The 72089-nt window shown below is 46.0% G+C and overlaps 1 protein-coding gene and 1 pseudogene across 2 annotated transcripts; both read right to left on the bottom strand.

Annotated features, from left to right (window-relative positions):
• Nucleotides 1-15097: 15097 nt before the first annotated feature.
• Nucleotides 15098-43417, bottom strand: LOC142494535 (palmitoyltransferase ZDHHC1-like). 2 transcript variants are annotated; one of them, XM_075599005.1, is made up of 8 exons: nt 43328-43417; nt 32950-33107; nt 31936-32037; nt 20235-20359; nt 18115-18273; nt 17098-17204; nt 15707-15811; nt 15098-15278 (listed from the first exon to the last, which is right to left on the bottom strand). In XM_075599005.1, exons 1-8 carry the CDS (start codon nt 43406-43408, stop codon nt 15201-15203), a joined length of 915 nt encoding a protein of 304 aa, XP_075455120.1. In that variant the 5' UTR covers nt 43409-43417; the 3' UTR covers nt 15098-15200. The 2 variants fall into 2 exon arrangements, with proteins under 2 accessions (XP_075455120.1, XP_075455121.1); XM_075599006.1 differs by lacking the exon at nt 43328-43417 and adding an exon at nt 40956-41723 and having other exon boundaries at nt 32950-33037.
• Nucleotides 43418-52352: 8935 nt separating this feature from the next.
• LOC142496367 (5S ribosomal RNA) lies at nt 52353-52471 on the bottom strand (annotated as a pseudogene).
• Between the last annotated feature and the right edge of the window lie 19618 nt (nt 52472-72089).

Below are 72089 nucleotides of genomic sequence, written 5' to 3'. Positions count from 1 at the left end.
CTGGATTAGAGGCACATTACCTGAACAGGGATAAGTCCCCTGTTACAGTAAGGAAGGGTAAGACCATGGAGAGATTTGTAGACTAGGGTGAGGAATTTGAAGAGAGAATGCTGTTACAGTAGATGGGTAGCAAGTGGATTTGGGAGAGGAGTGGCATGGACACAGCGGGAGAGATTGAGAAGTGTACGGGCTGCTGTGTTTTGGATTTATTGGAGGGGTATGGAGGAGTAAAGGGGGAGACAGAGGAGAAGGAGTTACAGTAGTTGAGACAGGGCAAGATGAGGAAGTAGATGGGAATTTTGGTCAAGGAGAAAGAGATGAGAGGACAAATGTTTCTTATGTTGTATAGGTGGTAGCGACAGGTGGTAGTGATGGAGGTGATATGTTGGGCGAAGGGAAGGAAAGGGTAAAAGGTGACTCCAAGGTTGTGAGCAGAAGGGGAGGGGGAGATGGTGAGGGGGAAAAGGAGATGGTGGTGATCGGAGAGGATGGGAGGGAGGAAGAAGCAGGAAATGAGAGAACTTAAGTCTTGGGGGAGGTTAATCTCCATCCTACGCAAATCCTGAGGTATACCCTTGAGAGGTCACAAAATGCGTGGAGCTTAACCTACGGATCGGCGCACAGATGGTGGAGATTGAAATGAGGGAGGAGGATAATGCAGACTTGAGGGTGGATAGGGCAGAGTTCAATGGGAGAGAGGAAAATTACTAGTGGGGGAGGAGTGATGAAGTGGAGGAGGTGAGGATGGGTCAATGGATTTAATGTTTCTGCAAAGGATGGGACTGGACGGGGGTGAGAATGGAGGAGGACCTTGGAGGGTGATGCAAAGGATGGTGGAGAGGAGGTGATCGGCAGGTGGGACAAGAAGTGTGGAGGGGGAATCGGCTTGGCATCTTGCCGTGAGGATAAGGTCAAGGGTGCCTCTCTGAATGTTGGTCGGGGGAGATTCAGGGAGAGAGAGTCCAAAGGAGGAGATTTTTATGGGATATTATATATTTCACTGGGGTTTTATGTGAATCTTCCTCTGGATCAATATACTGTAAATACAAATATAGGATAAGTATCTGTTGTCTAAATTTAGCATAGGTTGAACTTGATGACGTATATCTTTTTTCAACCTCATCTACTATGTAACGCAATTATGTTGGTGTTGGATGTCCGCTGTGCTATCAGAGGATTCTGGTGTGCATTGGGCAGTCTCCAGCATCTGGATGTTTTCGTTTTTTGGTTATTTGTTGTCTTACCTCTGTTTTTCCCTTATCCAGCTATCTTCCTCCATATTTTCTCTGTTTGTGCCATTGCCCCGTGGGAGAGGTGCGCCCATGGGGCATGGCTCCTTAAGAATTACATTCCACTGGACTATGTGACTGTGCTTAGCCAGTAGAATAACAGTCGTGACAGTTGGAAAAGGAGCTGAGGGCATGAGGGTGTGCAGGCCCATCCTGATAGAGTGTCCATGCAGGACCCCTAAGAGAGAGGGAGGTGGAGAGAGAGAGAGAGAAAGAGGAAGCTGGAGAGAGAGAGAGGGAGCTGGAGAGAGAGAGAGAGAGGGAGCTGGAGAGAGAGAGAGAGAGAGGGAGCTGGAGAGAGAGAGAGAGAGGGAGCTGGAGAGAGGGAGCTGGAGAGAGAGAGCTGGAGAGAGAGAGGGAGCTGGAGAGAGCGGGAGAGAGCGAGAGAGCGAGAGAGCGAGAGAGCGAGAGAGAGAGAGACTCGCGCACCCCAGCGGTGTGACAGAAGTATTCTCTGACTTTTGGTGTCTGGCGCTGCCACAGCGTAACTCCTCCCTACCGCCCTCCTGTCCCACTCCATTCACATGGTCCTCTTCTCCATCCGCCACCAACTGCTGTCCAGTGCATGCAGCAGGGCCCAGCAGAGACTAGGACCTGACAGTGCAGAGGGAAGCAGGCAGACAGAGGCTACTACAGAGATTATGGAGCCAGCTGTGCAGGAATTATACCAGTTTGGAGTGGTTGAGCTAACCCACAAGGGATATAAACTGCAGTTATATTGCCATCACAGTTTGATCTTTGTGAAGCACCAGGCCTGCAACACACACACACACAGTTTATGAGCTCCAATGATTGTGCTAGCACACCAGGATCTACAGGCCAGTACTCCCATGATTGGGAGGTCAGACAGAGATAAAAGTTATTATTTGTTTGTGCAGCGTTCACACTGTTGGTATAGTTTGTTTAAGTATATATGTGTATGAAGTAATTCTGAGATTAAGAGTCACTGTACTGATTCATATGAAATATGTAACACCACAAATTATAGCTAGAATTGCCTTTCTACACTACTTGAGTTTAGTCTTTAGAAGTTTTATATTATTAACTGTATTTAATATAGCTTGCCAAACTCCCACTTGTCCCCATTATAACTCCAAAACCCCTTGCTACAGTACCGACACACTTTATTGCAGTGTGGTCGGTACCGCAAGCCGGGAAATCTCCCGGCTTGCTAGTGGCTGCCCCTCGGCGTGCCGTGCGTCATAGACGCGCGGTCACGCGTCTTCGGGAGCGTGCGCCCCCTGCACGCGCGTCCAGGGGCTCCCCGAGGGAGCCCTGGTGTCCCGCGATCGCGGGACAGCGGCAGGGGGTTCCGGGGGACCCGGCGGACCCGGCAGCGGTAGGGAGAGCGCCCCGATCGGAGGGCGCTCTTCCGCTGCTTCGGCGCGCGCCCGTCACTCTCGGGCGCGCGCCAGGCTACTGCTGCGGCAGAGAACGGGCAAATGCTCGAATAAACTCTGCCGCAGCAGTATTTCCCTATGAAGATTTTCTTTATTAGATGGGTGCAAATAAATGTCCCCCCTTTCAACATATATCAAATAGTCTACGGTCCGGATACCATAGAAAACATATTTTACAGCATCATTCCAGTCAGTTACATCAGGTTTTCAGGCATACTGTATAGAATTTAGTTATAGTGTGGAGAATCTTCAGCTTAGTTGGTCTTAGCTTGGTGGTGTTAAATGATTCTGAATTCGATAAATCCAAATACACCATACATTTTCCTTAACCAGTTTTAACATAGCAATCACTTGTTTTTCTCCGTTTCAGCCTAATATTTTTAGACAATCATCAACATTAGAACACTGTTTCTTTATTTAGCAATATTTACTTTGATTTACAAATCCTTCTTTGTTCTGTGACTAAGTAACTGTAGGATTAACTGTGTTCCTTATCTTTTAAGACTGATCTCTACTGTATTGTCTTTAATTACTAACTGTTTAACTAACAGAGTGGGTTCAAAAAAGAACCCCAAAAAGATCCTATATCCAGCACTCGCTGTGGAAGGTAGAGGATGGGTAATTACTCCATGATACAAAATATCTCTATAAATGGGGTTTTCCTTGAGGTATGTACCCTATATATATGTGTGCTGCTGCACCACCAATTTCTTCCTGATTTTATGTTGGTATATCTACTATGTACCTCTATTACCCTACTTTGTATAAGGGATTATACTTTTTGAATATGGAGGTATGTACCAACTACATTGAATATGGCGCCTGCCTCTTGAGGATTTTAGCACACTACACATTATATGTTCAATTTATATGTTTATTAAAAACTTTATTGTTTTTTCACTTCTAGTCCTATGTGGACATATATGTATTATATATGTCAGCTGATGGTTAGCCTCTGGTCTATGGACCATTTATAGAGATATTTTGTATCTCATGGAGTAATTACCAATTGTAAGGAAGCAAGGCTCTCACAACCCCTCCTTACCTGTTCCAGGGGCCGTCTCTTCTACTCCTTCTCCCTCCCAGCGGTATCCCCGCCGCAGGCATGCTCGGTGTCAGCCGACACTGACACACGCAGCTGCCATATTTGCCGGGACGCGCACGGGACGGCCTTACACTGCACGCGTCCACGGCTATAATTTATTCACTCCACTAGCAGCTTGGCCACGCCCCCGGCACTCGCTCCAGCCGTACCCACGCCCCCTGCTTCACAGCTGATGTTGGTCCAGGATTACAGCGCGCACCTATTAACTTGCGCTCCACGGCACACCTCTGCTCCACCTACCTCTGCAATTGGCTCTCCCACCTTTAATATCCCAGTTCTTCCCTGGAATCATTGCTCTGTATAGCCTTTGCTTACCTAGTGTGGATAACCCGGCTTGGCTTACAACTCCTCCTCTGGCTCTTGACCCCGGCTTGCTCCTCACTATGTGGATTCTCTCTCATCCCTCGATCTCGGCTTGGACCTCGACCTTCCGGACCTCTCTCACTCTGACCCTCGGCCACGGCATCTACCACGCTTCTTCTATTCCGGATCCGGCAAGTATCTGTTACTACAGCTATAACCTACTGGCCTGACATCCCCTTTACCACACTCCGGAAACGCTCCCTCAGCTGCGGGTGCATGTTACTATACATCCCACCTCAGTACAGGGACGGGTCTGGTCTGCGGGCAGCACTACCGTGACACCCATCCCCTACCTTCCACAGTGAGTGTTGGATATACAGTAGGATCTTTTTGGGGTTCTTTTTTGAATCCACTCTGTTAAAACGACGACTGTTTGTCCTGTAGCACCCTGTTACATGTTATTATGGATGCTAGTATTAGGCTGAGCGGTATGGTCACCACAACTGGTTATAACTATTTAACTAACCTTTGATTCCAAACTCATGATCCTATAATATTAAACTCAGCATACATTCCCTTTTCGTTTCATAAAAAATGGAAATGAATAAAACAAGATAGATTCTTAAGTCACATAAAACATTTTTACACCTGCCTGTCTTTAGATTGATCTTCTTATCTTTGCAGGGCAGCTAATAATTTTCCAATATAATTTGTAAGGTAATACTAAATTACTTAAGTATAGTTAAATGCTGAATATATATGTATATAGACAACATAACATTATTATTGAGGCTTGAAATCGTCCTATCTTCACCCCATCCCCACCTACTATATTTAGTTTGTCATCCATTTCTTGTCCCTCCCACATCGATCCTAGTTGAAAATCTCCTCCAACCTTTTTAACATTCTTTCCCCTAGCACAGAAGATGCAATCTGTCCCTACCATAATGCTTGCATCACTCAGAAAAAGGAGCCCCAGTTTTCTGAAAACCCCAAACACTCCTTTCTACACCTCTTTCTTAGCCATGCATTAACCTCCCTAATCTCCAACCGTCTCCCTGGGGTAGAACATGGCACTGTTAGTATTTCAGAAAATACTACCTTTGAGGTCCTTGCCTTAAGCTTTTGGCCTAGATCCCTGAAATAATTTTTAAGAACCCTCCATCTTTCTCTAACTTTGTCATCGGGGCCAATGTGTACCATGATTGCCATGTCAGTCCCAGCCCCTCCCTACAATCTGTCTACCAATCCACAATGTACCAAATTCGAGCAACAGGGAAAACAAACTGTTCTATTCATGTGGGCATGGCAACAGATTGCTCGATCTACCTTCCTAATAATGGAGTCCCCTACTACCACAATCTTTCTTGTTCTCTGAGTATCCTGAGTCCCTGTTGTGCTGGAAGGACTATTCCCCTGGCTGCTAGAGGAATCAGTCACCCCCAGCCTTGCCATTCCTGCCCTGACATTCCCAATATCTTCACTCAATATGGCAAATCTATTGGGATGGGTCAGCTCAGAATTGGCCTGCCTCTTCCTCTTACCCCTGCTTCCTCTTCTGTTACCCAGCTACCTACCTGCCCCTCACCCACAGCTCCGCCATCTGCACCACTAGTCCCAGCAATGGCCTGCTCAGTGAGCACTAAACTCCTTTCAAGATTGTCAATATCCCTCAATATTGTAAGTTTCCTTCAGATCAGCAATCTTAGACTCTAAAGAGACCACTTGCTCACACTTCTCAGATCGGTCTTCTTCTTGGAAAAGCTGCTCCAAATGCACATACATGTGTAAAAATGTGCATTGAGTGGCCTTCTCAATCCTACTCATTGTTGAAACTATAGAGTTAAGTACTAACAATTAACTGTGCTTCTCTATACTATAAAGGGTGACCAGATGTCCCGATTAAGCTGGGACGGTCCCGTTTTTTTAATGCTTGTCCCGGCTGCCCGGCTTTCTTTAAAATGTCCCTATTTTTGTGGCTGTCCCGGTTTTGACCATCAGAGCTGGGGGTGGGGGGCAGCAGAGAGCAGAGAATGCAGGGAGGAGAGCAGAGGCCAGGTCTGAGCTGCAGAGGGTAGGGGCGCGGTTAGTGTCAGCGGAGTCCCAGCAGTGAGAACTTCCAGTGTCTGCTGCCAGGGCCCAAGATGACTACCCCCCCACCTTCCACAGTGACAGGTAGGGACAATCACACACACTGAGTGAGACAGAAACACAGCATGGGGAGAGATATACGCACACACAGAGCATGGGGAGAGATATACGCACACACACAGCATGGGGAGAGAGAGACACACACACAGCATGGGGAGAGAGACACACACAGCACATGGGGAGAGAGACACACACACAGCACATGGGGAGAGAGAGACACACACAGCATGGGGAGAGAGACACACACACAGAATGGGGAGAGAGAGACACACACAGAAAGGGGAGAGAGAGACACACACAGCATGGGGAGAGAGAGACACACACACAGCATGGGGAGAGAGAGACACACACACAGCATGGGGAGAGACACACACACACAGCATGGGGAGAGAGACACACACACACACAGCATGGGGAGAGAGAGACACACACACAGCATGGGGAGAGAGAGACACACACACAGCATGGGGAGAGAGAGACACACACACACAGCATGGGGAGAGAGAGAGACACACACACACACACACACACACAGCATGGGGAGAGAGAGACACACACACACAGCATGGGGAGAGAGAGACACACACACACAGCATGGGGAGACACACACACACACACAGCATGTGGAGAGAGAGACACACACACACACACACAGCATGGGGAGAGAGAGACACACACACACAGCATGGGGAGAGAGACACACACACACAGCATGGGGAGAGAGAGACACACACACACAGCATGGGGAGAGAGAGACACACACACAGCATGGGGAGAGAGAGACACACACACACAGCATGGGGAGAGAGAGACACACACACACAGCATGGGGAGAGACACAAAGCATGGGGAGAGAGAGACACACACACAGCATGGGGAGAGAGAGACACACACACAGCATGGGGAGAAAGAGACACACACACACACAGCATGGGGAGAGACACACAGCATGGGGAGAGAGAGACACACACACAGCATGGGGAGAGAGAGACACACACACAGCATGGGGAGAAAGAGACACACACACAGCATGGGGAGAGAGAGACACACACACCGCATGGGGAGAGAGAGACACACACACAGCAAGGGGAGAGACACACACACACACAGCATGGGGAGAGACACACACACACAGCATGGGGAGAGAGACACACACCCACACACACAGCATGGGGAGAGAGAGACACACACACATCATGGGGAGAGAGAGACACACACAGCATGGGGGAGAGAGAGACACACAGCATGGGGAGAGACACACACAGCATGGGGAGAGAGACACACACAGCATGGGGAGAGAGAGACACACACACAGCATGGGAGAGAGACACTGTTAGAACCAGTATGTCAGGCCAGAGTCTGCACTCATGTTAAGCTTCCATTTTGTATGGTCATAACTAGTTAAGATTCTGTAGTCAGCCTTTTGCTGAAATATAAATTCATAGATGCACTCAGTTTCTCTGCTAAATTGCATTTCCTTTCTTCCTGGTCAGGATATTACTAGATACTTTTGAGATGTCAATTTCCTGGTGTTTTAGTAGAATATAATAGAATGGTTCTCCACAAGAAGCAAAATCGTGTAATAAAGTTGCTAAGACTCAAGGTCTTTTTTGATAACAGACAATGAATAAGCTATGTATTCAGACAATTGCTTGTATTGGGAAAAGACACGTCTCAAAAGTCACACCACTAATATGTCCTGCCCCTAAATCACGCCTCTAATCAAAGCTACGCCCAAGACACACCTAGTATACGCCCAAGACACACCTAGTATACGCCTATGTTACGCCTCTAACCAATATCTTTTTTTTTCTGTATAAAAGTCATTACCCTATGAGTAATAAATAGAGACAAAGGATTTGAAACCTGGCGTGCGTTACGTTTCATTTTGTTCGTCTCCCAGGCCTGAAAAGTTCATCAAAAATCGGAGATAACAGTGGCAGGGCGTGAAAAACTTCTCCGGGGAAGTCTGCTGCAAACGGTGCAGATAGTGTATCCAGTCACAAGGCTTCAGTGTACCTGGCAGAGGAAAGGTTCCTCTCGGTGCTGAAGCCAGGGGAGGAAATAACGGATTTTCCTTTCAGTTTTGGTGTCAGAAGTGGGATAAACTGAAAGGAAACACCAGGAAATTGACATCTCAAAAGTATCTAGTAATATCCTGACCAGGAAGAAAGGAAATGCAATTTAGCAGAGAAACTGAGTGCATCTATGAATTTATATTTCAGCAAAAGGCTGACTACAGAATCTTAACTAGTTATGACCATACAAAATGGAAGCTTAACATGAGTGCAGACTCTGGCCTGACATACTGGTCCTAACAATCCCTCCTTTTTGTTCTCTAAAAGAACAAATACCCTTACTAGGTACGCTTCTCTATGACTATGGCCTTATGGGGACCAATAGTATACACAGCATGGGGAGAGAGAGACACACAGCATGGGGAGAGAGAGACACAAAGCATGGGGAGAGACACACACACAGCATGGGGAGAGACACACACACCGCATGGGGAGAGAGAGACATCATAGGAAGAGACACACACAGCATGGGGAGAGACACACATAGCATGGGGAGAGACACACACAGCATGGGGAGAGACACACACACCGCATGGGGAGAGACACACACACCGCATGGGGAGAGACACACAGCATGGGGAGAGACACACAGCATGGGGAAAGAGACACACACAGCATGGGGAAAGGGAGACACACAGCATGGGGAAAGGGAGACACACACAGCATGGGGAAAGGGAGACACACACAGCATGGGGGGAGTGAGAGACATCATGGGAAGAGAGACACAGAATGGGGAGAGGGAGACACACACAGCATGGGGAGAGCCACACACACAGCATGGGGAGAGAGACACATACACGGTATGGGGAGAGGGAGACACGCACAGCATGGGGAAAGAGACACACAGCATGGGGAGAGAGACACACACAGCATGGGGAGAGACACAGCATGGGGAGAGACACACAGCATGGGGAGAGACACACAGCATGGGGAGAGAGACACACAGCATGGGGAGAGAGACACACACAGCATGGGGAGAGAGACACACACACAGCATGGGGAGAAAGAGACACACACAGCATAGGGAGAGACACATAGCATGGGGAGAGACACATAGCATGGGGAGAGACACAAAGCATGGGGAGAGACACACACACAGCATGGGGAGAGACACACACACCGCATGGGGAGAGAGAGACATCATAGGAAGAGACACACACAGCATGGGGAGAGACACACATAGCATGGGGAGAGACACACACAGCATGGGGAGAGACACACACACCGCATGGGGAGAGACACACAGCATGGGGAGAGACACACAGCATGGGGAGAGAGAGACACACAGCATGGGGAGAGACACACAGCATGGGGAAAGAGACACACACAGCATGGGGAAAGGGAGACACACAGCATGGGGAAAGGGAGACACACACAGCATGGGGAAAGGGAGACACACACAGCATGGGGAAAGGGAGACACACACAGCATGGGGGGAGTGAGAGACATCATGGGAAGAGAGACACAGAATGGGGAGAGGGAGACACACACAGCATGGGGAGAGCCACACACACAGCATGGGGAGAGAGACACATACACGGTATGGGGAGAGGGAGACACGCACAGCATGGGGAAAGAGACACACAGCATGGGGAGAGAGACACACACAGCATGGGGAGAGACACAGCATGGGAGAGACACACAGCATGGGGAGAGACACACAGCATGGGGAGAGAGACACACAGCATGGGGAGAGAGACACACACAGCATGGGGAGAGAGACACACACACAGCATGGGGAGAAAGAGACACACACAGCATAGGGAGAGACACATAGCATGGGGAGAGACACATAGCATGGGGAGAGACACATAGCATGCGGAGAGACACAGCATGGGGAGAGACACAGCATGGGGAGAGACACAGCATGGGGAGAGACACAGCATGGGGAGAGACACAGCATGGGGAGAGACACAGCATGGGGAGAGACACAGCATGGGGAAAGACACAGCATGGGGAGAGAGAGACACGCAAGGCATGGAGAGGGACACACACAGCATGTAGAGAGAGAGAGACACACACAGCTTGGGGAGACAGCATGGGGAGAGACACACAGCATGGACAGAGACACACACACAGCACGGACAGAGACACACACACAGCTTGGGGAGAGAGAGACAGCATGGGGAGAGAGACACACAGAGAATGTGAGAGAGACAGAGAATGGGGAAGAGACACACAGAGAAATGGGAAGAGACACACAGAGAATGGGGGAGAGAGACACAGAGAATGGGGGAGAGAGACACAGAGAATGGGGGAGAGAGACACAGAGAATAGGGGAGAGAGACACAGAGAATGGGGGAGAGAGAGAGGCAGAGAATGGGGAGAGACGCAGAGAATGGGGAGAGAGAGACACAGAGAATGGGAGAGAGACAGAGAATGGGAGAGAGAGAGACACACAGAGAATGGGAGAGAGAAAGAGAGACACAGAGAATGGGAGAGAGAAAGAGAGACACACAGAGAATGGGAGAGAGACACACAGAGAATGGGGGAGAGACACACAGAGAATGGGGGAGAGACACACAGAGAATGGGGGAGAGACACAGAGAATGGGGGAGAGACACACAGAGAATGGGGGAGAAACACAGAGAATGGGGAGAGACAGAGAATGGAGAGAGAGAGACAGAGAATGGGGAGAGAGAGACAGAGAATGGGGAGAGAGAGAGACACAGAGAATGGGGAGAGAGACAGAATGGGGAGAGAGACACAAAGAATGGGGAGAGAGACACGGAGAATGGGGAGAGGGAGACACACACAGAGAATGGGGGAGAGGGAGACACACACAGAGAATGGGGGAGAGAGACGCAGAGAATGGGGGAGAGAGACACAGAGAATGGGGAGAGAGAGACACAGAGAATGGGGAGAAAGACACACAGAGAATGGGGGAGAGACACAGAGAATGGGGGAGAGACACAGAGAATGGGGAGAGAGACACAGAGAATGGGAGAGAGAGACACACACAGAGAATGGGAGAGAGACACACAGAGAATGGGGGAGAGACACAGAGAATGGGGAGAGAAAAACAGAGAATGGGGAGAGAAAAACAGAGAATAGGGAGAGAGACACAGAGAATGGGGAGAGAGAGACACAGAGAATGGGGAGAGAGACACAGAGAATGGGGAGAGAGAGACACAGAGAATGGGGAGAGAGAGACACAGAGAATGGGGAGAGAGAGACACAGAGAATGGGGAGAGAGAGACACAGAGAATGGGGAGAGAGACACAGAGAATGGGGAGAGAGAGACACAGAGAATGGGGAGAGAGACACAGATAATGGGAGAGAGAGAGAGACACACACAGAGAATGGGAGAGAGACAGAGAATGGGAGAGAGACAGAGAATGGGAGAGAGACAGAGAATGGGAGAGAGAGAGAGAATGGGGGAGAGACACACAGAGAATGGGGGAGAGACACACAGAGAATGGGGGAGAGACACAGAGAATGGGGGAGAGACACACAGAGAATGGGGGAGAGACACAGAGAATGGGGGAGAGACACAGAGAATGGGGAGAGAGAGACAGAGAATGGGGAGAGACAGAGAATGGGGAGAGAGACACAGAGAATGGGGAGAGAGACACAGAGAATGGGGAGAGAGACACAGAGAATGGGGAGAGAGACACAGAGAATGGGGATAGAGACACAGAGAATGATGAGAGAGAGACACAGAGAATGGGGAGAGAGAGACACAGAGAATGGGGAGAGAGAGACAGAGAATGGGGAGAGAGACACAGAGAATGGGAGAGAGAGAGACACACACAGAATGGGAGAGAGAGAGAGACAGAGAATGGGAGAGAGACAGAGAATGGGAGAGAGAGAGACAGAGAATGTGAGAGACAGAGAATGGGAGAGAGAGAGACAGAGAATGGGGGAGAGACACACAGAGAATGGGGGAGAGACACACAGAGAATGGGGGAGAGACACAGAGAATGGGGAGAGAGAGACAGAGAATGGGGAGAGAGACACAGAGAATGGGGAGAGAGAGACACAGAGAATGGGGAGAGAGAGAGACAGAGAATGGGGAGAGAGAGACACAGAGAATGGGGAGAAACACAGAGAATGGGGAGAGACAGAGAATGGGGAGAGAGACACAGAGAATGGGAGAGAGACACAGAGAATGGGAGAGAGACAGAGAATGGGGAGAGAGAGACAGAGAATGGGGGAGAGAGACACAGAGAATGGGGGAGAGAGACACAGAGAATGGGGAGAGAGAGACACAGAGAATGGGGAGAGAGACACAGAGAATGGGGAGAGAGAGACACAGAGAATGGGGGAGAGAGACACAGAGAATGGGGGAGAGAGACACAGAGAATGGGGGAGAGAGACACAGAGAATGGGGGAGAGAGACACAGAGAATGGGGGAGAGAGACACAGAGAATGGGGGAGAGAGACACAGAGAATGGGGCAGAGAGACACAGAGAATGGGGCAGAGAGACACAGAGAATGGGGAGAGAGAGACACACAGAGAATGGGGAGAGAGAGACACACAGAGAATGGGGAGAGAGAGACACACAGAGAATGGGGAGAGAGAGACACACAGAGAATGGGGAGAGAGAGACACAGAGAATGGGGAGAGAGAGACACAGAGAATGGGGAGAGAGACACAGAGAATGGGAGAGAGAGAGAGACACACAGAATGGGAGAGAGAGAGAGAGACAGAGAATGGGAGAGAGACAGAGAATGGGAGAGAGAGAGACAGAGAATGGGGGAGAGACACACAGAGAATGGGGGAGAGACACACAGAGAATGGGGGAGAGACACAGAGAATGGGGAGAGAGAGACAGAGAATGGGGAGAGAGACACAGAGAATGGGGAGAGAGAGACACAGAGAATGGGGAGAGAGAGAGACAGAGAATGGGGAGAAACACAGAGAATGGGGAGAGACAGAGAATGGGGAGAGAGACACAGAGAATGGGAGAGAGACACAGAGAATGGGAGAGAGACAGAGAATGGGGAGAGAGAGACAGAGAATGGGGGAGAGAGACACAGAGAATGGGGGAGAGAGACACAGAGAATGGGGAGAGAGAGACACCGAGAATGGGGAGAGAGAGACACAGAGAATGGGGAGAGAGAGACACAGAGAATGGGGAGAGAGAGACACAGAGAATGGGGGAGAGACACAGAGAATGGGGGAGAGAGACACAGAGAATGGGGGAGAGAGACACAGAGAATGGGGGAGAGAGACACAGAGAATGGGGGAGAGAGACACAGAGAATGGGACAGAGAGACACAGAGAATGGGGCAGAGACACACAGAGAATGGGGAGAGAGAGACACACAGAGAATGGGGAGAGAGAGACACACAGAGAATGGGGAGAGAGAGACACACAGAGAATGGGGAGAGAGAGACACACAGAGAATGGGGAGAGAGAGACACACAGAGAATGGGGAGAGAGAGACACACAGAGAATGGGGAGAGAGAGACACACAGAGAATGGGGAGAGAGAGACACACAGAGAATGGGGAGAGAGAGACACACAGAGAATGGGGAGAGAGACACACAGAGAATGGGGAGAGAGAGACACACAGAGAATGGGGAGAGAGAGACACACAGAGAATGGGGGAGAGACACAGAGAATGGGGGAGATATACACAGAGAATGGGGGAGAGAGACACAGAGAATGGGGGAGGGAGACACAGAGAATGGGGGAGAGAGACACAGAGAATGGGGGAGAGAGACACAGAGAATGGTGGAGAGAGACACAGAGAATGGGGGAGAGACACACAGAGAATGGGGGAGAGACACACAGAGAATGGGGGAGAGACACACAGAGAATGGGGGAGAGACACACAGAGAATGGGGGAGAGACACACAGAGAATGGGGAGAGCGAGACACAGAGAATGGGGAGAGACACACAGAGAATGGGGGAGAGAGACACACAGAGAATGGGGGAGAGAGACACACAGAGAATGGGGGAGAGAGACACACAGAGAATGGGGGAGAGAGACACACAGAGGATGGAGAGAGAGACAGAATGGGAAGGGTGGAACGAGAATGGAGGGATGGGAAAGGGGATGGGAGGGGGAAAGGGGATGGGAGGGGGAAAGGGGATGGGAGGGGGAAAGGGGATGGGAGGGGAAAGAGAATGGATGGATGGGGGGGAGAGAATAGGCTGTGTGTGTGAGGGGCAGAGAGACATAAAGCACAGTCGATGATGTAATTTGTTTTATAAATATTTTTTTTTAATGTGTCCCGGTTTTTACTTTTGTAAATCTGGTCACCCTAATACTATACCTTGTTTCAACCCTTCCTTATTCCAACTCGTTCTTGTTCTAACTCCATACTTGATACAAGCAGCACTTGAAATCAAACAGTAATCTAGTCACACAGATCAGGACATGCAAGCTAAGGATTCGTTACCAGCCTCTGTTTTAAAGAGGGACTCACCAATCAGGTGTGTTAGGGTAGCAATCAGCCACACCCACTGCAGGTTAAATCAGGCAGGACAGAGGAAAAAAAGTTAGTTACAGGCTTTCACTATTTTAATGGTTCATTTATATAATTCACATGAATGCACTTACAAGATCCTGATGAACCTAATTGCAGTTAGGCAAGGTGTGTATATTTACATGGATCCATGCACCCCCATGCTATAAACCATTGAGGAAGTCACCGACAGCGTGACAAAACATGTAAGGTTATTTTTTATTGGACTTTATCCTGCAGCTATATCACAGCGTCATACTGCTATTAGCCCCTCCCCCCCAACCCTCCCCATGCCCCCCAACCCTCCCCATGCCCCCCAACCCTCCCCAAATCCCCCCCAACCCCCCACGAATACAGAGCTCAGCACTGTAGGAGATCCTGTCCCAGTAAGTGCTGTTGAGGTGGACCACGGATCCCTCTGCAACTGTCAGCTGTGCCCCTGTGGTGTGCTTGCTAAGGAGCTCCTTCCATCTCTGCTCCATCAACAGACAAGGACTCTGCTACTGGTGTGCTATGCTGCACCATCTCCACCTGTAGCAGGTTATACAAACTGAATTTTAAACTACTACATTTGTGAGTGTGTATTGTTATGGTTTTCACCTGAACCACTATTTTAATAAATTGAATTACACTATGGGGCATGTGCTTCCGTTTTTTTTTTTTTTTTTAGAATCTTCCTGGAACTGGTTATTCCATCTGCAGCAGCTAAGACATCAAAAAAAACTGTGTGGTGCTCTAAAAAAAAGGCAGATATCACTATTTATATCTTCAAAGGACAATAGTCCACAATTAAGTAGCCCTCAGGTAACTTAGTAGAATATGCACATGAATGGTGGTATACAATTCCCAATATCTGACGTAATTGCTGGAAAAAATCCCACAAGGCTCTGTAGTAAGGATTTAACACATTCTGATGTCCAGACATATATACATCAATGTGTATCAAAAATGGGTAATACCTTGAATAGTGTTGGAGGGCAATTACCCAGGACTCGCGTAAAGTTGCAGCGTCCTGGTATGATGGCCGATTTGTCCTGGGGTATTGTGTGTACTTCCGCTTGGCACTGGATACAAAGAAAGAAGAAAAGGCAGAGCACTACTTCAATGTAAGAAAAATGATTAGAGAGCATTCCCATGGATAAAAAAAACGATAATTTAATGGATGATAAAAGACATATAAGGGCATGCAGCCAACACCTATGCGTTTCACGCTGAGGAGCTTTGAGTGGTTTCTCTGGCTTTGCATCTGATTCCCATGCTGTGCTTAAAAGCTGTTAACAGTGAGCATTAGTTTGTAAGGGTTCCATGTAAAAATGGATTTCAGGCAAAAGGTGACAAGGTGTGCTCATTTGCATGGAGAGAGAGAGAGAGAGAGAGAGAGAGAGGAGAGAGACACACACTGGTGGAATTAGTGGGGCAGCCGCTCCGGGCGCAGCAGTTTATGGGGCGCAGGTCGGGTGTACAGTTGGAGGCAGGAGGAGGAGCCATGTCCTATTTTGTCCGTTTTTATGTAGCTGAATAAATGGGTTTTAACTTCTAAATCAGCTGGTGAGTTTCCAACATTTTTTCACTCGGAGCGGCAGTCACATCGATCTTTCTTTTCTGCTGAATCTACTCTGATCGATGGACGCCACCGGGGGTATAGGAAGGTGAGATCTGACTCATTCAGACTCGCAGTGCGGAAGGAGAGGCGAGGAGGTGTTCCATATTGAGTGTGTGACTCCACACCACAACCGGCCAGGAGAGACTGGGTAAGAGGACTATCATAGCATCTATAGGGGTACACATATTAGTGGGTATCACCCGCTCTGTTTAAGCACCCCGCTACATTTGCACTAATTACCCCCACCTTACAGTATGTCTCTCCATCTCCTAGCACTGGATACCTTACTTCCACAACCCGGAACAAGCTCCAGCTTTATACAGCTCAACCCCCTTATAACGCTGTGCTTGGGGTCCAAAGAATCACATTGCGTTAGAAATCATGTACAATTGTATGCATTGTACAATAAAGTATTTAAGATACCAATAATCGTGTTGTAAAGTATTCACAAATACAAAAATTGGAAGCCACTCTTGCATCGCGTTATAAGCGGATTCGCGTTTTAACGGATCGCGTTATAACTGGGTTGGGCAGTACATTTTTATTGTGAATTATTATTCTTACTACATTCCTAGAGCTGATATTCGGTTTCATTTTCATTGTCCGGTTACTTTAGTTTCAGACAATATGTGTAATATTATCATTTCTTAATAAATGAACACAAAGTTATTACCTGACATGCCAATATTCAGATTCAAGTTCCATTATAGCTGCCTTTAAGAATCCTATAGATATTAGGACACATACCTCGTTAACAGGTTCAGCTTCAACATCTATATCCTTTGTATTGCATGCTCTCTTTTTCTTCTCCCTCCGGATCATGATGCACTGATAGGTAGTTATCCGTTGATGCACTGGCAGGGGAGAGGCAGAAAGGACCATATTTACTAAGTAGTCTTCTGTCATAAGACACCTTCACTTCAATGGAATGTACGGTGTCTTCCAGCACCAGAAGGTATCTTACGGCAGAAGACTGCTTTATACTGAAAATATAGCTCAATGCAATGGTTAGAAAAAATGTGTCAATGTGTAGGCGTGAAATACAGAAGCCTTTCTTACACCTCCACCCTCCTTCATATTAATTAAATCTCTAGGTTAGGCCCTCGCTCATTCATAAGCCAGAACTCTCCTTAATAAAACTTCATGACTTCATGTCCGTAGGCCGCACACACAAATACATATATACAGATGTAGCATATGACATTGTTTCTCTAGACCAGCGGTGTGCAAACTGGGGGGCGCAATACTTTACTGGGGGATCGCGGCGTTTACAGAGGTCCCGCGCCGAGAGTGCGAGGCCTCTGTAAATTTACTTACCTGGTACCAGTCACGCGTCTCTATGACAATGCGGCATCAAATGACGCTCGTTGCCATGGAGAAGTGACATCAAATGACGCCGCGGGTCAAGTGACATAACGTCACATAACCCCGCAGCATCATTTGACGCAAGATTAGAGGGGGCGTGACGGAGGAGCAGAGCAGGTAGGGGGGGGGGGGGGGGGCGCGCAGGGAGTTTGCACACCGCTGCTCTAGACAACACAACTTATGCCATTTTAATGCAGAACCTTACAGAGTTTCCATAGGAATTAATGGCAGTGAAAATGCAGAATATAACATATTCCAACATATTTCACCAAGAGGGAACAGTGAGGTCTGCTACATCTGTATTATATATTCTCAATTATGTTTTCACAGCTGAACGATGGTCAGGGTGAAAGTAAGGAGTTAAATGAACATTACTTTGTGCATTGGTATTATACGTACTGAGAAAGAGGTGAAAGCCAAGAAGATGTCCCAACATAAGCAGGTGGATGAGACCAAGAATAGCAGTAACTGATACAATGACGACAATCATAAGTGCTTTTGTGTTCATGGAGACTTCAGGGAAAATGGCAAACCAGGTGTAAGACAGGTTATTTGTAACTGGAAAACAGAAACACAAGATTGCAATGATTTTCTATGCGTCTCACAGAATTATTTCAATTAGTGTCTCCTAGACTTCAATGGAGTCTCACTGATAAAAAATCAGTACTTCTCAATTAACCCCTTTAGTGTGTGTGTGTGTGTGTGTGTGTGTGTGTGTGTGTGTGTGTGTGTGTGTGTGTGTGTGTGTGTGTGTGTGTGTGTGTGTGTGTGTGTGTGTGTGTATATATCTGAACCACAAAAAAGAAAAATTAACCCTCACATGAAGCACTCAGACATGTTGTAGATTCTATGTCTTTTTGATGTTTTGGGATGCATGCATGGGTACATGGATGAATGGTAACTTTAGATATTTTAGGGTGCCCTCTAATAATTCATCTCGGTTTGTTTCAATTTTAAGCCATCTATATGCAGTGTAGTCTGGGTTAAACTTTGTTTTTCTTTTCCCGTCCTCATAACCGTCCGGTTCTAATCACCCAGGGTACTTTGTCCCCTGTGTGGTTTATTTTATACAGAGGGGTTTCCCTGTGCATTTTCAGGGTGTGTACTTAGTCAGTCCTGTTCACTTGTCCTTTATTTAAATTGGGGAGTACAGTAGGTAGGTTTGTTTTAGTGATTTTCATGTTTGTTCATGTATACAGTATGTGTGATATGTTTTATGTTAAGTTTTTGATTTCAATGATCTAATAAATGTATTTTCATATTTGGTACAACATGTCTGAGTGCTTCATGTGAGGGTTCTTTTTTGTGGTTCAGATTTATCTTTCATCCCTCTAACACCGCTGACAGAGGTCTCCTTTATTTTACAGGGGACACTCTATGTTGATTTAGGCATTATTTAATTATTATTGGATTGTTTTGATGCGCATTCTATTTGTGTGTATATATATATATATATATATATATATATATATATATATATATGGAAAAAAAAAGAGACAAAGCGCAAGCTCCATAGCATAATACTGTATGGGAAATATAACAATGTGTACAAAATAAAAAAAGGTCAGAGATGAAGTCATAGTCTGTGACGAAACACGTCAGGACGCTACGTTGCGTAGTGACGTCACCTCGGTCCGCTGGCACGCATACACGGAAGCAGAGTTACGGGAGCAGCTAGCACCTCCAGCTGATTCACTGACATTTTGCCAAACAGGGGAGAGCAGGGAGCTCCCTGAGCACAGCCCCGCTGGGTGAGGAATTGTTCAGGACCACGACTGCCATCTTTGACGGCTGAGCTCCCAGGTGCCACCCATAATCGGGACGCTTGTAGTGTGTATGCCCTCCCACTTCTATTGTACATCAGATTGGTGTTTATTTTCCTGCTGGCAAACGGACTGCTGTACAACTTGATAGTGACGTCACCACCATTGAGATTTGATCTCATACGTGTTGATTATATTTGTCCTTACATGTGGCCTGTGTTATATATTCTTTTATCAGGTCTACTATTTTATAGCCCTATTCTGTTACACACATATCTAGGAAGCACATTGTAGCGCTACTTTACTGTTCTTGTTTATATATTATATATATGGCAGTACTCGCCAGATGAAATTCAATATTGAATGTATTTATACCCTCTGGTCAATCATAGAGAATAAATGTGTGACGTTTCAGACCACAATGGTCCTTTGTCAAGCTCCTAACGAAATTGAGGTGTTTAAATGTCCTGTGTCACGCGACCAATAGGAAACCCTGATGTCATCCCTTGACTTCCTATTGGCCCTCGTGACTTGGACATTTAAACTCCACAGAGATACTGGCACCCCTTATGGAGGTCAATATCTCTAGAAGCAGGGGGTACCAGAGCTGAAAGGAATGGGGTTTAGCTCCGGAGAAAAGGATGTAGTACAAGGCGTTTTGCTGATTTAATCAAAGTGTCTGTAAGAATATCATTGTTAGTAAATTTGGGCTGTGGTTAAAGAGCTCCAGTTATTTTGTAGAAAGTAGGGGAGTACCTTCTAAATACATATTTGTTCCCTGCATCCACGGCTGAATAAAATAGGCAATCAATATATAACAAGACATAATTGTCAATAGGAGAATTCCCAGAAAGGCTGACACTGCACAGTTGAAAAAAAACCTGTAAAAGGATCAGGGAAAACATATATTAGTAATATACAGTATTTACATCACCCCTATATCTAGACAACCAGGCAGAATGTACTGTTAATAGTGCAGTTCCCATCCACGTCATTTTTTAAAGGGTTCTTCATACTGCCCACTTCTTTAAACTTTGTGTTTAATTCCTAAAACCTGAGCTCAGAAACCAAAATTAAAATGACTGCTAAATCCCTTCAATTTTGTAATTAACCAAAGTTTCTGACTGTCTCTCTGCGATAACATCCCGGATAGCCCTCTGCCGACTTAAACTTAACATGGCAAAAACAGAGCTCCTCATACTTCCTCCCAAACCTGGCCCTACTATCTCCTTCCACATTACTGTTGGAAGTACAATCATTCACCCAGTAGCCCAAGCACACTGCCTAGGGGTTACACTCAACTCCTCTCTCACATTCAAAATGTATCTAAAACCTGTCGCTTTTTCCTCCGCAATATTACAAAGATATGCCCTTTCCTCAGGCCCTCATTCTGCCCAGGACATACTTGAAAACGAGAGGTAACTCTCAATGTATTACTTCCTGGTAAAATATTTTATAAATAAATTCTCTCCCATCTCAATTACTGCAACCTCCTGCTGTCCGGACTTCCTGCCTCACTTATCTCCCCAACAATCTATCCTAAACGCTGATGCTAGAATCACTTTACACTTTCCTAAATCTGTCTCAGTGTCTCCCCTGCTGAAATCACTCTCCTGGCTTCCTATCAAATCTCGCACTCAATTCTCCTCCTCACTTTTAAAGCTTTACACTCTTCTGCCTCTCCTTACATCTAAGCCCTAATTTCTCGCTATGCACCATCCCGACTCTTGCGTTCTGTTCAAAGATGTCTTCTCTCTACCCCTTTGTATCTAAAGCCCTCTCCCACTTTAAACCTTTCTCGCCGACTGCCCCACACCTGTGGAATGCCCTTCCCCTCAATACCCAGCTAGCACTCTCTCTATCCACCTTTAAAACCCACCTTAAGACACACTTGCTTAAAGCATGAGTAGCACTGTGGCTAATACTATACACATGATACATAAAGCTTGGCCCCTTGCAGACGCACTTACCAGAATGTCCTCCTACTGTGTGTATGTTCTTTCTACCTACCAATTAGATTGTAAGCTCTTCGGAGCAAGGACTCCTCTTCCTAAATGTTACTTTATGTCTGAAGCACTTATGTCATGATCTGTTATTTGTATTATTTGTTATTTATATGATTGTCACGTGTACTACTACTGTGAAGCGCTATGTACATTAATGGTGCTATATAAATAAAGACATACATACATACATACATACATACATAAATAACTGGACTTCAAATAGCTCTATCAGAGAAAATCAGGACAAGACAGTGGGCCTCATTCTAGTAGCTTCGATAACCAACTCTTCGAAGATTTTGAGCAGCTATCGCAAAATGTTGCTAGGTAGCTATTCAGAAAGCTTTGATGAGTTGGTTAAATCGTGCGGGGAAGGCATTTTTTGGGGGCGATTTCTCGCTCCTGGCCAAATACACCACGCAGGAGCTGCAAAACATTAGCAAATCGCATTTTTTCTGAAATCACGCTCTTCTAGTAGCTCTTATTTATCAAAGATTCATTTTGCCAGTCAAAGGGTGGAGAGATGGGATATGCAAGTAGGACTTTGAAAAAAAAATGCATTTTTCCTGCATCCGATTGATGCCGGGGTCTCCAGAGCTGATACACATTAATATCAGAACCAGAGACCTCCGGCATCAATTCCCCAGTGATTAATACTGCTAAGGTAATGAAGGGGTTAACCCCTCCCACTACCCACCCGGTATGTATAAACACCCACTGCGGGCCAAATACCACCTTCACCCATCCCCAGGGCCGCCAACAGGGGGGGTCTGCCAGGGTTGGCGTTACGGGCCTGGTTTGTCAGAGGGCCGGCCACCTGGGCACCCTGCGCGGCTGTCAGGGCCGCCAAGAGGGGGGAAAAAAGATAATGGCTGCCGTTTGTAGCCAGACTGAAGATAAGGGAGATCCAACGCACTACGTATTTGCTAAATAGGAAATGTATTGTGCCACTGGTTGTGGCCAGACCCCAGCTCTGTATCAGATGTAGGCCTTCCTGTCCCAGCCTCTGATGTCAGCGCGCCGGGCCCTTCTGACATCAGCGCGCCTCAGCTTCCGGTGTACTGGGGGGAATCGGCAAGCAAAAACATAAAAAATAAAAAAAATACAATAAAAAAAACCCTGAAAAATGAAAAATTACATACTTTCAATATTTGTTTTACCTTTAGAAGTCTCCACCCTCCGAATCCCGGCGTATCAGGAAACTCTCGACCAAAGACGCCATCCTCCGAGATCAGGTAAAAAAAAATCTTCTATCTTTTCTTCCATCTTGAATCTTCTTGCCATTGTAATCTATTGAATCCCCATGCTATATCCAAAATGGATGTTGACTCGACGTCTTCGTAAGCTAAAATGGGACGGAACAGGCCTAAGGGTCAGATGGTCCAGCTCCAATCCCATGTGATAGTCACATCCGTAAAAAAAAATTAAAAGCCTAAGGATCCGGGGATCAGGCGTCCCGCTCAATGCAACGCTCTGTCCGCGTCTACTGTCGGCGGCACTGCGCGCAGGAGTGCATCTGGCACACTACCTTGTACTGTATGTGAGGGTCCCGCCTCCAGGTTGCACTCGCGCACTGATGTCATCGCATGGCGCTGTGAGGCTCAGGGAGCCACGCCGCCTTCGGCGTGCTCCCCACTCACCTTCACCACCGCGGGCTCCTCCATGCTGCTCGCTCCCGGCTCCTTTCACGCCAGGCAACCACCGCTGCACTGGCGCACGAGCGCTTCTTTTAATAGCGCGCTCTAAGATCCACCTCCTCACTCAACTTGGCCCTCGGCACCTGCACCGTCCTACCACAGTCCTCACTTTGCACACACCTCCACGCTGCAGGTACCTCATTGGACGCTCTCTCCTACATATGCTCGGCTGCCTACTGGCAAATCGGCTGAGCATAGTCCAGTTGCGTTGCACTCACCTCTTCTCTGCCTCCACAGTCTTGTCTTTTCATGCTGCATACCTTCCCGTGTACCGACCCGGCTTTCCACTACCATCCGCTCATCTCCAAACCTGACCTCAGCAAACGGACTACGACGACTCTGCTCTCTCCTACCCTGACCTCGGCAAACAGACTAGGATGACTCTGCTCTCTCCAAACCCGACACGGCTAATAGTACCTGCAACATTCCGCACCTCTCCTCCTCTGACCCGGCAAGTATATCGACCATCTGCACCTCTCCAACCCCGACTAACTGGGTGGCGTAATATCCTTTCCCACGTCAGCACCGTGGTTCCGTCTTGTTTGTGATGAGCACAGCGTGACAGGTGCACGCACGTGACACGTGCACAGCGCACACAAGCTCTGCGTCAACTAACCTAATCAGCAGTTTAACCATCACCTGTCTCCTGCACCAATACCCAATCTTCGCTTGTGCTGAGGATGCACCTCCGCTCCGCCTCTCCTCTCATTGGTGCCTCTCCCTCATATATGCTCTGCTGTGCGATTTCCACATTGACTGAGCATAATCATAGTTGTGTTGTGTTTACTTCTTCTCTGCCTCCACAGCCTTGCCTTGTCTTGATGTTCCTCGCTCTGTGTACCGACTTGGCTTTGCTTTTGGACTCCTCTCTTCCGTACTCCTGACACCGTCTATCTATAACAATCTGCACGTCTCCAACCATGACCTCGGCACTCGGACAACGACCACTCTCACCTCTCCAACCCAGACCACGGCTAATAGTACCTGCAATGATCCGTACCTCTCCAACCTAGACCCTGGAAAGTATGTCGACTATCCGTACCTCTTCAATCCCGACCCGGCTACCTCGACCAACCTACACTCCAGACGCGCACTCGTGGCTGTGGGCAGATTTGTATCCATTCCCATCTGAGTCCCGTTTTCGGTGAGCACATCGTGACAGTGATGTCATCTCCAAGGGAGGTACGTCACATCCTTAAAACCACATGGGTGCCATCACATGGTACTAAAGCCAATGGGATTGAAGACAATTCCATTGGTTCCTGTATAATGTGACATGTTCCATTTTTCTACAAAGGATATGACATCATGCCTAAAAGTATTGGCTTAGGATGAAGAGAATTTAGGTTAGATATATATTAATTGTAAATGGTATCACGTTTTTTTCCTTGAATTGATTGATGGGACTATTTAAAAGACCGGACGGACATAAGTCCCATACAGTATACCCCCGACGAAGTGGAGTAATCCGTGAAACACGTAGGTTGGAGTTACCACATCATTACATCATTGCAAATCAGCGTGCATAGGTGTGCACTTTATTCTCTTGCAGGATGCTCTTTGAATACACCGCCTTATACCCAGAACCGACTTTTCTACCATCAGCTCTCGCGAGCTATCTCTTGATAGCAGTGCTGAGACGTCGGTAGAAGGGGAGAGAGGTGGAGCCAGCACCACTCCTTAATTATTAGGTTCATCCTGCTTTTTTTAATACAGTATTACCCTATGTTATGTTTTTCTCTTTTCATATGCTGAGTTCCATCTGGATCCCTTAAACAGCAATGGAGTAATCACAAAAGGACATTGTTCACAGTTGTATTCGTTGAAATTATGTTTAGATAATTTTTATTATTCACTTTGTTTTTATATTTGTTAGATTAATACTTTTGAATTTGCTTACTTAGCATTATTCTCGTTAGGCGCCTTACAGTACTTTTTTTTTTCAGTGCCTCTATGTATGTATCAGGGTTTGTATGTATGTCTGTATGTCTGTATGTCTTTATTTATACCACGCCATTAATGTACATAGCACTTCACAGTAGTAATACACGTGAAAATCATATAAATAACAAACAATACAAATAACAGATCACGGGAATAAGTGCTTCAGACATAAAAGTAACATTTAGGAAGAGGAGTTCTGCTCCGAAGACCTTACAATCTAATTATCAGTGTGTGTGTGTGTGTGTGTGTGTGTGTGTGTGTGTGTGTGTGTGTGTGTGTGTGTGTGTCAGTGCCTCCTTGTATGTATGTGTGTGTGTGTGTATGTGTGTATGTGTATCAGTGACTATGTATGCATCAGTGTGCCACTATGTATGTATAAGTGTGTGTCCTGTATGTATCAGTGTGTGTGTGTGTGTGGGTATCAGTGCCTCTATGTATGTATAAGTGTGTCCTGTATGTATCAGTGCCTCTATGTATGTATCTGTGTGTGGGTATCAGTGCCTCTATGTATGTATCAGTGCCTCTATGTATGCATTAATACTGTGTGTGTGTGTGTGTATCAGTGCCTCTATTGTACTGTATGTATGTATCAGTGCCTTTGTTTGCATCAGGGTGTGTATATATCAGTGCCTCTATGTATGTATCAATGTGTGTGTGTGTGTGTGTGTGTGTATGCATCAGTGCCTCTATGTATGTATCAGTGTGTATGTATGTGTGTATCAATGCCTCTGTGTATGTATCAGTGTGTGTATATGTGTGTCGGTGTGTGTATCAGTGCCTCTATGTATGCATCAGTGTGTGTCCGTTTGTGTGTATTGGTGTGTGTATATCAGTGCCTCTATGTATGTACTAGTGTCTGGATCGGTGCCTCTGTGTGTGTAGTATTAAGAAGGGGAAAGAGGGGGAAGGAGGAGTAAGAGGGGGAAAGAGAAGAGGAAGAGGGGGGAGAGGACCTGCAGACCAGATGGAAAAAAAAGGTAACCCTCGCTCCTTTCACTCGTCCCTCTCGATGTTCATCCTCTTCTAAGTATATGTATATGATACACAGAGGCAGCGTGTGTCTTCATGAGCAGCACACTGCAATTACTCACAGTGTCCGTTCCGTCTATGCTCTGAGGGTGTGCACCTCAAATAAGATAAATCCGCGAAAATAACCTGTAAAAGCAGGCAGGTGGAAAGCACAGCTCCTTGCGAAAAATGGGATCCAAAGTATTACTTGCTAGTAAACACAGAATTTATTGAAATGCGATGAACAGCATAACAGCCCAAAAATACAGAACTACTCTCTAAGAGCTGTGCGTTTCACACGCCTGCTTCACAGGTGATTTTCTCTATGTTATCAGTGTGTGTATCAGTGCCCTTTATGTATGTATTAGTGTGTTCTAATGCGTATGTGTATCAGTGTTTGCATCAGTGCATGTGTGTGGATCAGTGCATCTATGTATGTAAAACTGTGTGTATCAGTGCCTCTGTGTGTGTATCAGTGTGTGTGTGTGTGTGTGTTTCAGTGTGTGTGTATCAGAATGTGTATCAGTGACGCTCTGTGTGTATCAGTGTGTATGCATCATTGCCTCGCTGAATGTAAAAGTGTGTTTATCAGTACATCTGTGTGTGTGGGTGTCTGTATCAGTGCCCCTATATGCACGTCACATTGTGTATCAGTGTATAGGGCCTATTCAGTTCAACTTTCAAGGGAGTTTGCATGTGTAGCTATTCCAAGAGCTCCAATAACATGTCCAAATCGCTTGAAAACGGCTTCTTCCTGATCGATAGCACTCTCGCTCAGACAAATCAAGTGGTAACTCAAAATATTCCAAAATCGCATTTAAAAAAACCAAAAAAAAAACCCTGCTATTCATGCACATCGCGCCTGCAACTCACACATTCTGATCTCGCCACCTGAAAGGTGTGAGATCGGATTCACGATGTGCAAATGAATGAGAAAAATTTCTTGTTACTACATCGGATTGAAGCCGGGAGCCTCCAGAGCTGATCCGCCTTAATATCAGCTCTGGAGACCCCCTACTTCAATCCTATGTAATAAAAATACATTTACAGCCCAGCTTCATTACCTTAGTGGCTAACCGCTAAGGTAATGAAGGTGTTAAATAGCAGTGCCCGGTTTGTTGTTGGTAGAGGGGGTATGTGAGAGACTTGTAGTTGCCCCAGGGAGGGTGGTATGGCCTCCAGGGGTTACTACAGCTGAGGTAAAGAAGGGGTTAAACACCCAACTTGGTTAGGCCTCCCAGGAGGGATTAACCTCTCCTCTTCTTAACAGTTACAGCGGCTAAGGTAATGAAGGAATTAACCCCCTCACAAAAGGCCTAAACACCCATCATGGGGCAACTACTCCCTTCATCACACTCCCTCTACCACCAACACCACACAGGAATGGGAAAAAATGCTATTAGCGAAAGTAGGCTAATAGCACTATAGCCCATTCAAATAATCAATACAGTGCAATACAATAAAATACATTACAATAAAAGATACTCTAGCCATGTAACCCATTGTCACTGTGGTTATCTCCTTCATTACCTTAGCGGTTGTAACCGGTAAGGGAAGGGTTAATTTCTCCCGGGAAGCCTAACAACCCACCATGGGGCAACTACCCCCTCACCTACCCACTCTACCACCAACAAACCGGGTAATGACTGTTAACACCTTGATAACCTGAACGGTTATCCAGGGACCACATGCTTCCAAATACAAGCCCCATTATGGGGTGCCGGTATCTCCTACAAGTTTAATTCCCCCCCCCCCTTTATATGATGCGGGATAATTCAACTTGCAGGAGATACCGGCACCCCCTACGGAGGCCTGTAACTCAGGAAGCTGGGGCCCCAGACCTGAAATTAATGCAGTTTAGGTCCAGAGACCCCTTGCATCAATTATATGTTATTAAAATAAAAATAGGGCAATCGCCTGTAAGAGCTGTGCTAGGAGATGCAGTTCTCTGTGAGCAGTTCTTACAGAGGGATATAGTACGGGCAGATCTTTGAAAAATACAAACTCGATCGGTATGGCATTTTTCTACCAAACGGTATTTAGCTTCCAATAAATTGTTCTGAATACCGTGTTAACACAAATGTCATAACAATCAATAGGAACATGCCAACCCAATCGATATGGCAGTGATCTTATCGGAGCTACCTGAATAGGCCCCTATTTGTCTATCAGTATCTGTATGTGTATATTAGTGTGTGTATATGTATCATTGTGAGTGTATCAGTGCCTGTATGTGTGTATCGGTGTGTGTGGGTATCAGTGCTGGTACTGCATGTAGCAGGGCTTGTATGTGTGTATCAGTGCCTCTAAGTATCAGTGTGTTAATGTGTATGTAGCAGTTTTTGTATCAGTGTTCTAACGTGTGTCTGTATCAGGGTCTATTTGTATCTGTGTGTTAATATGCGTGTATCAGTGTGTTAATGTGTGTCGTGTATCTGTATTAGGGTCTGTGCTTATCAGTATATTAATGTGTGTCTATCCGTGTGTGTGTGTGTGTGTCAGTGTTTTAACATGTGTACTGTGTGTCTGTATTAGGGTCTGTGTTTCAGTATGTTAATGTGTGTGTATCAGTGTGCCTGTGTAACAGTGTGTGTGTGTGTGTGTATCAGTGCCTCTATGTGTGCAGCGGTGTGTGTATATGTGTATCGATGCCTGTGTGTATCAGTATGTGTATATCAGTATGTATGTAGTAGTGCCGCTATGTATCGGTACCTGTTTGTGTGTATCAATGTGTGTGTGTATCAATGTGCGTACAGTATATCAGTGCATCTATGTACGGTATTATAACAGGGGACTTATCCCTGTTAAAAAATGTGCCTCTAATCCAGCAGTGTGGTGGTCAACTGCTGGTAGACAATAAACCAACACCACCTTGCTGATTACAGGTGTCAGAAAAAGCCTGCCTCTGAGACAGGAAGAGAGATTCTTCCTGAGCTCACTGGTGAGCTGAGCTGACACAGGAAGCAGAAAGACAGAGAGTTCCCTAGTCCACAACTGGGCTGACCTGTGGAACAAACAAACAGATGTCTTGAGCTGCAAGTTGACAACAAGACAAAGGGGACAAGATTCTAAATCTGGATCCTGACATTACCTTAGCACACAAGGGTGCGGACACCAGGAGAACAGAGAAGCCTTCCCCTACAGCTACAAGAGACAGATAAGACTTTTCTTATAAGACGCTTATCTATATATATATAAATGTCTCTATGATTTGGGCTGGTGAATCGCTGGGCTAACCACGCAGTTAAAGAGGGCTGGACTGCAAGTGTAAATATACTCCAAAGTGGAGCAGATTTTGTTTGCAGATTTTCACATGTTTGCTGTGTTTAAAGGGACAGGCGCAATAAAGCCTTATTTTAATTTCACCTTAAAAAACAGTCTCCATTGCGTACCTCTGCACATGTCCTCTTACAGGTATGTATCAGTGTTCTAACGTGTTTATCTGTATGTTAATGTGTGTGTGTCAGTGTATCAGTGTGTTAATGTCTGTATCAGAGTGTGTATTCATGTATCAGTATGTGTGTATATTAGTGGGTATGTAGCAGTGCCTCTGTGTATCAGTGTGTGTGCATCAGTGCCTGTATGTGGTTATCACTGTATATGCAACAATGTATGAATCAAAGTGTGTGTGTATCAGTGCCTCTATGTATCAGTGTTCTAACGTGTATAACATTAGGGTCTGTGTGTATCAGTGTATTAAGGTGTGTATGTGTGTGTTAACATGTGTGCCGTGTATCTGTATTAGGAACTGTGTTTATCAGTATGTTAATGTGCGTGTTCCTCAATATGTGCATCAGTGCGTGTATATATATATAAATATATATACACACACATATATATATATATACATTATATATATATATATATATATATATATATATATATATATATATATATATATATATATATATATATATATATATATATAGTCAGATAAGGCAGTGGGCACTCCAATAGGTGCTGGTAAGCCACAGGTGCACGTCCCATATAGAGAATGTAGTTATACGTTACCGTTCCAAGGATTGGTAAACAAGAGACAGCACTCAAATGTTGAAAATCAAAGTGTATTAGTGATAGCAAAAATACATCTATAGATAGATATAGATATATATATATCTCAGACTCTATATGTGCATGTGTATGAATCAGTGTGTATGTAGCAGTGCCTCTAGGTATGTCAGTGTGTGTTTCAGTATCTCTATGTATGTATCTTTGTGTTAGTCTGTGTCAGAGTTGGTATCAGTGTGCATGTGTCTGTATTAGGGTCTGTGTTTATCAGTGTGTGTGTGTATCAGTTTTAACATGAGTGCCTTGTGTTTGTATTAGGGTCTGTATTTATCAGTGTGTTAATGTGTACATAAGTGTGTATGTACCAGTGTGTTAATATCAGTGTATATAATGTCAGTATGTGTATATCAGTGTGCATGCATCAGTTCCTCTAAGACAGAGGCCCCGCTGCACGTGCCCGCACTGCGTCCAGGCGGCGCGTGCACGTCACTTCACCGCATCTTTAGGGAGCCGATTTTAGGCGCCGGGGTGTGTGGCCAAAACAGGTCGGGTGGGCGGGGGCCGGGGGGCGTGATGGAAGTGACTGTTTACGTTTCACATTGCATTAGTACTTCTCTAATCTTACGATTAAACCTCAGATTTTGTTGGCGAACCAAACCATGAGACCTTTGTATCTTGCCAAGATGGGTCAGCATTCTCTTTCTGACTAACATTAATACTCAGAATACCTGCAGGCCACTCCCCTGCCGACGATCTCCCCTCCTCATTGGCTCCATGCCACACCACGAGACGCGTCACCACTCGGGATCACAATCCTATTGCATCCCCTGTTGGCTTACGCGTCACAGTGCGTAGTGAGCCTTGCAGTGAGGAGGGACAGGGGCCGGCTCGGGAGGAAGTCAAGAGCTGGTGAGTGGCGCACACGCGCCGTCGGATGCAGCGTGACCTCAACTTAAGTGTGTATCAGTGTGGGCAGGACTGCCGACAGGGGAAAGGGGGGGACACAAGTGTCCCGGGCCTGAAAGCTGCGGGTGGCCTGGCTAGCAGGTGTTGCAAGTTGGGCCTTACCTCTGCGTGCACCAGCATGAGAGTGAGGCCCGACACGGGAGTGGGACAGCCAGGGCAGCAGAGGCCTGAAACCATCCCCAAGGTAGGTAAGTATGTATTTTGTATGTATTTGGGGGGTGTTTAAAAAAATTAATATTTGAGGGGGTTGTATATATTTCGGGGCTGTTTTTTCCCCCCTATGTGTCGGTGTGTGTGGGTGTAGTAGCGGGTCGTGTTTTCAGGTGTAGTAGCGGGTTGGTGTGTGCGGGTGTAGCAGTGTGTCGGTGTATGTATAACTGTGGAGCAGAGTGTGTGTGTGTGTGTGTGGCAGCAGGTCAGAGTGCGGGTGTAGCAGCGTGTCGGTGTGTGTTGAAGTGTGTCAGTGTGTGTGCTAGTTAGTTTGTGCAGTGCTTACAGAGCATCATTTGGTGACACTAGCAGCTATAAATGGCAGAGGGCAGCGTTAACCTCTTCACTGCCACAGGAGCCAGCAACGCATTGCTCTGTATGTTATTATACTCCTCTGTAATGCATTGCTGGTCCCTGTGTCAGTGAACGACTCAATATATATGCTTACAAAATATTTGCCGTCTGATTCCTGCAATTACCTCCAATAATGAATATATCCTTTCTTCCCTGACACGATAATATCATGGAACAGAGAATATTCCTTATGATTAATACTTAAGGATTCTTAGTGAGAAACGCTTTAAGACCCTATAAGGTAAATAGACCGTTGCCATGCCTTACCAGTAATTTTTTCCTCCCACACAATTGTTCAGCCATATACAGTGATGGTCAAAATTATCCACCAATCTATCACAGTCCCAGCAATGTTTGGTTTTGGAGTCCCTATAGAAAAAGAGGCAAAGTAACTGCACAGATTATTATAGGGCTATAGCTCCACTATTTATTCTGTAGGTCGCTTGGTTTCAGCAGCAGAACTGAATGCGGTGGGTAGAAATGGACGATGGAGTATGATCGGACCGGCCGAGGCAAATCTTTTTGATTCTGGCATGAGAGAAATGCAGTAATAATGCTAATTCTCATTGTATTTTCTTCCTTAACCCTTTCAGTGTCACCAGCCATTGCCCAGCGGGTCCCTACCTCCTCCAGTTTACACCCATTGACAAAGCCTCCTGCACTACTCCATGGCCCAGATCCACAAAAGGGTGCAAAGATTTAGCATGCCTTACTCACATTCATATGAATAGAGGATACAGCATGCTAAAGCTTAGCACACTTTTGTGGATCTGGGCCCATGTGATCCATGGACAGGAGGCCCTCTCTCGTTTTCCCCGCCTCCTGTGACATAGGGGATGATCTCACGCCCCGACATCCAATCCCTTGTCTGAGGAGGCGGATCCTGCCCATGGTGCGGTGCACTCTAACATTGGATTATTCTACACATAAACCACACACGGGAATTTGTTCTCAATTTCAAACAGCTTCCAGGTAGGGTTCTGCCTAAGGGGTTTTCTCTTGGTGGAAAGTAGGGCATCTTCAGAGCACAAAAGCATTAATTTCTGTTGGGTAAACAATATGAAGGTTTAAATCAACCGCAGCACGGGAGTCAATAGGAAGCAGCGACGTCATCTGTGTGTCATGGGAGGATCGAAGTTGACGAGTTTCAGATCCGGGCACCCCCTGCTTCATTCCCATTTATTTTATTTAAATACTTGCAATGCTGCATTAATATATTAGAATCCACCTGAAATTATGTTGAATTAGCCCATAAGTGAAAATCGGGGAGGAATTACTTACTTGTATTCCAGCTGTACAATGTGACAGTGCATTGTCTCAGGGTCTCGTATTTGTCTTACAGGATGAGTGATGGTGGATCCTGGGTTATCTGCCGAAGGGTCAATGGATGTAGCGAGAACGTGAAATACAAAGTGTGCAGCAAACATTACAGCCATACACTGGAGTAAGAGTGTTAAGGGCTTTATCATCTTTTATGAAATATCTTTTGGAATGAGGTGACACCATTTATATTTACTATCACTAGTTTTAATTTCAGTTGTATCAGGTATTCAACATGATGCCATGCGTCAACATTTATTTCAAACAACGAATTGCGTGTCATGTGAATTCACATAATGACTGTAACGGTGATCCCCTTCCCCCCCTCCCCCCTCCCACCAATCTCATGTTGGCCCTATCATGAGGAAACTGACCCTGGTTACATGTAGTATAGTGTGGTGCACCTGCTGGCTTACATGACTCCCGAGTCTCCCACAGTGGCATGGGGAATATCATCAGGACTGGCTTTCGAGGTATGGCTGAGTCATACTCACTATTGGTACAGCACCTCCATCTCTTCCAGTGTTGTAGGGAGGAGTCTCTGAAAGAGAACCTCTTGGTGCAGCTTCTCCCTGAATGATTCCAGGCTCAGGCAAGAAGAGTTATTTATCAATGGCATACTTTATTTCTCCAACACACGGCAGACTGCCCATCATGCAGCCGGTCTCTCAGCCGCTCATCTCAGGTCAGGTTGCCACCACAAGGAAGTCCCTGGACACCACTCCTAGTCAGGGCCCTAGAAGCTGTCCTTGCTCTTCCCTCACTCCCTGGAGTAAGAGGAATAGTCTCCCACACCACTCCCCAGAGGGAGGGCCATAAAACAGAGCCCTGGCAGTTTGCTGGGACAGACTAGTCTCTCTCAAGGGTGGAGAGGCACTCTCTAAATTCAGGAAATGCTATGCAATAAGTAATTCTAATAGGCACCACCCCTGTGTCACTGTAATTGTACACAAAGCCTGATGACACTATCTTCACTGCCTAACTGCACAGCATAGATGTATGTGGGGAAAAATCCATGATTACTCCTGACAAACCTGCCCTTACCAGGGATTAATGCACAGGAAAAGAAAGAACTATAGCCCCAAAATTACCCAGGGCTACACAACCTTTGTACATGATCTTCATACAGAACACATAAATGTTATGAAGGTTTGTACTATTTAGCACTGAACTTTGACGCACAAAACAAATTCACATAAAATGTTACCATATAGGCCCCTATGAGTCACACGGATTTGGAGCCTAATCTAATAATAGCATATTCTTGTATAGCACTGCTAGTTTTACGTAGCGCTTTACAGAGACATTTTTCAGGCACAAGTCCCTGCCCCGTGGAGCTTACAATCTATGTTTTTGGTGCCTGAGGCACAGGGAGATAAAGTGACATGCCCAAGGTCACAAGGAGCCGACACCGGGAATGGAACCAGGCTCCTGTCAGATGGTTACACTGGCCAAGAACACAGTCTCTCTGGTGGATACATGTCCAAATCGGGACTGGAGGAAGATGGCACAACCCCAATAGTTGTCCTCCAGAAACTTGGCAACACAAACACTGTTCCTCCAACACGCCTCCATCAGCATGATGACGTCAGGATCCGAAAAACACAACCCTACACATTTTGTCACTGGAAACAAGGGGAAGCAAGCAGGATGAACTATTAGCAACACAACAGCAGTGTGTGCCAGAGGGCTGCTCAGCTGTTAGCTCTGAAAGAGAGTTGATACAGCACTCATCGGTGTCCCTGTTGTAGCTGTGCCGTTCTATGATCGCACCGAATGTTATCAGGGTCGCCTTCTTGCATTATCCTGCAGAGTCCTAATCACTGCCATACTTTGGTAATATTAATTAACCCTTAGATTGAAGACACACTAAATAGGTTCCTAGAAGGTAGCCATTAACTGGATTTCCACCTATATACAGAAGCTATATTCCTCAACCAATCAGACCAGGTTTGTACAATATATGTAAAGGAACAACACACTTGATTCAATATTTAAGCACCACTCATACTCTCTGACCCTGGACACCCAGTAGTTTCCTTTTACCAAGTTACATTACCTCATTCAGCTCACCTGACCTCACGGGCACCTTGTCGGTGTCAACCTAGGGTAACACTAATTAACCCACTTAGGGCACTATGCAGAGAGCAGCGCTATAGTAAATATCGCCATTTTTTGGAGAAATTTGCGTTGAAAACAGCAGAAAATGGCGGGTTACGAAAAACGCGCCATTTTTTTTTCTATTTGTAAATCTCGCCGCGCGGCTGGCGAGAACCTATATTTCTTCAGTCTTTTAAACCGCCGTATGTAGAAAGGCACGATCGCCATCTAGTGGCTGTTCGCGCCATTAAAATGGAGAGAAATTGTACAATTTGCTCCGCCAAAAAAAGTTGGCAGGAATCTGGAGCTCACCGGCGAGAGGGAAAAGAAGAAAAAAAAAGGCGTTTTTTTTCAAACATGTTTCACCAGCGCGCATCTCGCCGGTTGAAACTCTCCATAATCACACATGATTTTAAATGCAGTTTTCGGGCCTTTCTGCATATGGAGATAAAATCACGCCATTACAGGTACAATTTTTAGACACAAAACTAGACAGGCTGTGAGGAGGCATAGAGCTTCTACATTTCCAGGTAATCATAGTAACCCTTATATCTCGGGAAACAAGATCAGATGTATGCTCGTTTGATGCATGCTGAAGCATCATTAAGCTAAAACCAAGCACATTGTATAATCTTTGACCCTTGGCACTCAGGGATTGCTTCTATACTGTGATTATACACTGGCGACACACTTTATTCGAGCTCGGCTAGTCCCACGAATTCGGGTATACCCGGGTGTATTGAGGTTTGTGACTGTTTTCTGCCCGAGTGCATTGAGTTATTTTCCAGGCAGGGATTGAAGCATTTTATTCCCGCTGGCTGCAATACTGCAAAGTATATATATATATACTGCATTACAATTCATGAATTTATGCCATCTGGTAGACACGCGAAGCATTGCAGCCTATTAAATCCTAATCATTATCATTTAACAGATCAGCCGCCCATCAGCCAGGCATGAACCCAGGCTGGGAAGGCAAATGCAACGGGGCTTGTCAGAGGTGAGGAGCGGCGCATTCCAGGTATCTGCCAGGTACATACTGGGTATTTGCTCGAATAAAGTGTGTCGCAGCAGTACACAGATTCCGCAGCCCTCCAGGCATATTTTTTTAAATGTTCAATTCCTAGACATTGCAGTTTGCTATTTTATCTTAGTACACTATATGGTCTCACTGTGTATGTATCCGTCAGGTGGTGGCACACGATTTTTACTAATAACACTATATCATTACATGTGTATGTTATTAGCTCGTTTGAGAAATTATAGGTGATACAGACAACACCTATATCATATCACCAAGAATATGGTTACAACAGATGCTGCACTCACCTAAGTTCCTCACTAGGGTGTTTCTGTTCTAAGTAGCTGAATCATTTTAATTTACTTAATAAACGGTACGTTTTACTCACCTCCACACGACCAATTAATTAACTAGGATGTGCACCAATCAAGAAGATTTGCATTTCTTCTCAGCGACCGCCTATTGTTTAAACAACCTTAATCCTCAGGTAGCACCCCTCAGCCAATATCAGGGTCGCTGACAAATTTCCCCGGGCCCAGGACTAGAGTTAAGTCTGGGCGTCCCCTCTATTTTCCACCCTCTTCCCAATTATGTACCTCCCCTCGGTGCCACTCCTTCACTCACCCCTCTCCCCTCGCATGTATTTCGCTCTACTGCATCTCACTCTTACTCCCTCTTTTCCTCACTCACACCCCCCTCTCCTCTGACTCGTCCCCATCTTCCGTCAATTACCCCACTCACTCCCCCCCCCCACCACAATACACATACCAAAAAAAAATCCCCCTAAATACATATGTAGCCCTGGTAAGAAATAGGGCTATATGTCTATCCTCCTACTGCCAGTAGTTAACATGGGTTTCCCCCACACCAAGCCCTGCTCTGAGTGGTGGAAGTAGGCCACCTGACCCTGTGTCTAAGGCAGGAGACACAGGGGAGGGGTCTGCTGACATCATGAAGGGGAGGGCTGTCTCAAGTTAGATTTGCCTGTTCCTGTCAGTGACAAGTAGTTCTGTTCGGTCCTGGGTTCAGCCCTGAGCAGTTATAGTGTGTGAGCTAGCTAGGTTCCTGAGGAGTAGAGCCTAGTTAGCTATAGGTGGACCAGTGCCTCTCACCCTGCCTAGGGGGTGAGGGAAGAGCTAGCCCCACCCTGAGCGCCCGTGGCTTGGGGTGGTGGCAGGGACACAGAGAGTACCCAGAGACCATCCAGAGGGTGTGCAGTCTGGTGGGAGGGAGGACCCTGTACCTGATACCACTGTGTTGCTGTGATTGCTGCTACACTGTGCTGCTGTGTGCTGTGTGCAATAAAGAGAGCTGCTGCTGATTTTATAAAGACTGACTGAGACTGGAATCTCTCATCCCTGTGTGGGAAGTTCTTTGTAAGGGTTCCACCCCATATCCCTGGGGCTTCACAGAGATGGAGGCGTTGCACCACTGATAAAGGATGAAGGTATGAACCCCAGAAACCTGGTCCTGTCCTCCCCCACACCATCGCGGGAAACTCAGGCCCTCCTGTTGCCAGCAGGTATGTACCACACCAAGACACGTTGCCAGACCTTAGTAAACCCTAGGGGGTCCGATCTGCGACCGGGGGGGGGGGGTCTGAGGGCTACACATATAACCCCACACCCAACACATAATAAAAATACGTGGAAACAATGTACTAGACCAGCGGTGCGCAAACTGGGTGGCACAAGATTATGTTGGGGGGGCGCGGGCTGCTTGCAGGGAAACCTGGGGGCGGGCAGAGCTGTGCACGGGCGGCCAGAAGCTCCGTGCTGCTGCTTTTATGTGTCTGTGTCTTGCAGAGGGGGTGGGGCTTCTCTCTGCACACAGACAAGCCCTCCTTCTCTTCCTGTCTGCTTCCCGCACCAGTTTTCAGCAGCATGGGGGGTTGGGGGATCAGAGCATGTCATGCCCCCCCCCCCCCCCGGTGAAATTGTATGACTGTGTGTGTGTGTGGTGATTGTGTGTGTGGTGAGTGTGTGTGTGGGGGGGGGGATTGAGTGTGTGTGGTGATTTGAGTGAGTATGTGGTGATTGAGTGTGTATGGTGATTGAGTGTTTGTGTGTGGGTGGGGGGATTGTGTGTGTGTGGTGATTGAGTGTGTGTGTGTGGTGATTGTGTGTGTGTTTGAGTATGTGTGTATATGGTGATTGAGTGTGTGTGCTGATTGAGTGTGTGTGGTGATTATATGTGTGTGTGTGTGTGTGTGTGTGTGTGTGTGTGTGTGTGTGTGTGTGTGTGTGTGTGTGTGTGTGTGTGTGTGTGTGTGTGTGTGGTTGAGTATGTGTGTGTGTGTTGATTGAGTGTGTGTGTGGGGATTGAGTATATGTGTGTGTGGGGATTGAGTATATGTGTTTGTGGGGATTGAGTGTGTGTGGATTGAGTGTGTGTGTAGTGAGTGTGTGTGTTTGGTGTGTGGTGATTGTGTGTGTGTTTGAGTATGTGTGTATGGTGATTGAGTATGTGTGGGGATTGAGTGTGTGTGTGTGTGTGTGTGTGTGTGTGTGTGTGTGTGTGTGGTGATTGAGTATGTGTGTGTGGTGATTGATTGAGTGTGTGGTGATTGATTGAGTGTATGTGTGTGGTGATTGTGTGTGTGGTGTGTGTGGTGTGTGTGGTGATTGTGTGAGTGTGGTGCTTGAGTGTGTGTGTGTGTGTGTGGTGATTGTGTGTGTGGTGTGTGTGGTGATTGTGTGAGTGTGGTGCTTTAGTGTGTGTGTGTGTGTGTGTGTGTGTGTGTGGTGATTGATTGAGAGAGAGTGTGTTGTAATGCAGTGGCAAACTGGGGTGGCAATGAGGCGCAAGACTATTTAGGAGGCGCAGGCGGCGTGCGGCGAAAACTGGGTGCGCGGGCTGGCAGACGCTGTGCACGGGAGGACGGAAAAGCTTTGCGCGGGGGGGCGGCCAAGAAGATGTGCACGGGCGGGCGGCCAAGAAGATGTGCGCGGGCGAGCAGCCGAAGATGTGTGCGGGTAGCGGCCACGTGATGGTGTGTGCGCGCACGCGCAGGGGCTTCAGAGGTATGGGGAGGAGCACGCCCGAGCACGGTGAAGTCAAACGCCCCTCCTTCCGGTGTTTGCCCTGCAATAGCGCTGTGGTCCTGTTCTCCTCCACTGGCAACCTGGTTCGCTGCGATCCTCTGCAAGTGAAAGGGTAGGCTGCCACTGTGTCAATTATACTATGAATGTACAGAAATAATGTAAAAAAAACTGAACACACAACATTGAAAACGGAAAAAATAAAATAATACATAATACTGTAGGTAGGAGTGTGGATGACAATGGGGATAGCAAGACAAAGAGCAGGGAGGGGAAGAAAGAAAAAAAAGGGGGGGGGAAGAGGTGGATGAATGCCCCACAAAAGGATTGCCTTTGTGCACGTACGCTCTCCCAAGCTTGGGGAGACAAACAAAATTGACTTTGAAGTGCGCTCAGCAGCAGTCAATACACACAGACACAGACACACACAAATAGCCCCGATCCACGCTTGCAAAATTATGCAGGACACCCTGTGCTCATGCTTGGAGAGTTGGTGATGTCACCGCTCTCAGCGGCCTGGGACATAGTTATTTAATCAGGGTGGAGGCGCGCTGAGGCACAGGGAAAGCGGTGCTTTCCCTGGCCTTACACAGCGCGCCGTCCGTGGGCGGGTCTGGGGGCGGGCCAGTGACGTCACGGAGCTGGTTCGCCCTTATTTGGCGAACCGCTCACGTGACCGGCCCTGCGCTCCCGCGAGCACCAAATCTGAAAACTTCCTGAGACACACGCTTCCTCAATCGTGCGTGAGCCCCTGCTAAAGCCGCTCTCATTGCGTAGGGTGTGTAGGGTGACACAGGGAGAGGGAGACACAGGGAGAGGGTGAGGGTGACACTGGGAGAGGGTGACACTGGGAGAGGGAGAAAGGGTGACACACTCACAGACATACACACTCACAGTCATTCAGTCTGTCACTCACACACACACTCACCCGCAAGACAGGGGGTCGCACATAGCAGCAGTGGGGCCTCCGCACGGCAGTGGGCCCTCCACACGGCAGGATGGCCTGTGCAAGGCATGGGGGGTCGCACATAGCAGCGTGGGACTCCGCACGGCAGCAGGGCCCTCGGCACGGCAGGAGGACCTCTGCAAGGGGCCGCCCCCCCTCCAGAGGCGGACACCGCAGCAGCAAAAGCGGACGCCGCAGCACGCCCCCCCCGAAGCGGATGCCGCAGCACGCCCCCCCTGAAGCGGTCGCCGCAGCACGCCCCCCCCCCCGAAGCGGCCCACGCCGCAGCACGCTCCCCCCCCCCCGAAGCGGACCCCCTTCAGAGGCGGAGGGAATCGGGGTGCAGGGGGGGGAGGAGATCAGGGGCAGGAGGGGGAGGAGATCGGGGGAAGGAGCTAATCCAGAGCTGCCTGCCGGCCCTCTTCCCCGCGTTAACCCAATCAGGGAGGGGGATGATTTATTTAAAAAAAAAAAAAAATGGCGCGAGCAGGGGAATTCATAGAGCCGCAGCACGGCTCGCCAGCGGCCTAAAACCACTCACCACGGGCGTGTGGTTATAATTATTTGTCGAACACTGTATGTATGTATGTATGTATGTATGTATATAGCTTTTTTCTTAAAAAAAAAAGTGAGGGAACTGGCAGGAGGGTGGACATGCGCAATAATATACACATTTATTAACATTTCAAAAACCATTAGAATCTTATTTTTGTAAACAATAATTATTACATTCTAATTGTTATATAAACATGTTTTCTATAAACACACACACACTTTACTATAATGATTGAGTTATAACTAGCTAAAGCAGCCTCGAGCTCTAAGCATGGGGCCGCTATGACCGGGAGACCAGACTCACCTTCTCCTTGAAACCCTCTGGCTGTTCTCCTTCCCGTTGGAGGCAGCATGGATGATGCGGTCAGGGGCGTGAGATGAAGAGGTGCGGGGGAGGTCTTAAAGGCCCGCTGGCAGGGCGCGGACAGTTGGGGGGTAAGTACTTGTCCTTGCCAGATGGGGTTCTGTGCTGGTAAAGCCTGGTGGGTCTGGGAGTGGAGAGTGGCCTGGGGTCATTTAAACATGACTTCCGGGAGCCCACGCACGCTAATGGTCACGTGGGCCCGGCTTGAGGGTCACAGGTTCAAGGACCTTAGACCATTCACCCGTTGAGCGAGCACTCTGACAGGGATGGGCATTTATCCAATTATTTAATGTTTAAATAAAAAGCTGCTGCCTTTGTACCTCCAGACCTGGTCTCTGTCGTTATTTGTTTGTCCTTATGTGGGTATCGGGTAATTGTGGTAGGGGAAGGGAGCTCTCTCGCAGTCTCACTTGTCATGATCTAGCAGCATAAATACTTTTAACACTGGGGATACATCAATGCTAAATAAACTCAGTCTCATATGACTTTATATTATAATCACACTTCTGGTGTCACCAAATTGTCCCAGAGCCATGAATGACACCACAGGAGGTGATGGCCGGACAGCAGAGAGATGCAGGACACTGAACATGGCAGCACATTAAGGAAGCCAGGAATCATTTACTTGGGAATATTTATCTTGATTATTGTATTGCTATTTAATCTCTTTTGAGATATTAAACACAGTTATTACCTGACATAAAAATATTCACAGTAAAGACTTTCCTGCGGTGTACAGTAGCTAATTTTAACTCATGCAAAGCAATGCGTTGCAGGCCTCTCTGAAAGTGAAAGGGTTAATTAAGTACTGCATTGGAGCTGGAAATAATACTGCAAAAATTACAAAGTTGCAGTGATCAGGGTTGAGATGCTAAACCAGATTTTAGAAAATCACAATGGTGGACACAGGGCCGGCGCAAGGATTTCATGCGCCCCAGGCGAAACTTAAAATTTGCGCCCCAAAAAGAAAATAAACAGTGGCACAGCTATCGGGGCTGCAGGGGATGTGACCGGACCCCAGCACAACGCAAAATAAAAATAATAAGGCGCCAAAATACCTGACAAAAAAAAGAAAAATAATTATTATGCATGCGCCCCTAGGACCTGTACGGCCTAAGCAACCACGTCGGCTCGCCTAATGGGCGGGCTGGTAAATACTTTTATTTATATAAATATTTCTTCAAGTTACCTCCATATACCCCGCCCCCCAGGCACATTACCTCCCTATACCCCGCCCTCAGACACATTACCTCCCTATACCCCGCCTTCAGGCACATTACCTCCCTATACCCGCCCTCAGACACATTACCTCCCTATACCCCGCCCCCAGGCACATTACCTCCCTATACCCCGCCCCCAGGCACATTACCTCCCTATACCCCGCCCCCAAGGCACATTACCTCCCTATACCCCGCCCCCAGGCACATTACCTCCCTATACCCCGCCCCCCAGGCACATTACCTCCCTATACCCCGCCCCCAGGCACATTACCTCACTATACCCGCCCCAGGCACATTACCTCCCTATACCCCACCCCAGGCACATTACCTCACTATACCACGTCCCCAGGCACATTACCTCCCTATACCACGTCCCCAGGCACATTACCTCACTATACCCGCCCCCAGGCACATTACCTCCCTATACCCCACCCCAGGCACATTCCCTCCCTATACCCCGCCCCCAGGCACATTACCTCACTATACCCCGCCCTCAGACACATTACCTCCCTATACCCCGCCCCTAGGCACATTACCTCCCTATACCCCGCCCCCAGACACATTACCTCCCTATACCCCGCCACCGGGCACATTACCTCCCTATACCCCGCCCCCAGGCACATTACCTCCCTATACCCCGCCCCCAGGCACATTACCTCCCTATACCCCGCCCCCAGGCACATTACCTCACTATACCCCGCCCTCAGACACATTACCTCCCTATACCCCGCCCCTAGGCACATTACCTCCCTATACCCCGCCCCCAGACACATTACCTCCCTATACCCCGCCACCGGGCACATTACCTCACTATATCACGTCCCCAGGCACATACATTACCTCATTATACCCCGCCCCCAGGCACATTACCTCCCTATACCCCGCCCCCAGGCACATTACCTCCCTGTGCTCCGTCCCGAGGCACATTACCTCCCTATACCACCCCCTTCCCAGGCACATTACCTCCCTATACCACCCCCTCCCCATGCACATTACCTCCTTATACCGCCCCCACTCCCCCTGCCGTGTGTTGGAGGCCCCTCTAGCCGTTAAGGGGTTAAGTAACCGGTGTATGCCAAGGTGAAAGGATACAATGTAGCCGGCAGGCTGCCAGTGCAGAGGAAGGATAGGGACCAGGAGACCAAACCCAGCAATGCTATAGAGGACGTACATGACCCAGCCAAAAACTTGAAGTGGGTGCAGGGGCCACTGCAAGCCGTTCTTCCTCCTGCCTCTAGATGGAGATGTGACTTTTGTGCCGACCTCTATCTCAGGAGATACCTGATTATGTTTCTTCTTTTTACACATAGCAATCTAGTGAAATACAAACATATCGTAAAATATCAATGTAAATATATCTACAGTATATATACATACATGTCTATCCATCTATATACATATGTTGATCTACTGATATATATATATACATAAGTAGAGTTCACCAACCCAGTGATTATATTCCCCTAAGTGAAATACTTGGTGAGTTGTGTCCACTGAATCCAGGATATGGGTCCGGAGTGAAACCTGCTCTCAATATTTTCTGAGATGCAGCTCAAAGAACCAGTCTGAAAAGTCTCAGTTCCTCTCAGTATCTCTGCTCTCAGGAGACCAGCAGAGATGGAATGTGAAGAGTCAGGTCCCTGAGTCACAAAGCAACAGAATGTTCTAAAGTTCCAAAGATGCCAATTTGAAACTAAACAGAGTAAACATGTCAGGTTTATTTACAATGTACTGTAAAGAAAGTGAGAATAGAAGTTTGTTTTGACACATTGATCGTTTTTCTGCTTCTGTGGGTGAAATATAAGATAGTTTCCTACAAGTTGGGCAAATTATTAACCAGAAAAGTTTACGCCACCTCAGACCTGGCGTATTTTTTTGACACAAAAACAAGATAAAAAAATTACTAATGGAAACGTAGACTTTGTTACGTCTCATAATAATATGCGCCATGTAACTCCTCCCTAACTTCTCCTATTGACTCACCCCAATTCACAAGCTGACGCACGTGGCTCAAACCTTGGAGAAAAAACCTTGATGGATTGACGCAAAGAGGCGCACTATGGGAATTACACAATTTGTTTCAATTTGGCCCCCGTGAGACTGAGAGAGGAACAGTCGGAGACACAATGTTCATTTCCTACAAATGGCAATAAAAATGAATTTATATGTAAAATCCAATAAATACATCCTCTTCAAATAAATACATGTGGTAGAAAAAGCATTTTTCACTACCAGTTACAAAGGGGTTGATGTGCAGGGGTTAGGCTACCTGCCACTAGAATTGTCACCTATATTATATGTAATGGTGTTTCCCCCACCCTCTGGGAGATTCTGCCATTACATGGTGTATGGTGCTGGCTACCTGCTGGTTCACAGGATGCTGTGTGGTCCGCCGGTGGTATTGGGGACATCTGGACAGGTTTCTGGGGTACATTAATGGTCTTTATTTCCGTTAGTACAGCACCTCCATCTGCTGCAGGCTCCAGGGATGTGGAGACAATCCCTGCAGGAGAACTTCACTTCCCCAGTCAGATTGCACACCAGGCAGGAGTATAGTTAACTGGAACCTTTTATTCCTTACTGTATACACAGCAACACAACAGGTATCTGCTTCAGCACAGTCAATAGGCTTCCAACCTCAGAATGGTCCCTGGACATTCACCCCCAGCCAAGGGCACCAGAGGCAGTCCTTATTCTGCCCTTACTCCCTAATAGAGCCATGAGAAAGGTACTCACCCCACTTCCCAAGGGGAGTGGACAGTAGGTGCCAATGCTTAGTACACCCCTGTGTGGTACCTGTCTCTCTCAGAGGTAGAGAGACTGACTAAATTTAGAAGTGCAGCCCCTTAAGTACAGAGGGGGACGGTACAAGGTCTGAGCCCAGGATTGAGCAGACTACAGGCCTTTTCATACCTCCTCCCCTCTCACTCAAGGAAGCTGCTTCTGTGGGTAAAACCCAGGATTGGTCCTGACGCTGTCTGCATGGTTACCGTGGCAAGATAAAAAAAAACAGATATGGCTACACTCACCCTCTGGTGGAATATCCGATGTCCCCACCTGGTACCAAATTTGGAGTACCATCCATCAGCTGTTATCCTGGAACAATAACAACAGGTTATTAATAGTATCACCATCACATTGGTATACAGTTGATAAATCACACAGAGAAATGTAATACATACATTTTCCTTAAACAGCAGTGACACCGATAACTCCCAACATGGAGAAGCTGACTACCCTTTAGTTGTAATGATACGAGTCAGGCTTTTTAACCAGTGCACTCGTTTTATCAGGTACCATCACTGAGAACACTCTCTTGGGATGCCGCTCGGACAGGTACTCTACTCTGTCCATGTATATAGAGTGCCCCACTTTCCATACCCCCATAAGGTATAGAATTCTGTCTTCCATGTGGTAAACTGCAGTCCAACACTTGGTGGTTAAGTAATCTCAGATAACATCCTGCAGCCACTGCTCCCTGTTCTCCTCTATCTCCTTCATGATGGGTTCAGGGACGTAAGGGTACTTGAACCCATGAGACTGCCTGTATCTCTCTACAATTAGACGTTCAACCCGGCTGATTTTAGTAAGCCTACGACCCTAAGCCTGTCCTGGCAATACCCAGAACAGTGGTTCTTGCGCTGGCTGCTCGTAGAAATTAATTACTAGGCCCTTGGGCTGTACTATACCCAATCTGATCTCATGTTCCCTCATCCTAAGGTCCTTGGCTGTCTCCTCTGGGTTGAACTCCCCTTCTGCCCACCAATGGTCCACTAGGTCCCCATCTATCAGCAGGAACCTAATCCTGTGCATGTAAGGGACATACCCCTGGAACATGGGGTCCCACCATGGCAGTGATTTAACTACAGGCCGGATGTAACTTTGGACGATACCCCAGAAGTCTCGGTGTTACAGGAGGCCGTGGATTTACCCCCATAAGAGACCCCGCTTCCGCGGTCTCTTCCTCCTAAGAGCAGAGATCAAAGTCCCAAGGGCTTTACGGTCTTCTTGTAGCTATGGGCCCTTCTCTTAGAGTCTTGGACCTCACAAGCATTTGTGAAGAAGCAATGGTGGCAGGTGCTAGGGCATTAATGTTCTGAATGTCCTTGTCAGAGTCCACTGTCTTGGCCCTGCCCTTACTAGTCACCAATATAAATAGCAGTAATGTATGGGTCCGCAGATTTCCTGCGACCCCGGCCCATTACGTGTTCCATGTACTTGACCATATCTGTCTTAGATAAGGCTGGACTTACCTAAGCGGGTATCAGCCGTTCCTCGTCTGCCCTGGCGGCCGCCTCTGTAGTGACGTCATCTGGTCTTGCGACATCGGTGTAGAGATCGAAGTCCCGCACCGGAAGTACGTCAACATCCGGTCTCCGCCGAGGTTTGTCGCAGTCGTCCGCGTAGGAGAAGGCACCGGACGGCACCTCCTCGCTGGAAGCCTCCATTGGTTCCAGCAGTAAATAAAATGGTGGACTCTCACCACTCCGCTATCTCGCTGGGACCTTGTGACTGTCAGGATACACGCAGGTTTGTCGACCAGGCCGCTAGGAACCACCACATCTGTGACGCTCCTCCGCTGACCATCTCTTGGCGTACTGTTGTCGTGGATACCGGACTCCGCCGTCGGTCAGTACCGCAGCTCAGATTTTCCTTCACAGCGTCAATAGGTGTACAGGACGGTGGGCGCATCACCACAGATTTTCGACTGCCGCTTCTGTCTGATGAGGGCAGGGACACCTCCGCAGGGGATAGGTACCAGAGCATCTCGCTATCGTTGGTGACTATAAGCAGGCAGCGTTCTAGCTCCTGCGCCACCAACGGCAATGGCCCTTCCTCATTCCGGGCAGTCACCTTACCCGATTGGTCTTGGGTTGGATCCCCTGGAACGTCCACTAGGGCACACGGCCCACTGGAACCTCCGCCGTCGAAGTAGTAGTCTCGGCCGCACTGGTCTGCGTGTTGGCCACATCTTTGGACGCGAAGGCCGTAGCCTGCATCAGCGTCGGCTTCAAGAAGGATGCCCCGCACCCCGGACACGTGGTGGTCAGGCTGATATCTTGGGCAGATGCACTTCAACTTCCACTAATAGGAAGCCTCCTGGCAACCGGTAGTGGGAGAAGGTACAGCTGGCCATGATCAGATTTGGTTGAGTAAGCAAAGGCAAGAGTACTGGTAGTGTAGCTCCTTGCTCCTTGCAGGCTCCGAAGAACTGAGGGTGCGGCAGCTCGCATCTGGCTCCTCCCCTTGTGTAGACAGTCTTTCGGGATTGGTTGTTACAGTGCCACCTCCCTCAGGTAGAGTTTAGAGTAGGGACACACTGTAGTAGGGCGTGACTCTGGCGGCGCGCCAGACCACTCACAGCAGGTGGGTGTAGCTCCAGCTTTCGCGCCGAGCAGAACTGTGCAAACACCAAGCATGCAATTCTTTTGCAAACTGCACACACGGTCTCCAGTTTTGACGGGAACCACAATTTTGGGTAGCAAAATTCATGAGGTACATTCCCTTGCGAGGGAACCACCATTTTGAGTGCAATAAAGTACAAGACCGCGCGGTCTCCACGATTCATACGGAAACCCGCTCTTCTTGAGCCACTACAGCAGATGGTTAGTTGACTATCTGAGTGTACATATACCCCAAGGCTAGGCAAAGCTCTTCCCTAGTATGCTGCACATGATCACAGTCCATTGTGAGTACTCCTGTGGCTTCCTGTGCATCAACGGCTAGTGACAAGGTGGTAGCTCCTCCAGCAGAGGTTCACGGCACCTGCGGATCAAGCACCCCAACTCAGATACCACCTATCCTTATCTTATGCCACCCTGCTTATGGCACTGACAATGCAGTCCCTTTCCAGAAGTTTCTGGGGCCCTGCCAGCCAAAACGCCTCCTCCAGGTGTCCTACACCTATCAGCCCGCAGGGTGACTCAGAACACAGCAATAGCCATCTGCTTCAGCACAGTTTGCCCTTTAGGTTAGCATGGGCTGCAGCTCCCTGTCAGGGAAGCATAAAGTAAATGAAAGTTGTACTTAACCCTGCCAGGATGAAGGCCATCCTCATCTTCCGCCGTGTCCTCTGTGTCCCCTGAGTCTTTCATGGGAAGCAACATTAAAATAAAAAAACTACTGTAGCTACTGGCCACTAACCTCTTAATCACCTTAGAGGTAAGTAACCGCTATGGTAATTAAGGGGTTAACCCCCCCTCCCCGCTACCTACCCGGGAGGCCTAACCACCTTCCCCGGGGCAACTACCACCACCCCCTCTACCCATTGATTTTCACAGTGGTAAACTATGCCCACAATATGGGCATGGATTGCCACAATTACAATGGATGGGCAACCTAACAAAAAAGAACCACCAAATAAAACACATGACATTTAAATAAAACAAGCATTTGACAATATTGACAAAACATATATGGTAATAAGTATAACGTTTAAATACTTCAATAATAATAATAATTACTTGGTTATTTAGTTAATCCTTCTGGCCAAAGCATCGTAAGCCTGCATACCAAACGTCATGGTATAACCAAAAATGCAGGTCCTACACTACACTGTGAAAATACCTACCCTGGTTGGAGCACGCCGACGCTGTCTGGATCCCACGTACAAACAGTGAGTTATTTGTCTTTTTCAATATTGGCTTACCTCATACAAGATATACATCAGGTCAGAGGCTATTGAGGGGGCTATTGAGGGGACCAGACCACTGTACTATAACGTGGCTATGAGGGACATTATATCCACATTGGACAGTCAGTGTGATTGAAGAATTTAACAGTTATATGTGAACTTTTCAATTTTGGATTCTATTGAGTAGCGTCCCTAGGGGGCGTGGGGCTCCCATTTCTTCTCCTCTGTATGAGGGGAAAGAACCATAGTAGGTCCTGTTATTGCAGCAAAGTGAAAAAACCTCCCAAGTTAAAAAGGTGAGGAGGAGTGAGCTCTGGGGGGAGGTGCCACCTACCTCCATTACAACTGTTACCAGTCAGAAATTGATTAACACACATTCCCAGCTAGCTCAAATTCCTACACCCACCACATCATGAATATATATTTATGTCAATAAAGAGTGCTACTGAGCGTGGCAAATGTATACAACAAAAGACAAAACATATATGGTAATAAGTATAAAGTTTAAATACTTCAATAATAATAATGACAGTTATTTAGTTATTTATTTGACAATATAGCCATTTATTGTGAATGTAGTAAACCATGCCCACAATATGAGCATGGATTGCAACAATGGAAATTAATGGACAGCATAACAAAAATGACAAAAAAATACTATATATTACAATTAAATAAAAACAAACATTTGCCAAAAAATACATTGCTTGTCACTGTGCTTATCTATACCCTGAAAGTAACATTTAATTTAAATGTCATGTGTTCTATTTTGTGGTTCCTTTTTTTTAGTTTGCCCATTTATTGCCATTGTGACAATCCATGCCCATATTGTGGGCATGGTTTACCACTGTGACAATCCATGGGTAGAGGGGGTTGGGGTTAGTTTCCCTGGGGAAGGTGGTTAGGCCACCCAGGTGGGTAGCGAGGAAGGGGGTTTACCCCTTACCATAGCGGTAACTAACTGTTAAGGTGATTAAGGGGTTAATGGCTAGTAGTTAGTTTTTTTATTTTAATCTAACTGCTCTTCTCAGCTAGGTTCTGGTCCGGAATCTCCGGCTAAGTGAAAGCTAGAGGCGAAAAATTGCAGGCCCCCCTCTAACTAGGCGAGAGTGAGCTAAAATGGCCCACAGCAGTGTATAATAGATCTACTCTTCTATCAAGATCCAAAGTCGGCCCGGGTAAGATGAGAGCGAGTGAGGGGAGCTGTGTAGCCGAAGGGGATGAAACGGTCCCTATGTAATAACATGGTTGTGGAATTTTAATGTTTATTGGGGTAGAGGGCGTGGATGAAGGGGGTAGTTACCCCAGAGTGGGTGGTTAGGCCTCTTGGGAGGGTAGCGGGAAAGTTGCAGGGGGGTTAATCCCTTCATTACCTTAGCGGCTACCACCGCTATGGTAGTGAAGGGGTTAACTCTTCCCGCAAACGTCCCTGTAGGCCTAACCACCCACCCTGGGGCAACTACACCCTTCCCCCAACCCCTCTACCCCCAACAAACCAGGTATTCTGACTTAACCCCTTCATTGCCTTAGTGCAAGGGAGCGCAAACGTTTCCTGTTGCGCCCCCCTGTCTGCCTGCTCTGGAGCTCGCGCCCCCCCTCGTACTGTACATGGCAGCTGCGTCAAATTACGCTGCAAGGTCACGTGACGCTACAGGGTCACATGATGTCACATGACCCTGCGACGTCATTTGATGCCGCGTTGCCATGGAGACGCGTCACATCGTCTGAATGCCGGTAAGTTTTATTGTTGCACAGACCTCACGCGATCCCCCGCCATTTAATTTAAATGCCTGTGGGAAGAGCACGGGACCTCTGCAAACGCCCGCGCCCGCCCAGACAAATCTCCCCCCCCCCCAGTTTGTGCACCCCTTCCTTAGTGGATAGCCGCTAAGGTAATGAAGCTGTTTTTACTTAATTTTAATAACACAGGAGTGAAGCAGGGGTTTCTGGAGCTGAACCACATTAATTTCAGCCTCGGCTTCCCAAGTTACATGCCCCGGTATGGGGTGCCGGTATCCCCGCAAAGTTTAAATGTTCCGCTTACGGACGAGGGAGATTTAAACAATGCAGAGAGATACCAGCACCCCATACAGGGATCTGTAACTCGGGAAGCAGGGTGTCCCCGAGGTTGAAATTAATGCGGTTCTGCTCCAGAGACCCCTTTTTCAATACGCCTGTAAGAGCTGTGTAGCTCTCTTCGTGCAGCTCTTACAGACTGCTGGAGCGACATGTTACTCATCAAGCAAACACAAAGTAGTGCGGTTTTGTATTTTTTTTTCGCACGATAAAAAACTTGTGATTTATTTTTTGGTGAATACTGTTTTGACACAAATTTCTTATAGTGCAGTAAGAACATGCAAATACGCTCAGTATTGTACTAAACTTATCGACGTTTAGTGAATAGGCCCCTTAGGCCGCGTTTATGGTGCGTGCGCTGACGACGTGACGGATGACGCCACCCCTCGGTCGCCACCCGCAAAAGTTGTATTTAGCTTTGCAGCGACGTCGCAAGCGACCTGGCCATTGATTGGTTCAGGGGCTGTAACATGGCGACAGCCTCTGAAAAATCAAATTTGACCGGCTTCCGAATTTCGCGCTGCCACGTCGCTCTCGTCACGCTTACTATAAGCGCACACGACGGTGGCAATACATGTGTTTTGCCGCAACGTCGCGTCACCGGCACTATAAGCGCAGCCTTAAACCCACAAAAGGGTGCTAAGATTTTGCAAGCCTCAACTCCCATTCATATAAATGGGAGTAAAAGTGTGCTAAAACTTAGAATCCTTCAGTGGCTCTGGGCTTAAATGTGTATCTGTCCAGCAGATCATGGAATCCAATACCTTATTCTTACTTGCCCTTTTTTTATTTCAAACATCTGAGGAAAACGCAGAAATTGTTACATATTATTTTCTTATCATGTTTGATAGTGAGTTTATAAACACAATGAGCTGAGACCTGATGAGCTGAGACTTGATGGGGTTTGATGTCCTCTGGCTGCTCTGTCTTTTGTGATGTGATTGTTCGACAAGAGTTTGCATGGCCAGAGCCCCCTCCTCTGGTTTGTATTGGCTCTTTGACTGGGTGGTAGAAGGATAATGAAAGCACTTGATTGACAACCTACTTCCCCCCATGTAAACAGACTAATCTTTGCTATTGGCATAGTTAGATTTGTTTAGGGAAGACAAGTAGATGGTTATTTTTGAAATGGGAGGTAACATCTCAAAAAAGGGGAGATGGCAGGACAATAGATACTCTAATGGTTGGATTTTGGTACACACAGTCACACCCACAGGTATCCAAGAATAACAAGTGTACATTCAACAAAGATAAAAACATGATCATAAGTAATAATAATCACATAAATGCAATATAAATGACATAACAAATTACAACATGAAAACAAAAAGGAAAAAGAAAATAAATAAGAAAGAAAAGATTAAAATGGGGGAGTAAAAAATAAAAAAGAGGAAAAAATGTATGATTCACATACAGCACCAGGTATTCCCAGGCAGTCTCCCAAGCCGGTATTAATCAAGCCTCATCCTGCTTAGCTTCCAAGATCAGACGGGATCGGGCACTTTCAGGGTAGTATGGCCGTAGGTATTTTGTGATGCTCTCAATGGGTTAAGCAAAATAAATAGAGTAACACAAATATAAATGTAAGAGCCAGACCAGAGAGGGTCCATATAAACAATGAGCAATATATAAATGACAGATTGTGCAGTAGATATTTCTCTCCTCTAGGTGTTTTGACTCCCACTATTTATCTCAAAAATGGTGGGGGTTAAATGACTATGTAGAGTTGACACCATTTTTGGGATAAATAGTGAGAGTCAAAACACCTAGAGGAGAGGAATATCTACTGTACAATCTGTCATTTATATATGATGAAGTATATTTACTATACGAAACGCGTCACGAGTGAACTGTGCAACTAGCTTCCCTATTCCATCTTTGGGGGCCAGTTTACACCGTTGTGTACCCTTCCGGTCACGATTTTCCATCTTAACCGGCATCCACAGATGCCTACAGGGGGCTTTCCTGCCACACATGCGCATTAGCTTTGGATACCACGCCACTACCTGCATACATGTGGAGGCGATTCTGCAGCAAGTGCTATAGAGTGAGTCCCAGCGCACGGGACCTCCACATAAACGGAACTGAAATTGTCCCCCTGTCTGACTGATGATGATACCGATCTGTTGAACATTTCGTTGACCTGGATACTCATTTATTCTTACTTACATGTAAGTTATTTTATTGCCTTATTGTTTAATACATTTACAATTTTTCCTTACCTTGGTGCGCTCCTGTGCTTCTTTTCTTGGTCATTCTGTTCGCCGGCGGGGTCTTCCACCGGAGTTCGTTTTTTTGAGTGAGGGGATACACTTCAAGCCATAGGAGCAGCAAGAGGAGGGAGAAGAATTCATTTCTGCAACACTAGGAAGCAAGAGCATGGACTGAACTTTCTTTGACAAGTAGATGGTTACATTCTTTACAATACATTGTTTTTGGATAAATGGGAATACATAGTTACATAGTTACATAGTAGATGAGGTTGAAAAAAGACATAGGTCCATCAAATTCAACCAATGCTAAATTTAGATAACAGATACTTTATCCTATATCTATACTTACTTATTGATCCAGAGGAAGGCAAACAAAAAACCCCATTAAGGGGAAAAATTAATTCCTTCCTAACTCCAAGAATTGGCAATCGGATTAATCCCTGGATCAACATCCTTCCCATGTATACTTATTTAGTATATCCCTGTATACCTTTCCAATCTAAAAAGATGTCCAACCTTTTTTTGAACAAATCTATTGTATCTGCCATCACAGTCTCCATGGGTAATGAATTCCACATTTTAACTGCCCTTACTGTAAAGAACCCTTTCCTTTGTTGCTGGTGAAATTTCCTTTCCTCCAACCTTAAGGGATGGCCCCGAGTCCTTTGTACTGCCCGTGGGATGAATAGTTCTTTTGAAAGCTCCTTGTATTATCCCTGAATATATTTGTATATAGTTATCATAATCCCTTCTTAGACGCCTCTTTTCTAATGTAAATAAATCTAATTTAGCTAGCCTCTCCTCATAAGTTAGAATGTCTATCCCCTTTATTAATTTGGTGGCTCTTCTCTGCACTCTCTCTAGTTCCATAATGTCTTTTCTTAGGATTGGTGACCAAAATTGTACTCTATATTCAAGGTGTGGTCTTACTAATGCTTTGTAAAGGGGCATAATTATGTTTACTTCCCTTCCATCCATTGCCCGTTTGATGCAAGTTAAGATCTTGTTTGCCTTTGCAGCTACTACATGACATTGGGCACTATTGCTAAGCCTGCTGTCTACAAGCACTCCTAAATCCTTCTCCATCAAGGATTCCCCCAATATATCTCCATTTAATTTGTAAGTCGCCTTTTTATTCTTGCATCCCAAATGCATAACCTTACATTTATCTGTATTAAACCTCATCTGCCATTTACCTGCCCACGTTTCCAGTCTCTCCAAGTCCTTCTGAAGAGAAATTACATCCTGCTCTGATTCACAATTTAGTATCATCAGCAAAGATGGAGACTTTGCTCTTGATCCCAACCTCAAGGTCATTAATAAACAAGTTAAAAAGCTACGATCCCTGAGGTACTTCACTCACGACTTTAGCCCAACCTGAAAAAGTTCCATTTATGACTGTGACGGTTCAGGGGATTCCTGCTTCCCAATGTGTCCCCGTCACCCCTGTTCTCCCTGCCTCTGACTTTTCTCCTCCACCTCCTCGTTCATCTCTCTCTTCCTCCTCCCGCACCCGTTCCTCTGCGGCCTTTCCGGATGCACGCCTAGCTGTCACGCGCGTTCCCCGCAAGGTGCGCGCTTATCCCCAAACACCCGATCCCCTCCACGGCACTCATTGCTCACGGCGCCTCTCTATTCCCTCTCCTTTCATATTACCTCCTTCAGCCACTCCTCCTGCCCCCTCGCCGTCCTTGGTGAGCACCCCCGCGGCGTGACACTCCTCACGCTCTCTGGCACACACTGTGCACGCGCATCCAACCCTTACAGAGGGCGCGCGCACACGCTCCACTTGGAGGTCTTCCCTGAGCCCTGGTTATGCCCCCTCATAGTGTGCAAGCCTTCTGACCTATCTCTGCAACCCCTCACTCTACCATCTGCTCCTCCTCTCTCTCCCATTGGTGCTCCCTCCTTTATAATCCCTGTCTGTCCTCTAGCTCATTGCTCTGCATAGCTTCTTGTGACCCCTGTGTATGCAGTCTCTATGCTTGGCTCTCCTGTCTCTTTCAGCGCTGGTTCCTGTCCCTGTTTACCTTTGGATCTCCCTGGCTTGAACTCTGCTTTGAATTGGATTACCCTGCCTTCTTCTGCCCTTGGACCCTGCTTTTGGATACGATTACGCTGCCCTCTCCTATCCTCGAACACTGGCTTATGGACTTGATCACGCTGCTCTCTATTACCCCAGAACTCTGGCACACGGACATTGCAAGTATCTATTAACCTTTTCTCAACAGGCTCGGCAACGAACTACCACACTCCGGGGACGCCCTCACTGCTGTGGGTGCATGTTATAACCTTACCTACCTCAGTACTGGGGACTGGCCAGGTCTGCGGGCATACAGGTGTTACAATGATAACCCTCTGTTGTCTGTCCTTTAACCAGTTTTCAATCCAGGTGCATATATTATTACTGAGTCCAATTTTCTTTATTTTGTACACCAACCTCTTGTGTGAAACCGTATCAAAAGCCTTTGCCAAATCTAAGTAGACCACATCAACTGCATTACCCTGGTCTAAATTCCTACTTATCTCCTCAAAGAAACAAATGTGACGAATCGGGGGACTCGCGCTTCCCAGCTTGTCCCCGTCACCTCTGTTTCCACTGCCTCTAGCCCTCCCTCTCTCTTCCCTGCGTCCTCGCTCTCTCCCTCGTGGCCGTTCCTCTGCGGTGCGGTTGGGTCATCTGCGTGTTCGGGTCATCTGCGCATTCTCCGCAATGTGCGCGTTCGCGATCGCTGGTACCCCTCCGCGGCACCCACGTCCCCCGGCGTGCCTCTATTCCCCCACCTCCACATTTCCTTGTTCCTCTGCCTCCCCGTCTCTCTCACCCCCATTGCCGAGCGCTCCCGCAGTGCTTCCTCCCTCACGTTATTGGTTCTCCTTCCTTTATAACCCCACTCTGTCCACTTACTCATTGCTCTGCATAGCTTTCCTGTGACTCCTGTGTGTGCAGTGTCTATGCCTAGCTCCCTTGTTTGTTTCAGTGCTGGTTCCTGTCCCTGCTTCGGTTTGGATTCCCCTGGCTTGTACTATTGCTTTGGATTTGACTACTCTGCTTTCTCCTGCCCTTGAACCTTGGCTTACGGACTTCACTACGCTGCTTTCTCAAACCCCTGAACATTGGCTTACGGACACCACTACGCTGCTCTCTCCAATCCTTGAACTCTGGCACACGGACATTACTATCCGATCTCTGGCACCCCGTACTTTGCAAGTATACGTTAACCCCTTTCTTACCAGGCCCGGCAACGCATTACCACACTCCGGGTACGCCCTCACTGCTGTGGGTGCATGTTATACCCTTACCCACCTCAGTACTGGGGACTGGCCAGGTCTGCGAGCATACAGGCGTTACATTATGCAGAGCCCAACAAATGCAGACACCCTGAGGTGGGCCAAGGTGTTTCCGTAGAACATTTGCAATTTGTAAACCAACTTACCACTGTGTCACAACAACTTGCCAATTTGTCTCTCCGGGAAACCCAGTTGCCCCGTCACCCTCTGTTCCTGTGGCTATAAGTAATCCAGGACTACATATACCACCTCCCAACCGGTACGATGGGGACCCCCTCGCTTGCCGTGGATTCTTGAATCAATGTGAAGTTCAATTTGAGATGTCCCCCTCCCTCTTTCCTACTGATCGTACCAAGGTGGCCTACATTTACGCCTTACTCATTGGCGATGCACTAGCTTGTGCTTCTCCCCTCTGGGAACACAAACCTGAGTTAACCCAAGACTACCCCAAGTTCAGGCATGAGTTTCAACAGGTGTTTAATACACCAGCACATAGGGAAACTGCTGCTTTTTCTTTGTTCCATATCACGCAGGCTCAGAGGTCAGCTGCAAGATACGCGGTGGAGTTCCGCACCATCGCCGCAGAGACCCAATGGAACGACGAGGCTCTTGCCACAGCATAGTGGCACGGTTTGTCCGACACTCTCACGCTCACGCTCGGCCCTCCTCCCTAAAAGAAATCATTGCTCTCAGCATCCGTATGGATCAACGCACCCAAGAACAACGACACGAGCATCATTGTTCTCGTTCTCTCCCCCCTCCGTCTGTTTCTCATAGATCTCCTCCTTCAGCCTTCCCTGTGTTGGATGCTCCCGAACCGACGCAAATCGGTAGCCAACAACCTCGGGCTGCTGAGAGAACACGACGTCGTGAGGAGGGTCTCTGCTATTATTGCGGTTCTCCTGAGCACCGGCTCCGAAACTGTCGCCTGAAGCCGGTAAAACGGGAACGCCCAGTAAAGGTAGAGGGGCTACTACTGGGTACTATCTCTCCCTGCCACTCTCTCCCTAAGGAATTACCTAAGAAGCTAATGCTCCCTATAACGCTGGTGGGTCCTGATCTTCAAATAGAAGTGAAAGCCTTTATCGACTCTGGGTCTGGTGGTAATTTTCTTGATCACACCTTCGCCTGCAAGAACCGAATTCCACTGGTCAAGAAAATATCGCCCATTGGCCTGGAGGCTATCGATGGATGCCCACTTCAACCAGCCTTCATCATTTTGGAGTCCATTCCAGTTACCGGTGGATCACGAGTATTTGGATGTTTTCAACAAAGTACAAGCTGAGGTATTACCTCCCCATCGCCCCTACGATTGTCCTATTGATCTAATTCCAGGAACCATTCTCCCTAAATCTAAGTCGTATCCCCTGTCGGTGCCAGAGACAGAAGCTATGACGACTTATATCCAAGATAATTTGGACAAAGGATTCATCCGCAGCTCTACCTCCCCCGCCGGGGCAGGCTTCTTCTTCGTGAAGAAGAAGGATGGCTCCCTAAGACCTTTTATAGACTTTCGTGGGCTTAACAAAATTATGGTAAAAAAACGGTACCCTCTCCCTTTAATTTCTGAACTCCTCGACCATCTATAAGGAGCATCTATATTCTCCAAACTCGATTTAAGAGGGGCTTATAATCTTATTCGAATAAAAGACGGGGATGAATGGAGAACCGCGTTTAACACGCGTTCTGGACATTATGAGTATTTAGTGATGCCCTTCGAGCCGTGCAATGCTCCTGCTGTTTTCCAAGAGTTCATGAACGATATCTTTCGGGACGTTTTGGGGATGTTCGTTATCGTATATTTGGACGACATCCTCATTTTCTCTAAGAACTTAGAGGAGCACATTCGCCATACCAAACTGGTACTCTCTAGGCTTCGTGCTAATCGCCTCTATGCAAAAATGGAGAAATGCCTGTTCCATCAGACGTCCACAGCCTTCCTAGGCTATATTATATCTAACCAAGGCTTTTTCTATGGATCCTGAGAAATTGAAGTCTATACTCGACTGGCCCTTGCCGAATTCTCTCAAGGCCGTGCAGCGCTTCCTTGGCTTTGCCAATTATTACCGGAAGTTCATCCGTAATTTCTTTACCAACCTTTTACCGCCTTAACCAAGAAGGGTGCTGATCCTACTACTTGGTCTCCCAAAGCTATAGAAGCCTTAGAATTCCTCAAGAAAGCCTTTGTGTCTGCACCCTTCCTACAGCATCCTGATTCTTCTCTTCCCTTCACGCTAGAAGTTGACGCCTCCGATGTGGGAGCCGGTGCAGTACTCTCTCAGAGAACCTCTTCACAGGAGAAACTCTATCCATGTGGATTCTTTTCTCGGAAGTTCTCTTCGGCTGAGAGAAATTACGATGTTGGGAACCGTGAGTTACTGGCCATTAAATTGGCTCTCCAGGAATGGCGGCATCTTCTCGAAGGTACCACGGAGACTATTGCCATCCTCACTGATCACAAAAAGTTATTGTATATTGAGGGGGCTCGTCGATTAGGATCCCGTCAGGCTCGCTGGGCACTGTTCTTCTCCCGTTTCAACTATACCATTTCTTATATTCCCGGCACCAAAAATATTAAGGTGGACGCTCTCTCTCGCCAGTTCGCTATGGAGAACAACTCTAACGAATCCACTGAATCAATTCTTCCCGCCAAATGTATTATTTCCGCCAATAATTTCAATGTTTTGGATGAAATTAACAAAGCCCAGGTTCACATCCCCAGGACGTTTAGGGTGCCAGAGGGACGCTTGTACACAGCTCCACGTTTTCGCCACAAGATTCTACTTTGGGGGCATTCTTCAAGATCGGCCGGTCATCCAGGCTTCAAAAGGACAGCAGACCTTATCAAATGGACCTTTTGGTGGCCTAAGATAAAGAAGGACATTTTCAACTTCACCAGTGCTTTTCCGGTCTGTGCCCAGGGTAAGTCCGCCCATCACAAACCCTCCGGTCTCCTCATGCCCCTCCCCATTCTGGAACAACCTTGGAAAAATATCTCTATGGACTTTATTGTGGAACTCCCCAATTCTAAAGGGATGAATACCATCCTTTTTGTAGTAGATCGGTTTTCCAAGCAATCACACTTTATACCCCTCAAGGGTCTTCCTAATTCAGCTACTCTGGCTGACATTTTTTCTAAAGAAATTTTTAGATTACACGGTGTACCTATTTCAATTGTTTCTGACAGAGGTTCTCAACTCATTTCTAAGTTTTGGCGTGCGTTTTCCCAGAGACTTGGGATTTCTCTTCTATTTTCCTCGGGTTATCACCCTCAGACCAACGGTCAAACGGAAAGAATGAATCAGTCTCTCGAGCAGTATCTCAGATGTTTAGTCTCCGAGTTTCAAGACAACTGGGTGGATCTATTACCTTGGTCCGAGTTTGCTATTAATTCCTTAAAAAACGAGTCTACGCAAAAGTCACCTTTCTTCATTAATTTTGGATTCCATCCTAGCAATCTTCCCGTCTCCTCCATCCCCTCTGGTGTTCCTGCAGCTGATTCTCATGTCTCTACTCTCCAAGACTCTTGGAAGAAATTCAAAAAACCTTACAAACTGCTGTTCAAAGACAAAAAACTAAAGCAGATCGGAGACATCAAGCAGGTCCATCGTTTAAATCCGGAGACAGAGTTTGGTTATCCTCTAAAAATATAAGGCTCAAGACTCTTTCTCAGAAATTGTCTCCAAGATTCTTGGGTCCTTTTAAAGTCCTCGAGAGGATCAACCCTGTCGCGTACCGTTTGGCACTTCCCTCCACCATGAGGATCCCTTCGGTGTTCCATGTGTCGTTACTCAAACTGATTATCCAAAGTGCTCATTTTCCTGATTGTCCCCAAAGACCCAACTCTGTCACCATTCAAGGTCAACAAGAGTATGAGGTCCACTCCATACTCGATTCCCATTGGAGTTTGCAGTTCCTTGTCCACTGGAAGGGTTATGGACCAGAGGAACGTTCATGGATACCGTCTCACCACATTCACGCCCCAACGCTCCTTAGGCAGTTTCACCGGAAGTTCCCTCAAAAGCCATGGCAAGATCGTCCGGAATCCGATCCCCAAGGGGGGGATACTGTGACGGATCGGGGGACTCGCGCTTCCCAGCGTGTCCCGTCACCTCTGTTTCCACTGCCTCTAGCCCTCCCTCTTCCCTGCGTCCTCATTCTCTCCCTCGTGGCCGTTCCTCTGCGGTGCGGTTGGCATGCCCTGACGCGCGTTCGGGTCACCTGCGCATTCTCCGCAATGTGCACACGCATTTACAATCGCTGGTACCCCTCCACGGCACCAGCGGCCCCTGGCGTGCCTCTATTGTCCCAGCCTCCACATTACCTTGTTCCTCTGCCTCCCCGTCTCTCTCACCCCCGTTGCCGAGCGCCCCTGCGGTGCTTCCTCCCTCACGTTCCGTGACATGCGCGGTGCACGCGCATAATACCCTTACAGAGGGTGCGTGCACACGCTCCAGTTATCTGCCGTCTAGCTCCGCCCCCCGTGGCTTACAAGCCATATCCCTTAATTATTCCCCTGTCTCCTCCTCTGCTCTCTCAGACCTATCCCTGCAAACTCTCACTCAACCCTCTGCTCCTCCTCTCTCTCCTATTGGTTCTCATACCTTTATAACCCCACTCTGTCCACTTACTTATTGCTCTGCATAGCTTTCCTGTGACTCCTGTGTGTGCAGTGTCTATGCCTAGCTCCCTTGTTTGTTTCAGTGCTGGTTCCTGTCCCTGCTTCTGTTTGGATTCCCCTGGCTTGAACTACTGCTTTGGATTTGACTACTCTGCTTTCTCCTGCCCTTGAACCTTGGCTTACGGACTTCACTACGCTGCTTTCTCCAACCCCTGAACATTGGCTTACGGATTTGCCGATCACACACAGGTGTATCGGCGTGCATGGCGGGGTGGTGTTAGTTTCGCCAATGAAACTTCTTGCTGAATCTGTCGAAGCAAGCATGTTTTTGATTGAGCGGCCCATTTAAAGGCAGCGTGTATTTTTATTAATTCTCTGTGTTGTTGGGAGAGAGAGAGAGAGAGAGAGAGAGAGACATACAGAGCTGGCCGATTTACATATTTCATATTGACTGAGAGAGTAGTTGTGTATTGTGAGAGGTTTGTCCTGTGTTGTTTTGTTAATATCTTTGTCTTGTTTTCCCTTTGTAAGTGTTCAGTGCGATTGTCTTTAAATTTCTTTTCTGTTCTTTGTGAGTGCTATAGGTATGGCCGAAAGGCGTGGGAAGAGTGATGCTGGTGTGAGTGGTACTGGTAGTCATATGAGTACGCGTCTGAGTGAACGTAGGATTCAGGGGAGTGCTGTTGCTGCGAGTGCGAGTGGTGTTGCTGGGAGTGCGAGTGCTGCTGGTGGCGCTGGTGTGTCTGGTGGTGGGGTGGTTGGTGGTGGGCCGCTTTTGGAGTCTCTTCCATTGGAAGAAGGAGAGTCCAGTCAGCAGCAGCCAAGCTCTGGGGCTGCACGTGTTTGGTGGAAACGTGTGGAGCGGCCACGTAATCCTCGTTTCAATGAAGAAGAAAACAGAGTTCTTGTCACAGGGATTTTGGAGCACTATGACTCTCTGTATGGGCATTTACTAGGTAAGTCTATCTTTGCATTGATTGTTCAAAGACATGTTATCCTAGGTCATGTGAGATGTCTTAATATCAAACTATTATTCTCTAATATCTATCAATTAAAGTAAATTGTTACACACATATTCCTTCATGCTTTATAACGACCATAACAATCAGTCTAAAAAGTTTGCCAAAGTTCATACAATATTCATGCAAGCGTCCTTAGATTTGTATGTTTCCACGTAAATGCTCAAGTGCTACACATATTCAACCTAAATCAGCATGTTTGGTATCTCTTGGAACAGGTAGCAGTTTAGGAAACTGCTCGTTTTTCTAATAATAATTAACGTCATATATTTTGTATGTATTTCAAGGGCGGACAAGTTCAGCATCCAAAAAAGAAATGTGGGAGCAAATAACATTGGCTGTGTCTGCATGTGGAAATCATGTCAGGGACCGGGCGAATTGTCAGAAGGGATTCGATGATATCAGGGCAAACTTAAAGAAAAAAATACAAGCACAACGGATGCATGCTTCTGCCACTGGAGGTGGGCCGCTTGCACAAGCTCTAATCTTAACTCCATTGCAGGAGCATAGGCGGGAAAAATTTCTTCCTGTCGTTGTGGAGGGTTTGGAAGGTGACAGAGATATCGGAATTTATTCGGTTCCATTTACAGCAGGTGACAAATGTTACTGTATTACGCATGTTGTATGTTACAGTTCTTATCTATATTTCCGCAGAAACGTATAGTTTTTCCCAATATAAGCATACCTACATATATATCTGTATACTGCACCGACACACTTTATTCGAGCAAATACCCGGTATGTACCTGGCAGATACCTGGAATGCGCCGCTCCTCACCTCTGACAAGCCCCGTTGCATTTGCCTTCCCAGCCTGGGTTCATGCCTGGCTGATGGGCGGCTGATCTGTTAAATGATAATGATTAGGATTTAATAGGCTGCAATGCTTCGCGTGTCTACCAGATGGCATAAATTCATGAATTGTAATGCAGTTTATATATATATACTGTGCAGTATTGCAGCCAGCGGGAATAAAATGCTTCAATCCCTGCTTGGAAAATAACTCAATGCACTCGGGCAGAAAACAGTCACAAACCTCAATACACCCGGGTATACCCGAATTCGTGGGACTAGCCGAGCTCGAATAAAGTGTGTCGCCAGTGTATATGTCTCTCTCTCTCTCTCTCTCTATCTATCTATATGTATGTGTATATATATATATATATAACATACACAGAAAAGCGAATACCGCATCACTACCAATAAATAATGCAATGTCAAAACCTACCTAAATCAGAAAAATATATCTGAAAAAGTTGTAACAGAGAAAATATAAGCTGTAGGTGGTGCTAGAGGAAAGAAATAAGTATGAAAACACAGAAAAAGAAAACCTCTAAAGTAGCACTCAGACAAATGTTTGCAAAAATAGAAAAGGTACTTTAATTAAATCCAAAAAATAACAGACATACAAACAACTGACTGGAGAGCCTGCCTGACTAAAAATAAGGAAAATAAGTGGACAAAAAAAACCCAAAAGAAATAAAAATAAAACACAATATAATAGACCCAAAAGAAATTATTGAGAGATAATGCCCTTAGAATACTCGCTTACTGAGGGAAAAAATTCCCGCAGTGAAGCAATACAGACCGGCCGGTCACCATATGTATGATAGACTTAAGGACATCAAAGGTCTACAGAAAAAAACATGAAAAAATATACAAAAAAAAACCCCCAACATGAGTGCTGTACTGATGGCAGTAGAAAAATCAATAGCAAAAAATTAACCTATTACAACTCAGATGGTACTAGAGCAAGGGAGACCTATAAATAAGTTCATTTAGTGACCCAAATACATAAATGAAAGTACATGGGAAAAAAAAAAAAAAAAAGGGCGAAATGGGATAAACAATGATACTCAGCTCCTTGATATAGAGGTCACTGCAGTCATAAATCAGCACAGCACAGTCCACTGATAAAGTCCAGGCATGTAGGACATAATGATAGTCCAAAATAAAGCAAAGGCAGGCAGGGTCAGCAGCAGCAAAGATTAAAATTAGCCCACTAACGCGTTTCGCCCACAAAGGCTTCCTCACGAGTGGTGCTAAGGCTATGGAGCAGGAGCACTTAAATAGCTTGCAGACAGTTGCAAAATTCGCGCCAAAACGCCACATTTAGCAGATGCAATCAATTACTTGGGTGATTGGTGCTGACGATTAGTCTCAGAGGGGTCTGACAGCTGTGTATAGATGTTTTGGATCGTGACTTTAAATCAGATTCTCAGTATTCACTTCCTGAAACGAGGTGTCTTCACAAATTCGCGCAAGGGTTGTGTGCGAAGTCCCGCACATGCGCATTGCATTGTAACTGTTGCGCCCGCCATCTTTGTTATGGTATTTGCAATTTGCCCTTAGTGACATCATATTTTGTAGCGAACAGATGGAGGATCACGCGAGAGTTGTTCCTGGCTTCCCACACATGCGCAATGTATCTAGCTTGTTGCGGCAGCCATCTTTAAGGAGGTAAATTGCCCTCAGAAGAATTTTGATCTTTGTCGGACAGGATTTTAGAGACAAGTCCTCGCGCATGGGCAATAGGTGTTTAAATGCCCAGGCGCCTCATACAGGAATTCACAGCAGGACAATAAACCCACTTTCAATAACAGAAGCAGCATCCTTTATTTCTTCGTTAGACCATTTGATCCCAATGCAATAACCACTCATTAAAGCATAGTTAGGTGCATCTGTAATGGGAACTTCTTCCTTAAAGACATCTTTTTTAATCGGTTGGTATCCAGATCTTTTGTAAGTAGTTACCCATACATATAGGGAGAATAGTGCCATATCAAAACAATATTGTGACATCCCAAGCAGGTACAGAGATAACCTGTATATATAGAACAAAGGCTGATCTATGATGATAAAAGAAGAGAAGAGACAGAGATTAAAGCAATTCTTCCAAAACATCCCATATCCTAGTTAAACCAAATCAATAATATTGCAGTTAGGAAACAAAAAAGTAAAAAAATTTTTTTTTAATAAAACGAAAATATCTGCACACAAATAAAATGGGGACGGTATAAGGGGAAAACTGTCAAGACTGTTGATAAATTAATCATAAAAAAATAATCAAAACCTAATTCCTTTAAACCAGAACCCCCCATAAAAAATATATATATATAGAAGAGTCAGATATAAACTATTACTTTGTTGTTTCCATGGGGACTCTGCAGTGTCACCTATAATTGAAAAACAAGATGATGGTTTAGTACGCAGTGAAAACAAAAACAGTAGATGATGGAATAAACGTGCCACATTATAGGAACATAGAAAAACCCAAATAGTCGTTAAGACCATTTGGGAGCATTGAACCTAACGTGACAATCCACCTGCATTCGTGTTGTAAGAGTGTTCTCTCAAAATCTCCTCCGCGTATCCCCAGGGAGACACGCTCTATAGCAAATGCAGATAGAAGCGAATTGTCCGCTTTATGTTCCTGCAAAAAATGTTTGGCTACCATTGTGATTTTCTTAAATGATTCTAAGTCCCTTTTAGCTGTTTTGATATTCCTACTATGTTCCATTATCCTAAAGCGTACTTCCCTAGTTGTCATACCTACGTATATTTTATTGCAGGGACACATTAAGCAGTAGATAACTCCTTTTGATCGACAATTCAGAAATTGCTTTATCATAAACTCATTTGTGCCCTTACTGTCTTTGAAAGTGGATGTTGGTTTAGCAAATTTGCAAGCAGGACAGCCACCACATTTAAAAAAGCCCTTCTTGTCAAAAGTAGACAGAAATGTTGTAGTACTGGGTATAGTGTAGTGGCTGTGGACCAATTTATCCCTTAAATTTGGTGATCTTCTGCTTGTAAGTTCCACTTTGGGGCCTAGTTTATGTTTAAGATCTGAATCAATCATAAGAATGGGCCAATGTTTTTGAAGGATTTCACGCACCTGATTCCATTGTTGATTGTACGTGCCTATAAATCTTATTTTATTGGAATCTAGTTGTTTTAATTTGGGTTTCAAAAGAGATACCCGGCTCATACCTTTGCTACGTTCGTATCCTTTCTTGATAATTGATTGGCTATATCCTCGATTACTGAATCTATGTTTCATTTCTATTGCTCTTGATTCATAGATAAGGGGATCAGAGCAGTTACGCTTTAGGCGAATAAATTCACCAGTTGGGACTCCAGCAATTTGGTGGTGAGGGTGGGAGCTTGAGGCGTGCAGGATGGCGTTGGTGGCAGTCTCCTTCCTGTAAATGTGACAAAAAGAAAAGAGGTTGGGGCGCTCCCTATTTGTATAGGCTTGTGATGTTGCCTGTGTGGTAGTGTGTAACCAAAGAAAGGGTAGTGTATACTTGCCCTTGTTGTTTTCTGCAGCTGGACCAGTAGAGAAGATAAAGCCCGGAATCTTCTTGTAGTTGCAGTGGAGGTGGAGGGTTGGTCAGCGCACGGGATTTTGCTCAAACGTAGAGATAAGAGGATAGGAAGATATGGAACACGGTATTAGTGTTTTAGTAATCGAACGGTACAATACAGCCAAAAGAACTTTGGAATTAAAAATGTATGAAAAATATATTTTTAAAATAGCTTAAAACTCTTTGGAATTAAAGAACCTTGGTAATTAAAAGTAAAAATATATAAATATATAAATATATGAAAAAATATATTTCTAAAATAGCTTAAAAATAGATTAGAAAATCCTTAAATAAAATCCTTAAATAAAATTTAAATGGAATTGTGTGGTTTTTTATGAACAGAAGCAGAATATGTGCTATATGTGGATGACTAACAGGGTGTGTTTACATAGCCTGTTGTTGGTCTGAGGTAAAAAGGGGATAATGGGGCTGGTTAGCAGAGTTTAATGTGCAGTCTTTCCTTCACGGAATGCTGCTAAAAACAATAACTTTCTCACCCTCCTGGTGGGGGCAGTACGTGAGTTGCTTCTCTCCCGGGGGCCCAAATAGGAAGAAAAGGGCCGAACTCGGTGAGTGAGCAAAATAGAATTTATTAGGTACAGAAAACAAAGTCAAAATAACATTCACAGTACAGCTTTAAAACAGCCCAGCATCAGCCTGATCGTCCGGTGATATTCCTTTCACCAGTACAGCTCCCGTGGTCGCGTCCGACGGCGGGACCGGAAGAGGAGGTCTTACCGGATGTCAAGGTGAATGACATCAGCTGCATCAGGAATTCTATCAGCGGTTTTGTCAATGTTGTCATAGTAAGGAAGTTACTCATAGTAACATAGTAGCATCTCATAACTTCCTTACTATGACAACATTGACAAAACTGCTGATAGAATTCCTGATGCAGCTGATGTCATTCACCCTGACGCATAATTATTTTCTATTCAAGAACAAGTTTTATTTGCAGCTAAGGGGGACAGCAATGGGGGCGGCATGTGCCCCCTCATATGCAAACCTCTTTTTAGGTTGGTGGGAACGAGAAGTGGTTTTCACAGAGGCTAACAGTACTATGACTGATCGGGTCCTGTTGTGGTTGAGATACATCGACGATGTCTTGATCCTCTGGCAGGGTAGTGCGGAGGATTTTGAACGATTTGTCGCTGTACTCAACCACAACAGTCTCAACATTAAGTTAACATCTAAATTTAGTCCCACCTCAATCGATTTTTTAGATCTCTGTGTTAAGATTGAGAGCAATGGGCATCTTAGTACTGACATTTACAGGAAGGAGACTGCCACCAACGCCATCCTTCACGCCTCAAGCTCCCACCCTCACCACCAAATTGCTGGAGTCCCAACTGGTGAATTTATTCGCCTAAAGCGTAACTGCTCTGATCCCCTTATCTATGAATCAAGAGCAATAGAAATGAAACATAGATTCAGTAATCGAGGATATAGCCAATCAATTATCAAGAAAGGATACGAACGTAGCAAAGGTATGAGCCGGGTATCTCTTTTGAAACCCAAATTAAAACAACTAGATTCCAATAAAATAAGATTTATAGGCACGTACAATCAACAATGGAATCAGGTGCGTGAAATCCTTCAAAAACATTGGCCCATTCTTATGATTGATTCAGATCTTAAACATAAACTAGGCCCCAAAGTGGAACTTACAAGCAGAAGATCACCAAATTTAAGGGATAAATTGGTCCACAGCCACTACACTATACCCAGTACTACAACATTTCTGTCTACTTTTGACAAGAAGGGCTTTTTTAAATGTGGTGGCTGTCCTGCTTGCAAATTTGCTAAACCAACATCCACTTTCAAAGACAGTAAGGGCACAAATGAGTTTATGATAAAGCAATTTCTGAATTGTCGATCAAAAGGAGTTATCTACTGCTTAATGTGTCCCTGCAATAAAATATACGTAGGTATGACAACTAGGGAAGTACGCTTTAGGATAATGGAACATAGTAGGAATATCAAAACAGCTAAAAGGGACTTAGAATCATTTAAGAGAATCACAATGGTAGCCAAACATTTTTTGCAGGAACATAAAGCGGACAATTCGCTTCTATCTGCATTTGCTATAGAACGTGTCTCCCTGGAGATACGCGGAGGAGATTTTGAGAGAACACTCTTACAACACGAATGCAGGTGGATTGTCACGTTAGGTTCAATGCTCCCAAATGGTCTTAACGAATATTTGGGTTTTTCTATGTTCCTATAATGTGGCACGTTTATTCCATCATCTACTGTTTTTGTTTTCACTGCTTACTAAACCATCATCTTGTTTTTCAATTATAGGTGACACTGCAGAGTCCCCATGGAAACAACAAAGTAATAGTTTATATCTGACTCTTCTATATATATATATTTTTTATGGGGGGTTCTGGTTTAAAGGAATTAGGTTTTGATTATTTTTTTATGATTAATTTATCAACAGTCTTGACAGTTTTCCCCTTATACCGTCCCCATTTTATTTATGTGTGCAGATATTTTCGTTTTATTAAAAAATTTTTTTTTTACTTTTTTGTTTCCTAACTGCAATATTATTGATTTGTTCTAACTAGGATATGGGATGTTTTGGAAGAATTGCTTTAATCTCTGTCTCTTCTCTTCTTTTATCATCATAGATCAGCCTTTGTTCTATATATACAAGTTATCTCTGTACCTGCTTGGGATGTCACAATATTGTTTTGATATGGCACTATTCTCCCTATATGTATGGGTAACTACTTACAAAAGATCTGGATACCAACCGATTAAAAAAGATGTCTTTAAGGAAGAAGTTCCCATTACAGATGCACCTAACTATGCTTTAATGAGTGGTTATTGCATTGGGATCAAATGGTCTAACGAAGAAATAAAGGATGCTGCTTCTGTTATTGAAAGTGGGTTTATTGTCCTGCTGTGAATTCCTGTATGAGGCGTCTGGGCATTTAAACACCTATTGCCCATGCGCGAGGACTTGTCTCTAAAATCCTGTCCGACAAAGATCAAAATTCTTCTGAGGGCAATTTACCTCCTTAAAGATGGCTGCCGCAACAAGCTAGATACATTGCGCATGTGTGGGAAGCCAGGAACAACTCTCGCGTGATCCTCCATCTGTTCGCTACAAAATATGATGTCACTAAGGGCAAATTGCAAATACCATAACAAAGATGGCGGGCGCAACAGTTACAATGCAATGCGCATGTGCGGGACTTCGCACACAACCCTTGCGCGAATTTGTGAAGACACCTCGTTTCAGGAAGTGAATACTGAGAATCTGATTTAAAGTCATGATCCAAAACATCTATACACAGCTGTCAGACCCCTCTGAGACTAATCGTCAGCACCAATCACCCAAGTAATTGATTGCATCTGCTAAATGTGGCGTTTTGGCGCGAATTTTGCAACTGTCTGCAAGCTATTTAAGTGCTCCTGCTCCATAGCCTTAGCACCACTCGTGAGGAAGCCTTTGTGGGCGAAACGCGTTAGTGGGCTAATTTTAATCTTTGCTGCTGCTGACCCTGCCTGCCTTTGCTTTATTTTGGACTATCATTATGTCCTACATGCCTGAACTTTATCAGTGGACTGTGCTGTGCTGATTTATGACTGCAGTGACCTCTATATCAAGGAGCTGAGTATCATTGTTTATCCCATTTCTCCCTTTTTTTTTTTTTTTCCCCCATGTACTTTCATTTATGTATTTGGGTCACTAAATGAACTTATTTATAGGTCTCCCTTGCTCTAGTACCATCTGAGTTGTAATAGGTTCATTTTTTGCTATTGATTTTTCTACTGCCATCAGTACAGCACTCATGTTGGGGTTTTTTTTTGTATATTTTTTCATGTTTTTTTCTGTAGACCTTTGATGTCCTTAAGTCTATCATACATATGGTGACCGGCCGGTCTGTATTGCTTCACTGCGGGAATTTTTTCCCTCAGTAAGCGAGTATTCTAAGGGCATTATCTCTCAATAATTTCTTTTGGGTCTATTATATTGTGTTTTATTTTTATTTCTTTTGGGGTTTTTTTGTCCACTTATTTTCCTTATTTTTAGTCAGGCAGGCTCTCCAGTCAGTTGTTTGTATGTCTGTTATTTTTTGGATTTAATTAAAGTACCTTTTCTATTTTTGCAAACATTTGTCTGAGTGCTACTTTAGAGGTTTTCTTTTTCTGTGTTTTCATATATATATATATATATATATATATATATATATATATATATATATATATATATGAACAAAAAAAAAAGAAAGCGCCCGATCCTAGTGCAGCATGAAAAAATACAATTTAATAAAAATAAATAGAACAAACAAAGGCAAACTCACAAACAAATGATTAATAAAAGCATATAATGAGTATACTCATTCGCCAACCCGCCCACGATGTCTCTGCTTGTGCGCCGGTCTCTCCGTCTGTGTAGTCCCAGCTCCTCTGTCCGACATCCGACACGGGATACAGGTAAGAGACAGTCACAGCGCGACCCGGAAGTCCTCACACCCGCAGTGCAATCTGGACGTGAGGTCAGGTTTGCTGATCGTGATCCCGCAAGACAAGGGATGTTGGAAATAGTCTCTCTATTGCCCTCAAATGTCCATAGTGATTGGGCAGTGTAGAATGAGTGAATATAGTATTGCCAGCAGTATAAAAGCAGCTAAAAACTCTTCCCTACGCATTTCTTCACTCTAGGTGATTTCATCAGGGGATATCTGACGGATGTACGTCAGACTGTTTATATAGGTATGAGTCAATCAACCACATTGATTAATTAAATTGAAAACACTTAAATTAGTTATACACATTTTAAAAGAAGAAAATCATTATCCTGTTCATAATATGTACCCATCCTTCATCAATAATTACCTTGATACAACAAAGGTTAATATATGGAATTAAAATACAATGGATTTAGTATCTGAACAGTTTTTACATCTTAATAGAACACCTACAGATGGTGTCTCATCACGACTGCAATGAAATATTTAAAGACAAAATGATTGCAATTATGGGTGGATATCTAATTAAAATATCACTAGTTCGTAAGCACCCCCCAATTTAATTGTCCAAACACAAATATGTGTACTGATGGATGGAAGTACTTGCAGACGTGAATATCATCATCTGTATGTGGAGACAATAAATAAAATGATGAAATTAATAAAAAATAGTAAATGTTAGATTAGAATCCTAATTGCCTGTGTCTCCTCTATACCCCAATGGATATGTGTGAGACCTCAGACATGGGCTAATAGGACCTATATTATGATATTATAATTAATTAGAAGAAATGAATTTCCTGAAAGGAAAGATATGTGATGTTTGTAGAGATAAAAAATAAAAAATAAAAATCTTTCTTAAATCTTTAGTTAAGTTTATATATGTAATCAATTAATGGGAGACAATGATCCTTTTCTTAAATATTTGACCGACCTATATATAGATGGTCCTAAGGATAAATAAATTGTAATTATTTTGCAAAGAAGCCAGGAGAATTACAAACGGGGACTTTGTATCCCACAGTCACCTGTATAACAAAATGAAAAGCAAATGCATTACGGCTTATGTGAAGTTGTTGACCAAGGGCATATGTTGTGTGAACTTATCAATGTTGTGAAAAAATGTGTATATAATTTTTTTTTTATAT

This window comes from Ascaphus truei, chromosome 5 (assembly GCF_040206685.1).
Source record: "Ascaphus truei isolate aAscTru1 chromosome 5, aAscTru1.hap1, whole genome shotgun sequence".
NCBI lineage: Eukaryota > Metazoa > Chordata > Amphibia > Anura > Ascaphidae > Ascaphus > Ascaphus truei.
This window is presented reverse-complemented; position numbering and strand designations above follow the sequence as displayed.

Coding starts and splice junctions, on each gene's coding strand:
- LOC142494535 (XM_075599005.1), bottom strand. CDS start 43,408: ATGTACGTCCTCTATAGCATTGCTGGGTTTGGTCTCCTGGTCCCTATC. Junction 33,108..43,327: donor GGCAGCCTGCCGGCTACATT/GTATCCTTTCAC, acceptor CTCTTACTCCAG/TGTATGGCTGTAATGTTTGC. Junction 15,279..15,706: donor GCCCTCCAACACTATTCAAG/GTATTACCCATT, acceptor AACCTGCTACAG/GTGGAGATGGTGCAGCATAG.